The following is a 72,089-nucleotide window of genomic DNA, read 5'->3' as shown; positions in this document are numbered from 1 at the left end:
TGACACCACGTCAGGAACCAGTGGTGGAACTGAAGTAACAAAACTAAGGTGATCTCCATCTAGCTATTTCCAAATTTGCACATACTTCCATTTCACTCTTTATCTTCCTTTGTAAATCGGTTCCAGATGTCAATTCTACTTCAATTCTTAGAAAACGGCTTGCTAATTTTACTCTTCAGACAAAACAGTCTCGCGTATTTTACTTGTCCCACATGTTTTCCTTACAAGTAGGCATTTCATAAAACCACAATTTATCCTGCTAGAACATTGCAAATCACAATATCTATCTTGCATTCGCAAATTTCAATCTTCTCTAGATTGAATGTGATATAATCGAAAGAAACAATTAACACGTGATAAATTCTGGTTCGTGAAAAATACTCCTTAGCATTGATTTTATATAAATTGTTATCAGGAAATAATTATTCAAAAATCTTTTTATATGTGAAAATATTTCATTAAAAGCTTCAGGAAAGGAAATGCTCCGTACACAAGAAGGACAAGGTGTCCTTAGAAATAAACTTCAAATAAAATACATAAATTAACCAATTCCTCCGTATTTCCCCTGTAGAATAATTTGGGCAAGTAGTAGCCCCCTTAGCCCACAAAGAAGCTTATAAAGTCAATTTATCCAATAACAACCATGCCGGACAGGCTGGCAGCAATAAAGGTCGTACCCAGTGCACAAGGCTTCCGCTATGTACGACAGGGTATGGGGAAGGTCCAAATGTACATGGACTTCCCTTTATAAAATCGGTCATTCCTTCCCCGCCAAACACACTGCATTTTGCCAAAGCAACTTCTTCTCCCTCTCCCTAGCAAACCCCAAAAATCGAATCTCTAACCACTCTTTAATATTTGAAGAGCACACCCAAGTTGTACACTGCAGAAAAGTCTCTCCACGGATAGCTAGCTTGTTCATAGTGAAGGAAAACATATGAGCAAGACACACCATTTGCTCAACAAACCAAGCAAACACCCGGTAAGATAGCGTACTTCAGCATATGCTTTTGTAACACATCATTCGTCACTATCCTTCCCAAAGCTAGCATCCAACAAAAAGCTTTCACCATAAGAGGGACATTTGCTTTCCAAATGAAATTCACTAATGAAAATGCAGGATATTTAGAAGGATGATTCAAACAGATAAGGAAAGACCCGATGAATCTCCCAACCACAATCTAGAATAAGCCACGTCCATTAAATGAACAGGCAAGAGGACATACAAAGAAAAGAATTCCTATATCTCTAGGTCATGGGGCGGTCGCCTGAAATGTAAGTCCAATGCACTCCCATGGCACGGAGTGATAGAGCACTGTGAAGCGTAGGTGAGCAGAAAGGTCGTGGAAAGCGGGCACTAAAAGGCTGCTATACAATTATATACAATCCAAACATCTACCCAGCATCGAACTCGCCTACCATTCCCTTTCTTGATCCCCAAAAGAGTAACTAGAGAAGCCCCTTGTGAAATAAATTTCAAAGGGCAATTGTGAGTCTCCCAAATATTACTTTGAACAGCCAACCCGTTTTCACATAATCCGTACTTAGACTTGATGACCCTGTACCACAAAGCCTGTACTCAAGAGGAAACCCTCACCATCATATTCCTAAAGAAACATTTTTAATCCACCTTTCCAAATACCAATCCTCCCTCGGCCTTAGGACGACACACCAAATCCCAGCTAACAAGATTACTCCTCCTTTCCTCCGGACACACAAAAAAAAAATATATCAATCCACCTTTCCAAATGGCAATCTTCCCCAGCCTCAAACCACACAAAAAGTAAAAAAAATACCCACGTCATACTCTCGGGTTCTGAAGATTCTTACATCGCCAAAATACAGTTGTACACTAATATACGTTGCTAAGAAGCAATATATAGGCAGCCTTTTGATCTCTTATTTCAGGGAAGTTTGAGAAGTGGAGAAACAAAAGAAGAGCAGTGGAGGAGAGAGAGAAAGAGAGAGAGAGAGAGAGAGAAGATCTTCCAGTTAGAGAGGAAAGGCCAAGAGAGAGAGAGAGAAGATCTTCCAGTTAGAGAGGAAAGGCCATAAGCCCATAAGTAATCCTGCCCATGTTCGCAACAGAAGAACATAAGAAGAAAGCTACCGCAAGGGGGAGAAAAATGCTGAAAAGCATATTTGCAGCCGATTCTATGACAGACAAGAGACATAAACTTCAGAAGAGAAAGCAGTGGTAATAGTACACAACGATCAATAAAGCATACCGACTGCAGAAGGATCAGTCTGTAACATAGATTCCTAAAGATATACAGAACAATCAGTATGTCTGCAAAGGTGCTTTTGCATCAGTAAATCCGTCGCATGAATACAAGTGAATAAAGAATAGCCTCTACTCAAACATAGCCAACAGAATAATTGACAACATAAGAACCAAACAAAAATTTGTGAAGTATTTTTTTCTCATATTTGATTGATGAACCTGAAAAAGTCACCAATAACATTGACTTGTTGCAGTTTCTACCGTATGAAGACCATACACAAAACTAGCCTTGAATTGCACCGAGGGATGGGCCCTGAAGCGAAGGACGGGAACGTGTATCGATCCTAATGACACTTTACCTGCCATACTCCTAATAATAAAAAGAAAAAGCCCCATGATCTATTAGCATAAGGTACACAAGTGAATGCATATTTGTGCCCATAGATTAAAATATTGGTAATATTCTTCATTCACAACTGTAGAGGACCGCCCACATCAGCAAAACTAGAACATGGTCCTAAAATGAAGAAACCTATTCGCGTTTTAGTTCACGAGGATGCGAAAGTACTATATGCGACACTCAGAGACGTTTTCCCTAGGCTAACCACGAGAAGAAAAAAATATAATCAAATTGAACAACTGAACATTAAAAACATGAAGCTGTTCACTATCACAGATGATTACTGACTCCTCGTAGTTCAGACTTGCAGTTAAGGAACACTTTCCTATCTTGACAGGTTATCAAGATGGGCCATGCTCAGAAGACTCAAATGTTGAGGTTTCTGCTATATCCTTCTTGTAGGTTGGATGCCTAATATAAACTCAAAAGTAAAGCACCCTCACCACTTGGCTGGTGCTTATGGTTTTAAGCTACATATGGGCTAATATAGGACTCTATGAAATTGGTAGGACTTGTACAGGATGTAGTTACCCTGTTCAAGAAAAGGAAAACACTGATAAAGACAATTTCCACAATACAGTCTCAGGTAGGTGGTGAATCCTCTGTAAATACTACAGTCAATTATACAAATGATGAGAAGTTCATGCAAGAGCATTGCACAGAGGTTATAGCAGCAGCAGCAAGCAAGCCAGCAATGCTGCCAATAGGTAGTTCTCTGGAAGCTAAGATACATGCAGCCTTATGCTCTTATCCTAATTGAGGGAACACCTCCCTTTTGCGATACTGCAAGGTAGAGAAAACAAAAACAAAAAAACTAGTTGCAATATGAACTTTGTCTATATGACATGTCTAGAATTTTAAGTTTGGTATTTCACCAAGAAAAACAGAATTTGCAAGTTTCAGCCTTGCAATGTAAAACAACTGCATTCGGGAAAGACAGTTTTACTAAATAGATGCGAAAATCTAAACATTTAATTATACAGAACAATAATAATCTAGTATAACTTCCATAATTAACAGGGTTAAAAGAGGTCTGAAAAAATGCAACCTTATCCTTGGCAGACTAAACTAGTACACAAGCTATTCATAAAAGTCAAATAGAACTTTTTGCAGCAAAAGTAAATCTCAGGAACTCATATCAAGTTGTCAGCAGAATAAACTTAAAAACTTGAAATTCTAATAATTCCAAAACTCAAGTGTTAAGATGCATTCAACAAGAATAAGTAATAACGGAAGCCCACAGAAAAACAAACTATGGTACAACAATAGTAATGAAACCTGAATCCCAATGATGGGGTCAGCTAAATGAACCAAGATTTTTTATCTTCTTTTGATCGTCAACAACCTCTCCCTCCATATCTTTTATCAAGTGTTATATGCTCCTCTATACTCAACCTCTTTTTTCCATTCAACTCCTTCCATCCCAGTCATCTTCAGTCTCCCTAGGCTTCTTCTAAGATCCTTGATCAACCCTCTACTTCTTTTCTGGTGCATTTTCTAATCTCTGTGTCACAAGTCCACCAGCATATTCGGTTCTCCATTATTTTATCCTCAATAACTCTAACTTTCCTCCTAATATCGTCATTTTTAATTATACCCTTGAAGGAGTTCCCACACAACCATCTCAACAAATGCGTCTCTGCTACTCCCATCTTCTTAATATGATCTTTACTACTCTCATCTTCTCACACAGGTAATCTCAACCTTTGATACAACAGATGAAGAGATTCATTCATTCAAGAGAAGAAGTAAAAAGCAACTCAATGCATCCTCAACAAAAATAGCCCACAAATCAATAAGCTCATAAATACTTCTACCTTAATCTCCCACAAAACGTGATAAAGGAAGGAGAAACACAGGAATCAAAACAGCCAAATTAATCCCAAAACACGAAATAACCCAAAGTAGTAGCCGAGACTAATATACTAAAATACTACCTCCATTTCACAATACTTGCACCGTTTCTTTTTGCACAATAATCAATGAAGTGGGAAATGGTTGAAGTTGGACATTTTAGCCCATTTGATTAGAGGAAAGAGAAAATCAGAAAAAGAAAATCTGCCTTATAAAGTGAAAAAAGAAAGGGTAATTACGACAATTCACCCAAAATAAGTTACTAAAAAGGGAGATGATGCAAGTATTGTGAAACATCCCAAAAAGGAATAAGATGCAAGTATTGTGAAACGGAGGTAGTATAAAGAACAACACTTTTTTATGAAGTGATGAGAATATGGTTTACACAAGTGACAGTAGATTAGCATTTAGAAACTTACCTAATATTGCAATATCTGAAAAATAACACGTGCTGGAAAACAAGGGGTGTCCTAATTTTGCGGCACTGCAATCTCCAAGAAAATCCGACGTACATTGTTGTCAACGTAGCTGCAATGCACAGAAAACGAATCAGGGAAAGAAACAAAGTAAAAACAAATTTTGTTTTATTTCATCGAAAAGAACAAAGGAAGTAGGGAAGAGAGAAAGAACTAGCCTTCAAGAAGCACGTTTGGATACAGAGGATGATGAAAGTTTAGGAAGGAGAAATTATGTATAAAGAAAAGAAGAGAAGCTTGATGTACAGAGACGGAAGAGGTAACCCATTGCGAGAACTTAGTTGCCAGACCTAAGACTCATAGTTCACCATGCTTCACAGAGCTTGGCTAATCCTCATCCTCAACAGCTGCTACCCAGTAAAATTTTTATCAAAAAGATCTTGAAGCATGCTTTGCTTTTGCTGTTTCCTTCAGAATGGCACCCACAAATCCTGCCTGTTCGAGACATTCAGCACGGTGCAATGCATCTAAGAGAACAACACAAGTTTTAGAATGAATATCAAATCCTCTCTGCCGAGCTTCTTCAAAAAGCAAGTATGCATCTAAACCCCTATTTGCAATGCTTAGCCCCTCTATTGTAGCATTATAACAGGCTGAATCAAGTCTGCCTCCCTTTTCTTTAAACTTCTTGAAAAGCGCATAAGCTTCTGTTACATTGCCAGCCTTTGCAAGTCCACATATCATGGTAGTGTAGGTCACTGCATTTGGTTCAAGTCCTTGCTTTTTCATATCCTGAAGAAATACAAATGCCTTGTTGAATTTACGGACACGACAAAGACCATCAATAAGAATGCTATAAGTGAAAGCATTTGGAGTGCATTTCAAATCCTTCATCGACTGGAAACAGACAAGGGCTTCATTGATCTCCTCTGCCTTAGTCAGTGCATTAAGCAGAGAATTCCATGTGTATACATTAGGTGTCAAGCCATTTTGCATCATTTCTTCCATAATTAGATATGCTTCATCAATTCTACCAACTTTCCCAAAGCCGTCAATAAGGCTACTATAAACAGTAACATTCAAAGTGATCCCAATTGATTTAGCTTCTTCAAAGAGCATATATGCTTCATCAAGCCTGTCAATCTTTGCAAGCCCATCAATTACAGCACCATAAGTGACTACAGTGGGCACAACATGTTTTGCTCTCATTTCCTCCAGCAATTGGTAGGCCTTGTTCACCTTACCTGACTTGCAAAATCCGTCTATAATAATGTTGTATGCACGAGTATCCAATGTATAGCCTTGTTCCTTCATCGAGTAATATAGCTGATAGGTTTCACGTGCAAAACCTGCCTTAACAAGGCCATTTATCAATACTGAATAGCTCCGGATGTCTGGAACAAACCCTTTAGCCTTAATTTCCTCAAACAATGCTCTGCCTTTATCCACCTCACGGGCTTTAAAAACACAATCCATATAAGTATTAAAGAGTCTCAGGTCAGGAGAAACGCCATTACGAAGCATTTCCTTGTAAACCTTGTGACCATCTGCTGGCCTGCCAACATTGAAGAAATTCTTTATAAGGGACGTAAATACAACAGCGTTAGGAACATGGCCAGAATCCAACATCTTTTCATACAACCTGTATGCATCATCCACTCTACCACTGCGACCTAAACCATCTATTAAGGTACAAAATGTTACAGCATCCGGGGTGCAGAATTTATCACCCAGCCCTTCAAATATGGAACAAGCTTCATCAAGTTTATGGGCTTTACACAAACGATTGATCATAATGTTAACTGTTGTAACATGAGGAACAAAACCAGCTTCCCTCATGGAATCTTGTAGCTCAAAAGCAGCATCTGCGTTCCCTACACTGCATAGCATGTCGATGAGAAGATTATATGTTAAGAGGTTGGGCGCCGCATCTTTCTTCATGTCATTAAGTAACTTTAAAGCCTCTTCTACCTTCCCTTTCTTACCAAGGCAAGTAAGAATGCAGTTGTATGCAATTACACTTGGTATGGACCCCTTTTCCTTTTGCCTCTCCAGGAGCATATAAGCTTTATCAAACATTCCAGCTGAGCCGTAACCCATTATCATCGTGCTATATGCATATGCACATGGGACTTCACGACCATCTTCCATCTGATTAAAAAGCTCTTCTGCTTCATCGAGCCTATTAGCTTTACATAAAACCCCAATCATGCTGGTATATGTCACATCATCAGGCATAAAACCCTGTGCTTTCATTTCATGAAAGAATTTCCAGGCCATATCCACCTTTCCAAGCTTCCCAAAACAGTCAATGCATACATTATAAAGAACAATGTCTGCAACAAAAGCATTGTTTCTCATCTCATCTAGTAGAGAGAGAACAATATCTATTCTCCCTTCCCGAGCAAAAGCACGGATGACAGTAGTAAACAAATGTACATTAACCTCATAACCTAACTCTTGCATTTGTTGAAAGAGAGTAAGCACAAGGTCAGGTTTGCTAACCACGGAAAGAGAGCCTATAAGTGTTGTATAAGCTGAAAAGGCAGGTCGGAACTTGAACTTTCTCATAATTTGTATAAATTGGAAAGCCTCATCCAACAAATGCGATTTTACACAGCATAAAACAAATTCAATACATGTGTTATTTGATGGACCAAAAGCAGCATGACTCATCTCCTCCAATATCTCTTCAAGATTATGGAACTGTTTACTTCTAGCCATAATCATGAGGAGACTATTATATGCCTCGGGGCAATGCACTTGGTTAGTGCTCCTCTCAGTCCATCGAAAATAGTTTATGGCTGTATTCACATCCTTCAGCTTCTTTAAGACTGCAATAATCAGTCCTTGCTGAGGCTTTTCACTGACCCCATATAGAGCTGCTTCTATACCAGAGCCCCAAGCACCACTCTCCAAGATTTTGCACACACCTTCCACACCTTGGTTTGATTCCTGGACATATCCTGAGCTTCTGATGCTATCCAAACCAGGAGATGTAAAATCCCTGCACTCCTGCTCCGGATGTTTCCCATGCAAGGATGCAAATTTACTCTGAATGATATAGGATATACCACGCTTATAATCCGAATGAAGGATAATTCCTGTGAAGAATGAAGCAGATTAAAAGTTGGACAAGTGACAAAGAGAATTGCAGGAGCGGATTTCAAAGTCTACATAGATAATTCATTTAAAAAAAGTTAAGCTTTGAGTATAAAAAAACTTGCAGAACACCAAAAGAAGGAGAACAAGAGAAAATGTAGGATGGAAATCAAGAAATCCAAGCACAAGATTACAACTTTCTTCTGCAAGTCCTAGCAGCGCACAATGTGTGCAAGTTTATCCTACATAACTTTCCAGAGTATAGAATAAAGGTGCAGGATAAATAAAGAACAAGTTCTTTTATGCTTGAACTAATATTGTTGAGCTTTCAAGTTTTTTACCTGAAATACGGCATTGCATGGCTGCTTACTTATTCTTACAAGTATGAGTTGCTAGTTGCTACAGCGCCAAGTTTATTCCAACCTGAATCATTTGTATCTACAAATTAACACATATAAATTATTGATAGTAGCATCGATGCAGGGACCTGAGGCATGAAGTCTATGGGGTTAGGGGGAAGAGGAAATTTGAATTTGCGGGACAAAAGATGAAATACCACTAATGTGCAAACAATAAGCCTATGAACTACAAAAATTACATGAAATTTCAAATACAAATATAAATAGGATCAGAATAATGATAATATAAATGATTTCCACATTTAAAAAAGTAAAATTAATTGATAAAAATAGAAAGAACATTACTCCTCAATTATTAAAACAAACAAACCCGTAAAATTATTTAGCTGACTGTTTTCTCTATCTCCGGCCAATTGATTAATTAACAAAAGACTTTATAAGTAGCCTACGTTGTACATATCTCCACTGATAAATGTACTTGCTCCAAATTCCAAAAAGTCCCAATAGAGTTGTCAAACTTTCATTATGTATTTTCTGAAATTGTAAATTAGCTCTTCATGCTTGTTGGTGATTCTGCAATTGATAATAGTGGCAGCCCAAGTTTATGCCTCTTGCCAAACTTATAAATTATTACTGTGTTTTTTTGTTGTGCGAATTTGATAAATTTCAGTTTGCAGCAAGCCAAATTAACTAATGAAGGACATGTTTAAGAATTAAGAGGAACGAGCAAAGAACACATTGGCACAAGTCTGTGATTACACATTTACACTCCATTACTAGGATAATTATGAGATACATGTAAAAGGCAATTGCATAAATTAATTAATCAAAAAAGGAGCAAAAGATGCATCAACAAGACAACTGACAAATCTAAATTAAAAAAATTATACCCTAGTTATTCAAATAAAAAAGATAATACCCATCAAAATAGAGAATATAGACATACCTTGAGGTTGGAATAACCCCTAGGGTGCACGGAAACGCCAAAAAAATCACGATGTACCGTTTCCGAAACGTCCTGGAACGGGGAAACCGGGAAACGCGTTTCGGAACGCGCCAAAACCGTTCATCCCGGAAACGAATGGGAAACGAGATTTCAATCTAATATTCAAGTTTCCCAAGCAAACTTGCTAATTGTATGAAAGTTTTTCCGCCAGAAAACTGAAATTAGGTTGAAGAAGATATCAGTTGCTCTGTATTTCACACTTGCATAGCCCGCAATTTTTTTTGATGTACTCGGGTATAACCTGAGTTGGTTGTACCTAGACCTGGCAAAACCCCTTCCGAATGATCCGATCTATTATCCGATTTGACCCGAAATGACGATTCAAAATTAACCCGAAATCCAAATTTACCCGATCCGAAATTGATTTTAACCCGAAATGATCCGATGCCCGAATCGGCCCGAACCGAGTTCCATCCGAAGTAACCCGAACCAAAAATAACTGGAAATTTTGTCAAATCGAAATCGATCCGAACCGAAGATCCGAAACCGATCAGAACCGAAGAACAACTCAAATTTATCATTAGTTCAAACTAAATAACACAAGTTTTCTAACTTTTATTATTATTATTATTATTATTATTATGGGAAACCACCAAAACGTTACAAGCTTAACAAGCTACAAAGATCAAGTAAACTACAAGAAGTTGGTGGGGAGCCGAGATACAATCTGGGCCCCCACCCCTCTAGCTATGGCGAACCCGATCCTGCTGAAAATGTGGGCAGCTGCCCGTGCCCCTATGTCTTGAGCCCTGGAGTACGTCTGGACCCGCTTCAGCAACGAAACAGCCCCTTTCTCTAACTCCCCAAAAGAAGAGAAGGAAAAAGGAAAGAAACCGTAACCCAAAGCCCTACAACGTGCCGCATACTTAACCTGCTTCCGCTGCGCAGCAACCGCCACAACCCGACCCGGAACGAAGTCTGACAACCCAGATTGCGTCATAGGTGAAGACCCAGTCAAGTCAACACACACATCTACACCGCCATCCCAAGAATAAAGCAATATATCTGCAGGACGAAGAGCTCCATCACTCTCACTAGTCAGCCCAACATCAACCTCCTTTCGAGCAGAAATCCCCGACCGATAGCAAATATCCAAAAGGGTATCACGAACAACATTATGCCGATGTTTGATACCCACGATCCCAGCACAAGACACGGCATGATCCCCATAAATATCCCCATCGAAAACCCGAGAGCAAGCAGAACACGGCGTCGAATCAGAGAACAACGGAATACCCAACCGATAGCAAAGAACCGAACGATAAGTCTTACCGTTCATAGTCTGGCCTAAACCCGAGATGGGGACTGCCCGCAACCAAGCTGAGGAGTGATCCCCCTGCTGGGATTTCCAAAGGGCAACATGACGCGAAGATAAGGAGTAGGCGGATACCGCATCAGCAGTAACCTTCGTGAAATATATGTCTGCCAATTTCTTCATGAGAGTGGGGGCAGCGATTTCACTAGGGCTACTCATAAGGTCGCTCTCCACGGTCCTATTGAAAAGACCAAGAGCATCATCAAAGGCCGACCCCGGACCATCAACACCTGAAAGCCGAAGAAGCGAATCCTGCAAACCAGAAGACTGCAAACGGGATGCAAGAAAAGCATAATGCCGAACATCACCAGCTGAATAAACACCCAATCCTCCATACGAATAAGGCAAGGTAGCAAGACGCCATTGCCAGTCACCGAACCCAGGTCCCGAAGCAGTCACGATACGCTCTAAAGAAGCCCGAAGAGCCACATCAAAAGATACTTGGGCCGCTTCAAAAAGATGAGGTGGACAAGTGCGCATAGCAAAGTAGAGTTTAGAAACTCCAGTGCACGCACGAAGAAGCAACAACTCACACTGGGGATCATTAAGCTTAGCTACAGCATCCATCAACACAACAGTCTTCGACACCCGTCGCGAAACCAACTCCTTACAAAAAGAGGAATCCGTACTGACTGGACCACCAAGCAACTTAACACCAAGCGCGGGACGAGCAATATCCGTAGGAAAGACACCCTCTAGACGACTGCGCGGGTCCTCCGAAGGCCAGAAAACCTCTGTCTTCTCAACATTAACATGGAGACCTAAATGAGGACCCTCCTCCAAAATCAACTCCAAGACCTTTCCAACCACCAAAGTGTCACCAACGATAGTGCCATCATCCAAGTACCACGCCTGCAGAGATAGATCAAAAGAGTCCCTGATTCGACACACCAATGGATGTAGAACCAAAGAAAATAGCAAAGGGCCGAGAGGATCCCCTTGCTGCACACCTTGACAAGACCACAAGGTATGCTCCCCATAATACAACCGTGCTGGAGAAGAGTAGCAGAATTCAACCCAACGCGAAAGAGCAGGACAATGTAGCCGAACCTCACGCAACAAAGCCGAACGATCAACCAAATTGAATGCATTCTGAAAATCCACCAATAACATAGAGAGGCCAACATCGGCCCCACGAGCCTCAACCAAACGATTGACAGCATGGAGAATAGCCTCACCACCTGCTGGAACCCCAACTCCAAACTGAAGCCCCCCAAAGTAGTTCCCTAAACACGGACCAATCATAGCAGCCCCAACCTTAGAAACAAGACGCCTCCAAATAGTGCCCACAGCAATAGGCCGAATACCACCACCCGGCTTAACAAGTGGCGTAAGAGGAGCACTAGCAATATATCCACCAAGCTCAGCAGGACACTTTCCAGCAAGAAAGAGATTAACTACCTGAGTGATAGAGTCCACCAACTCATCAGAAACAGCTACAGCAGCACCACCCAAGCAATCCAAAAGGTGTTGAGCACGCAAGCCATCTCTACCGCACGAAGTACCACGCGGAAAGCCCCTAATCTGCTCCAACACAACAGCGGAGGAAGCAGTAAGGTGATGATCAACTGGGATATCCGGAAAGGTAGGTTCCGGAACTGAAGGGTGCTTTGCTTGCAAATCAGCAAGAGTAGCATCATTGTAAGGGGCAAGACCTGAGGACGAAAGAACTCTAACGGCAGCCGTGTAGTGACCGTCAGAAATTTTTCTCTTGCATTGCTTAATATTACGCTCCGCCAAATCATGGTCGTCGTCAACATCCAATAGAGGGGGAGACACGCTAGCCAATGTGTCCATAACAAGCTGCTCAGAACCACCAGGCACACCCCAAGAACGAATAGCAGCGGTGATACTCTCTTCCTGACGACGACGCCTAACACCGGATGAACACTCACGATTACTCCGCGGAGAAAAAGTCGTGAGGACACAAAGAGGTAACACGAGCAACTGAACCCAACAAGCGATGTCATCTGATCTGCAAATCACCTTATCAAGCGCCCCTTTCAGAACCCGCGAAAAACCCAAACGACATTTGGGAGGGATGGATTTCACAGAACGCAACCGCTTAGACAACAAAGAGTCTAGAAGAGCAACATCAAAAGAAAAATGATGTTCCCGAGGCGCATCAGAAGAAGGCAGCTCGGAAGTAGGAGCTAGGGGTTTTTGAATACCATAGAGAATAAAACGGGGAATACCATCCCCAGAATCAGGAGGGTCCACAAAAACAGTACTAGAACCACTGCCATGTCGACACCTAGTACGATGAGTATGAGTCTTGAAACAATCTCCACATAGCCAAATTCCCATACGACGAAAGGTCACCTCAGCCGAAGTAAAAACCTGCAAATTGGTAGTAAGGGAATGACGGGTAGCATCCCGCACACCAAAGCAACAATGACGATCCCGTAAGTGAGTAAGCAGAGAACTCCTCACCAAACCACGCCCACCTCCATCCTGGCACCCGCTAAGTCCCACAAAAGGGCAATGAAACTTCTCCACAGAAGCCGCCATATCAAAGCACTTCAACCGCACTGAATCTGAAACGCACCGAAACTGCCAAACTGCTGGAACGCAATGACCACCACACCAAACAACTACACCTACACGACCTCAAACACAGTCACCGAAATTCCAAACACTGCCAAACACTGCAAAACCAACTGAAACACTGCCAAACCAACTGACTGAAACTGTTGGGGACTGAAACTGCCGGAAAAAGGAACAACCAAACGCAGCAACGAACCAACCAAAATTCCACGCAATTCTAGAACAAACTCGCAGCCGAAATGAACCGTAGTGCCCTCCGTTGTTGTCACCGGAAACTGAACAATCCACCAAACTGAACTCACGAATTGAAACTGAACTCACAAATGGCCGGAAACTGAACTCACGAACCTGATCGAATCACCAAAGTGAACCCCCGAATTGAAACTGAATTGAAGAAACTAAACTCACGAAATGAAACTGACTTCACGAAACTGAATTCCCGAAACCGATGAACCTGAATGCCGAGAACTGAATCCACGACCTTGAATGCCGAGACCAAAATCCACGAACCTGAACGCCGGGAACTGAAACCACGAACCTGAAACCGATGTCGTCCTATACCACCACCTGAGACAGCCTGCAAACTCCCGTCGACACCTGAAAACCGCCAGCAAAAAACCGCCTGGAAACCGACTGATCGTCGCCGCCTGACACCTGACCGTCGCCGCCTGACACTGGAACACCGACGCCGACGCCGGAGCCCCCCCGAAAAATCGACGTGGAAGGGACCCTAAACACACATAATCGTGCCCTAATCGCCTAAATTATTATTATTATTATTATTATATTATTATTATTATTATTATTATTATTAAAGAAGCGATTACACAAAGTTGGATTGGAACCTAGCCACTAATTGGGCTCCGACACCCTTATTCAAAGCAAAACACAAACGATGAAAAAAAAAACGAATGTTAGCAGCAGCCGTGTTACTCTGAGCAACCCGTGAGACCCTAGACATGAACTCGAGGGCATCACTCCCTAGTTCTCCAAAGGTGGAGAAAGCAAAAACGATAAAACCATATCCGTTGCCTATGCATTTCGCTTCATACTTCTTCTTCTTCCTGGCAACAGCATTAGCGACAGCAACCCAGGAGCAAAAGCATCAACTCCTGGCCCGGTGAAGGGAGAGATACCTGTGACATCTAAGCATACATTCTTCCCTTTGTCCCAAGAGTAGACGAGAAGGTCTGCAGGACGGAGATCTCTCCCTTCCTCAGACAGAAATCCCAAAGGCACCTCCTTCTTCACAACAACCCCAGCCTGCGAACAAATATCCCCTAACACATCTCAAACCAAGTTATGGCGGAATTTCAGGCCAACATCATTACCACAATGCACTGCGTGATCCCCGAAACGATCTATGATTTTCGAAGAGCAGCAAGGACAAGAAAAGTCATGAGGGAACATAGGAATCGCAAGGCGATAACACAAAACACACCTGAATTGTCTTGGGTGCATCGTCTGCCCTAACCCCTCAATAGGGAGGGCTCTCAAGAAGTCTAGGGAGTGCGCCGCTCGGTTGCTAATGAGTATAGCCTTTTCTCTGGAACTCGGGTTGTGCTGTCCCATCATCTTCTTCTCTACCATATCAAAGTAAACTGTAGCCAACTTTTTCATAAACGGGGGGGCTGGTACCACACGGCAGAGATCGAGAGGATCAAACTGACACAAATCCCGAAAGCTATTTAAAGCTAAATCACAAGCAAGGCCCAAAACAGAGTCACCACCATGCCCAAGCAGTCTAGTCTGGAGACCATGAGATTGGAGACGCGAGTCAACAAAAGCATATGCGGAAGAATCCTGCGCGGTGTAAACCCCAAAACCACCTGTAGACACCTAATTTGTGTCTCCCCTTTGGGATGATGACGATACCATTATCCTTGTTAGGCGATTAGAGTAACTCCAGGCGGAAATCCCAATTTCTAAGAACACCTCCAAAATCCAAAGTCCAAAATCCAATCCCCGAGATCGTTCCCCTCCCGGAACTCGGTACAAAATACAACTTCCAAAATCCAATTTCAAAATCCAAGTTAAATCTCAATTAGTAGACCATCCCATTAGTCTTACTAGGCCTTTTCCACTCAGAATCATATAAGGCAAGTCAAATTCGGGCGCCGACCCACAAAACCGAGCATGCCGGGCCCCGTCCCGTAAAACCGGAATTCAAAAACCCGAGAAAGGCTTGTTTTTAGACGCAAATTCAAGCCTTAACCTCCAAGCAAACACTACATGCCAAACATCGTACTATTCGTACGAAGGTACACCCATACAAGACAAATCAAGGACGGCATCTTTCCGTCCTTTTTGGCGGCATTCATGCCACCTCAGCAGCGCCCAGCGCTGGCTTGGCGACAGGCGCTGGCGTGCAGGCGTTTTGCACCATTTCCCTCCTATAAATACCCCTCATTTCCATCGAAAAAGGGGAGCACAACACATACAACGTCGTAATTTCGACATTACTCCTCACAATACAAACTTCAAAACTCTTCAAAAACACATACAAAGTTCCAAAATTCAAAAAGCAATTGGGAGCTCGTGCCTAAGCCTAACTAGGTAAATCCGAATCCCATTTCAATCAATCATGCTATTTTGATTTCAAATGATTAGCAAGTTGGTGTTTTTTGCCATAAAAAACACCACTTGCAACAATCATACATGCTTTTTCAAAAATACAAACTTTTTCAAAATACAAAATACAAACTTTCAAGATTCAAGGATGTTCAAAGTTGTTTACATTCATCCCTTTGAACTAGAATCACCTTCAAGTGTGGAGTAATCAAAGATGACACCTTTTAGCATTTAAAGGTTTAGTCTTTTGAGATTCAAGACTCCATTTTTCAATATACAAGTTCAAGTTTTCAAATTTCAAAGATCCCACCATGTTTAGGGTTGTTCATAACTACCTCTCTAAACTAGGATCATTTCAAGTTCAAATTTCAATCATTTCAAGTTCAAGTTTCAATCTTTTCAAGTTCAAACCTTTCAATATTCAAGCTTTCAATTTCAAGTTCAATATGCAAAATCTAGGACATTTGGGTTGAGCAACCTCTCCCAAGTTGAGATTTTTGGCTTTGAATTCGTGTCGGGCGCACTTATTTTTAAGGAGCCGCTTGGCGTTCGAATCTCATGTGCCCAAGTCCAAATTTCAATTATGCACCTTTCAATATCGCAATTTCAATATCGCACTTTCAATATCGCACTTTCAATATCGCACTTTCAATACCGCAATTTCAATTTCGCACTTTCAATTCCGCACCTTTACTTGCCTAGTCCATTTCTAGGCAATGTGGACCTACCCCCTAGTCCTTTTCTAGGGGGTCTTGTATTTACTAATTCCGCACTTTATTTAGTATTGTGATGTTGCTTTATGTGCTTTATCGCTTTCATCACCAACATGCTAAATACAATAAAATACAAAGGTTACATCACGCTTAACGAAGATATTTTTGGACAAACCGGCCTTAGGTTCCTTAAATCAATCTTTAAAGCAAAGTGACCACCGTACGATTAGAAATTCTATTTTGCTCTAAATTTCAAACCCACATAGTCTAATCTTAGGGTTTATTTTCGAAACAATGTTGTGCCAACGTACTTGAATATTTCTAAAGCTCGCCGAATAAGCATTTTCGTTCCCGAGCCCGGATCTCACCCATCCGTTTCAAGGATTCAAGGCCTTATCCAAAAATAGAGTCATTTTGCGGTCTTCCCAAACGGGACCTAAAATAAAGTTTGGTGGCGACTCCTTCGAGGTGCAAAAACAATTCAACGGTTCTCTAAATGACCGACCTTAGGTTGAGAACTTTGCATGTCGCATTCATATTCATGATTAGTGTGACAACGTGCTACTTGTGCATTGTGTGGGAGTCTTTGCACGCGTGAATGGCTAACCTCGAGTTCTAGCTTGCCAAAACCAATTAGCCTCCAACTAGGAAACCAAACCCCTAGGAGCATCATTCAAGCCTCATGCATCTAAATCGCCGATTTTAGGGTCTTTAGGAGTGTCACTCCATTTGATTCAAAACCCTTAAACACGCCTCACGCACAAATGCCAAATTCAAGTTCAATCCAACGACGTCATTATGCCGGATTTTCGAGTCCAAATTCCAAGCTACAAATTCAAAATCAATCCAACGGCGTCATAATGCCGGATTTTCGAGTCCAAATTCCAAGCTACAAATTCAAAATCAATCCAACGGCGTCATAATGCCAGATTTTCAAGTCCAAATTCCAAGCTACAAAATCAAAATTCAATCCAACGGTGTCATAATGCCGGATTTTCGAGTCAAAATTCCAAGTTCCGAGTTCAAAATGCAATCCAACGGCGTCATAATGCCGGATTTTCTATTTTCAAAACCTCAAGTTTCCAAGTCAAGTCCAAATCCAACGGCGTCATAATGCCGGATTTTCTAGTCCAAATTCCGAGTTTCAAGTTCAATCCAAATTTTCTAGTCCAAAACCTCAATTTTCAAGTCCAAATCCAACGGAGCCATAATGCCGGATTTTCTAGTTCAAATTTCGAGTTTCGAGTCAAGACTCAATCCAACGGCGCCATAATGTCGGATTTTCTAGTCAAAACTTCCATTTCCATTTCCAAATCCAGCGGCGTCATAATGCCGGATTTCCTAGTCAAGTTTCAAGGTCAAAACTCAAAACCAACGGCGTCATGCCGGATTCCCTATTTCAAACATTCAAGTCTTCAAGCCTCAAACTCAAGTTGCTAACTCCAATCTCAAAACCTCAAGTTCAAATATCCAAACTCATTGCCGGCACAATGCCGAATTTTCAACTCAAACCTCAAGTTCTATGTTCAACCTTTCGAACCTCAAGTCCTATACTTCAAAATTCCAAGTCCACGGCGACATAAGGCCGGACTTTCAAATTTCCAAATTCAATCCCTCAACTCCACGGCGGCATAATGCCGGAGTTTTCAAAATACAAAGCCTCGTGTTCTACATACAAAGTGCGTCTCTCCCATTTCAAAATTCAAACTTCAAATTAAATTCAAACTTCAAGCTCATCTTCAAGTTACAAAAAAATCCTCGCCTTCCCAATACAAAAGTCAAAATACTTCCATCGGGTTGAAAATCCCCTGAAATAATACAAATTCCAATGGGTTGAAATTCCCTTCAAATACTCCAATTCCAATGGGTTGAAACTCCCCTAAAATATTGACGGGTTGAAATTCCCTTTAAATAATACAAAATCAATCCCTTTCAATTGGGTTGAAATTCCCTTCAAATATTCCAAGTCCAATGGGTTGAAACTCCCCTAAAATATTGACGGGTTGAAATTCCCTCTAAATAATACAAAATCAATCCCTTTCAATCGGGTTGAAATTCCCTTCAAATATTCCAAGTCCAATGGGTCGAAATTCCCTTGAAAATTCAATTTCCTAGTACAAGTCCAATTTCCAAATCCTAGAGCGGGTTGAAATCCCCTTCAAATAAGTCCAATTTCCAATAGATCGAAATACTCTTTTTCGACATTTCAAGTTCTAGTACAAGAGCCAACTTTCACAAAAGAATGAACGCTCCTCTCAAACATTTCCAACGGGTTGCAAATCCCGAATACAAGTACAAAATCAAAATCCCGAATCTTCGGAGTGACACATAGAGTCAAGTCTAGGTCTCATTCATTGCATGCATATCATATCATGTGTCGGGAAGTCCAAGTTCTAAAATTGTCTGGTGTGTCCTAACTAGGAGTCCGAAGATCCTGTGGGTTCGCCGAAGAGGGGAGAGGTTGAAAAGAACTCCAGCAGCCCTAGCCTCCCGCATAGCCGGTGTCGAGCAAGCAGCCAGATCATCTCCTACAAATCAGACTCCCAGCCCCATTCAAGGAACAAACCAAATGTCTGCCTCTGATCAACTCGCTCAGCTCCTAGCGGCTTTCGCCAGCCTCAGTGCCAATGTGGAGAGCATAAGCAACCGATTGGGTGTCGTGGAACAGGGTGAGCCCACTGATGACTTAACCAAGAAGATCGAGAGTCTTGTCAGTAAGGTTACCAATCAAGAGAACTACTTTGACACCTCAATGGAGGAAAACCTCAAGGGGAAGGCTAATCTGCCAGACAAATTCTCCGCCAATGACGTTCCAAAGTTCAAATCAACTGACAATCCCAAGTACTATCTTAAGAACTTCAGAGCTACAATGGCCATCAAGGGGGTCGAACTCGAGCTATACCCAGTGGTATTCCCTATGTCTCTGGAACCTGTCTGCCAGAAGTGATACTATTCACTCAAGGAACATCAAACGAATACCTGGGAAGCGGTTGCTCGAGCATTCATGGAGCAATATCAGCCGAACATTCAGCTGCAAACTACTCTAAGGGAACTAGAAGTTCTCAGGCAAGGGCCTCAGGAAGGCTTTACTAATTACCTCAACCGGTGGAGGGAAATGGCATCCCAAATGGTAACCCGACCCTCTGAGAGAGAGTTAGTCAAGATTTTCATCGCCGGTCTTCTTCCAAAGTACAATTCTCACATGAAGTACCTAGGTCTGGAAAGTTTCAAGAGAACCTACGACATCGGGGTCGACATAGAGGATGACCTAATGAAAGCACCCGCAGCCCCAGCTCCGCAAACTGAAAAATGGAAGGGGAAGAGACTTGAGACAACACACAAAGTTCATGAAGTTAACGCCCTAGAGGGTCCTCAAGGTCCCATAACGAACAACTTCAAAAGCAATGCTAACCAGCGCAACTATCAAGGCAGGCCCCAAAGAGTCTTCACAAACCTCGGGATGTCTTAAAGTGAGGCATTTGATCGGCTGGTCGAAAAACAAGTTATAGCACCCATCGGTCCAACACCCGATCCTCCAGTTGACAAAAGATCCAAGAGTTGGGATCCGAAAGCTCATTGCAAATACCATCAAGGGAAGGGTCATGACATCGAGGACTGCTACAAGCTCAAACACCTGATCCAGAACATGGTCGACAACAAGACTTTACCCTTACCACCCGGGGCTAAGCAAACCCCCTATGTACAAGCCATCTCCTATGACTGCGAAGATGAAGAAGAGGAGTTTCCATGCAATCTGATCTCCACAATATGCAAGCCAGGTTACGAGCTTATGGTTCCAAGCTTTTGCCATCTACTTCCAAGTGCTCAAAATTGGGTGATCCCCGAGCCTAGGGTAACCACCGACATTCAAGAGAACATATGTCCACTCGCCACCGTGAAGGCTTTAGGATTCTCCGAGTACGATCTCATGCTGAGTGCCCAACAAACTGTCAAACTCTAGGGTGTCACATACAAAGTCTTGGGAGTCCTTGAGCTGGTTTTCTCCTTTGACACCTATTACGACAATGCTGAGTTCCTGGTAATCGATGTGCCTACTAACTTCGACCTACTATTCGGAGAACCTTGGTTCGAGGAAATGCTAGATGGCCCTGCCTGCCTCACCCTCAAAGGTTCAAGCTTCCAAGACACTCTCATCAAGCAAAAGCCGGCTGTACCCCAGGAAAAGGATGAGTGCATTCAAGAATACTACCACCGATGGGCAATCTCCGCTCGTACAATTCAGCCTGAGCTACCAGAGGGCAAAATGGTGAGAATGTTTCTCTTAGGGCTCAACACTTCATGCAAGGGCAGCTTCGCCGCATTTCCTTACAGCACATGGAACCAAGTCTGGGATCGAGCCCTGAAAATCTGTGCATGCAATCCCATCTTTGAGGATTATGACGATTACAATGCAGATGTCTGGGAATACCCTAAGAACTATCCTTTCTATTAGTATCTTTGTCCAGGTCCAGAGTCTGTCTTTCAATTTTCGAGTCTAGCAATGAGTCTAAGTGTCTAGAACTAGAGTCTTGCATCAATCAAGTGCCTCTAAAGGCCGAGCTACAAGTCAAAAAAGTCGATGTAATGATTGCTGATTTCAATAACACTTCAATTTCTACTTACTCTTCGAGTCCTAATTCAAAATCAAATCCTAATCCACACAACTTTGCTTCACAAGAAACTGACTTTGAATTTCTAAAAGCTATCAAAAATCATGAAAACAGGACGCCCATAATTAAGGAAACAGAAAAAATCAACCTTTCTAACAACAGTGATTCAAAACTAGTTCAGATTGGTTTAACTCTTTCTCCATCAGAGCGGGACGATCTTATCAAGCTACTTTCAGAGTATGTAGACGTCTTCGCATGGTCCTATCATGATATGCCAGGGGTTGATCCAAGCCTCGGTCAACATACAATTCCCCTTATTCCAGGGTCAAAGCCCATCAAGCAGAAGCTCCGTCACATGAAACCGGATGTTTCCCTCAAAATTCAAGAAGAGGTCTCCAAGCAGTTTGAGGCCGGGTTTATTCGAGAAGAAAATTATCCAGAATGGATCTCAAATGTCGTCCTAGTTCCAAAGAAAGACGGCAAAGTACGAATGTGTGTCGACTACAGGGATCTTAACAGGGCCAGCCCTAAAGACGATTTTCCATTGCCTCACATCGACATCCTGGTCGACAACACCGCAAATCATGCCTTACTCTCTTTTATGGACGGGTACGCAGGCTACAATCAGATTCCCATGGCAGAGGAAGACATGGAGAAAACAACCTTCATCACTCAGTGGGGCACATATTGCTATACAGTTATGCCGTTCGGACTAAAGAACGCAGGAGCAACGTATCAAAGAACAGCAATAGCTATCATGAGCGATATGATTCACTGGGAAATTGAGGTATATGTCGACGACATGATTGTCAAATCCAAAGAACGGCACGAGCATGAAGGAAATAATGCCCTTGGTCCAAGTATGCATTCTATGTTAAGTCTAATAAATGCGGTTCAGTATTAATTAACAAGTTAATAATTCAGTGAGATCAAGTGAGCTGAATGCCTAGCTAGAGGCCGCTTCAGTTCAAGTGGAATTAATGATATTAATCCACAGCTTACTCTTGACTGAACCCGTAGGGTCACACAAATAGTACGTAAACGGATCAAGTATTTAATGGCATTAAATACTCCATCTATGAATATTCGGAACCGACGGATCTTGGTTTCAGTGGGAGCTAAGATCGTCACAGGCAAGAAATGAATACTCCGGAAACGATGATATTGCCGGAAACGGAAATATGGATCGTATCGGAAATATGAATATTATCCAAGTCGTAGATGTTGCCGGAAACGGAAACATGGTACGTATCGGAAAATATTGTTGGAAATGGAAATATTACCAGAATCGGAAATATTGCCGGAAACGGAAATATTGTCAGAATCGGAAATATTACCGGAATCGGAAAATAATTCCGGAAACGGAAATATTAAATATTTGTTCGAAACGGAAATTAATTCCGGAATCGGAAATATTAAATATTGTTCGTATCGGAAATAGATTCCGGAAATGGAAATTTAATCGGAAGCGTATCGTACGAATTAGCATCGGACGAGGCCTGCCGGACGAAGGCCCAGCACGAAGCCAGGCCATCGCCCAGCAAGCACGCACGCCACAGCCCAGCGCGCACAAGGCCGCGCATGCGTGGGCCGCGCTGCGTGGGCTGCTGCTCGCATGCGTGGGCAGCCCTTGTGGCTGCCGTGTGTGTGTGAGTTTGAGCTCATGCGAGATTCCTGAATCTGCAAGAGTCAGTGTATGATTAAATGTCTATTCCTATTGGATAAATTGATTAAGTAGAATTCATGTAGAATTCTAATTCCAATTAATTCGCATCCTACTAGGATTACGATTCCTTTTCCATAACTCTATAAATAAAGGCCTAGGGGTCATAATTTATATACAAGTTTCAAAGTATTCAAAAGTGAGTTTTTTGAGAGAAAATTAAAACCCATCTTGCCCCAAAAGTGCCGAATTTTCTGAGTACCTTAAGGGCGATTCTAGTTGGTCAATCTTAAGGCGGATCCGGACGTGCTGTGGACTTTCTACGGAGGGACGACACTTGGAGTCCTAAAAGACTTGTTCTTGTTCGGTTCGGGCGCAGCTAGGGAAGGCACGCAACAAAGAGTATGCATCTAAACTATGCTAAATGATTATGTGTAAATAATATGTTTTCTGGGTTAATGGTTGTTTCCGCATGATTTATGTAAGTGTCATATGTATCATAACCTAACAGAGCATACCTCAGTACTTCGAAAGTTTTTCAACAGGCTCAGACAATACAACATGAGGCTCAATCCTTAAAAGTGCGCATTCGGGGTAACGTCAGGCAAGTTACTCGGATATGTTATCAGCTCTCGAGGCATAAAGGCTGATCCTTCAAAAATCAAGGCAATTCTCGAGATGCAACCACCAACGAATGAAAAGGAAATTCGGGGTTTTGTCGGCAGGCTACAATATATCAGCAGGTTCATTTCAAGACTCACAATGATCTAAAACTCCGAAAAAGCGAGCCCATGGTGTAGGATGACGATTGTCAGCATGCATTCGAAACAATCAAAAGCTACCTTTCCAACCCACCAGTACTAAAACCCGCAATGCCAGGGATTCCCCTCAGGCTTTACCTCACAACAACAGATTCAGCAGTGGGGGCTATGCTTGCTCAAGAAATTGAAGGCAAGGAGAACGCCGTAAACTACATAAGCAAAAAGCTGATCGAGTACGAGACCAAATACACTCAGCTCGAGAAACTCAGCATTGCCTTGGTTTGGGCCACAAAGAAACTACGGCACTACATGCTCTCCCATACAATACATGTGATCAGCAAAGCCGATCCTCTCAAATATCTATTCGAGAAACCAGCACTCAACGGACGTTTGTCCAGATGGTTGGTCATGCTAGCAGAATCCGACCTCAAATACATTCCACAGATGCAATGAGCAAGGGCGTAGTGCACGAGCGCAAGGCAGCAGCCTTGCCTTGTGTCGTGTGCCACGAGCAATGAACGGATGGGCATGGGCGAGGGGCGAGCCAAGGCAGTCGCGTGTGGGCAGCAAGCGAGCTGCGCCACAGCGCGCGCTGCCTCGCACAACAGCGCGCAACCTCGTGCGCAGCGAGCGCAAGCTCGCGTGCCACGAGCGCTGCGCACAGCATCACTCGCGCGCACAGCGCGCGACGTCGCCCGCCCAGCGAGCGATGTCGCGCACCAGCGAGCGATGGCTCGCGCGCGCGCAGCGAGCGATCTCGCGCGCCAGCGAGCGATGGCTCGCGCGCACCAGCGAGCGATGCAGCGCCCCAGCGAGCGATGGCTCGCGCGCACCAGCGAGCGATCTCGCGCACCAGCGAGCGCGGTAACGCGCGCGCGCTGCGAGCGATAGCTCGCGTGCGGTGGGCGCTGTGCGGAGGCTTGCGTATGGGACAGCAGCAGCTATGCAACGAGCGCATGGGCTGCGCGCACATGGCCAGCAATGGCTGTGTGCGTACAGCCCATGGGCGTGCAACGCATAGGATGTTTGCGTTTCGATTAGATCGTTTTTGAATGTTTAATTTGAAAATTTCAGTTCACGTAATTTTAATTGATTTTAAAATTAATAATTTGAATTAATTTCTTGGATTTTAATTTTGAATATTATAATTATAATAAATGGCATTTATTCTAATTATTTTACTAAAATTAAAATCATAAATTAATTTAAATGTGACTGAAATTAAAATTAAATTTTTGGATTCAATTATAAATTTATATGAGCTTTAAATTTTAATTAAATTTGTATGTTTCCGGTTAGACTAGAAATACAATTTTATGTTTAAAATTAGTAAAGCATATGAATTTATTGGTTTGAGTGGGAGTGCTTTTAGTCATAAACTCTTGATTAGGTCTACAAATCCTTAAGGTTAAAACAACTCGATTAGAATTAATAAGGACTGAATAATTGGTAGATTATTGGTGACCTTGATTAATTGCTGCAAATGTTTACGTGATGCATAATGTGTTTTAACTAACCAGCTATGTGGGCCATTCATGATAATGAATGGGTGAATGGTATATATTGTATATGTACTGTTTTGCAGGTTATGAAGTGACTAGTATGGCCCAAATAGGATAGAAAATATGGTCTGCGTACCATTAATTTGAATGTAATTGGTCTAAAGCACCAAAGTTATTTTTCAATTCAAATATGGTCTGCGTACCATCAAATAGTTGTAATTAGTTATAACTTATCCTATTTGAAGAAAATGGTGCCTCCCACGGAGATTTTCAAGACGGACTTTGAAATCAAAGCTTCAAGATGAAGTCGGGCCATACTAGATCACAAATATCTTATGCATGTTTTAAGTTATTTATTGCTTTAAATATGTCTTAAAATGCATGAGATCAAAAGCTTGATTATGTTGCATGATTAAGGATTTTAGTTCACTTAAAATCTAACCAACATAGTAAGAGCCTTAAGTTCCAAACTTAAAAATTGAGTTAAAAGGTGCCATGCCAAAATATACACTTGCTTGGATATCCTTTACATCAATCTAGTAATAGTTTTCGCTCAGCGAGGTGTTACTTATTGGTCCTAAAGGGGCAAGGTACACAAATAATTGTGAGTACATGTTAGTTTTGGTGAAACTCAACGATATAAGTAAGGAGTCCTTTTATGTCGTGGCAAATTCGATAGGTTTACCTAATAAGTTCTTAGACGTACCTATCAACCAAGAATAGTTTCTAGACTATTAGCAAAAGGCTTTTGCTTACCTAAGATGTTCTAGGATTAAGTCGACAAACTGTGCTTAGTTCTTCAATGATTTTAGGATCTTGGAATCATTTTATTCACACCTGCCGGAACACATAACTTGAATAAAATGCTTAATAAACATTGAATTATGCATGAATGCTAGAATTTAAGTTTATTAAGAGAAACTGTGAATGGTTATTTATTTGTTTATTCTTTTCAATTGTAGTTTTTAATATGGCAAACAACAATTCATTCAACATTCGATCAATTCTCGAAAAGGAGAAGTTGAACGGGAAAAACTTCCTTGACTGGCAAAGGAACTTGCAAATAGTTCTTATGCAGGAAGAAAAGGAGTATGTCCTAGATGAGGCGATGCCCGAAGCTCCAGGCGACGGGATCACTCAGGCAGCCCTCAATCGTTGGATTGATGCCAACAAGGATGTGAAATGTCTAATGCTCGCCACCATGAGTGCGGATCTGCAGAAAACGTTCATCAACTCAGATGCTTTCACAATCATCAGTGAGTTGAAGAACATGTTCCAAGATCTGGCTCGAGTCGAAAGATTCGAGACTCATAGGCAAATTCTTGAGACCAAGCTTAAGAGAGGCGAGCCCGTAAGTCCACATGTTCTCAAAATGATTGGACTCATTGAGAATATGAGTCGGCTGGATCAGCAATTTTCTCAGGAAATGGCTATAGACACCATCCTCCATTCTCTTCATAGCGGGTATGATCAGTTCAAACTGAACTACAGTATGAATAGTCTGGACAAAACGCTCACTGAGCTTCACGGTATGCTGAAGACCGCTGAAAAGACGCTCAAAAGTGATAAGCAGGATGTGCTTATGGTGCGTGGGGGCAAGTTCAAGAAATCTGGAAAGAAGAGGAATGCTAAGAAAGGTGGCAACAAGGCCAGCCCAACTAAGCATACTGGCGCCAAATCTGCAAAGAGGAAGGTCAGTCAACCCACTTCTGAATCCGAATGCTTCTACTGCAAGAAGAAGGGGCATTGGAAGAGAGATTGCTTGAAGCTAAAGGAAGATCAGAAGAACGGAACAGTCGTTCCATCTTCAGGTATTTTCGTTATAGACTGTATACTTGCTAATTCAACTTCTTGGGTATTAGATACAGGTTGTGGCTCACACTTATGTTCCAATCCACAGGGACTAAGAAGAAGTAGAAAGTTAAGCAAGGGAGAAGTCGACCTACGAGTGGGAAATGGAGCACGGATTGCTGCATTAGCCGTAGGAACTTACTATTTATCGTTGCCCTCCGGGCTAGTTTTGGAACTGGAAGAATGTTTCCATGTTCCAAGTCTTACTAAAAACATCATTTCAGTTTCCTGCTTAGATGCTAAGGGATTTTCCTTTATAATAAAAGACAATAGTTGTTCGTTTTATTTTAAAGAGATGTTTTATGGATCTGCTAGATTAGTCAATGGACTTTATTTATTAGATCACGACAAACAAGTATATAACATAAATACCAAAAAGGCCAAAAAGGATGATTCAGATCTCACCTATCTGTGGCATTGTCGATTAGGCCATATAAACTTGAAACGCTTAGAAAGACTTCAAAGGGAAGGAATTCTAGAACCATTTGACTTAGAGGATTATGGTAAATGCGAATCATGTTTACTTGGCAAAATGACAAAGCAACCTTTCTCTAAAGTTGGAGAAAGAGCAAATGAACTATTGGGTTTAATCCATACAGATGTATGTGGACCAATGAGTACAAATGCTAGAGGTGGTTTCAGCTACTTTATCACTTTCACTGATGACTTCAGTAGGTATGGTTATGTCTACCTAATGAAGCATAAGTCTGAATCCTTTGACAAATTCAAGGAATTTCAGAGTGAAGTAGAGAATCAATTAGGCAAGAAGATCAAGGCACTGCGGTCTGATAGAGGCGGTGAATATCTGAGCTATGAATTTGATGACCATCTGAAAGAATGTGGAATTCTATCAGAATTGACTCCTCCTGGAACACCACAATGGAACGGTGTGTCAGAACGGAGGAACAGAACCTTGCTAGACATGGTCAGGTCAATGATGGGTCAGGCCGAACTTCCATTAGAATTTTGGGGACATGCACTAAATACAGCTGCACTCACTATAAATAGAGCTCCGTCTAAAGCTGTCGAAAAGACTCCATACGAATTATGGTTTGGAAAGCCTCCAAATGTGTCTTTTCTTAAGATTTGGGGATGTGAAGTATACGTCAAACGATTAATTTCAGACAAACTTCATCCAAAATCTGACAAATGTATCCTTGTGGGCTATCCAAAGGAAACAAAGGGGTATTACTTCTACAATACATCTGAGAACAAAGTGTTTGTTGCTCGAGATGGTGTCTTTTTGGAGAAGGATCACATTTCCAAAATGACAAGTGGGAGAAAAGTAGACCTCGAAGAAATTCGAGTCGAACAACAAACTCTAGAGAATGCTCAAGATGACATTCAGGATGAAACTCAGAGATCTTTAGAAGAATCTGGTGAGAATCATGGTCAATCTAGAAATGTTACCCCGCGTAGATCGCAAAGATATAGATCTCAACCGGAAAGGTACTTAGGTATTTTGACGAACGAGAGCTATGACGTTCTATTACTTGAAAGTGATGAACCTGCGACTTACAAGCAAGCTATGACGAGCCCTAGCTCCAAGCAGTGGCAAGAAGCCATGCAATCTGAATTAGACTCCATGTCTGAAAACCAAGTATGGGATTTGGTCGATTTGCCAGATGGCTACCAAGCCATTGGAAGCAAATGGGTTTTCAAACTGAAAAAGGACAAGGATGGGAAACTTGAAGTTTTCAAAGCTAGATTGGTTGCGAAAGGTTACAGGCAAGTCCACGGTGTGGATTACGATGAAACCTTTTCACCAGTTGCAATGCTAAAGTCTATTCGAATAATATTAGCAATCGCTGCATATTACGATTACGAAATATGGCAGATGGATGTCAAAACTGCTTTCTTAAACGGCGTTTTAACAGAAACTGTGTTTATGACACAGCCTGAAGGTTTTGAGGATCCAAAGAATGCTAAAAAGGTATGCAAGCTAAAGAAGTCAATCTACGGATTGAAGCAGGCATCCAGGAGCTGGAATATACGTTTTGATGAAGCAGTCAGTGACTTTGGTTTCATCAAGAACGCGGACGAATCTTGTGTATACAAGAAGGTCAGTGGGAGCAAAATTGCTTTCCTAGTATTATATGTCGACGACATATTGCTTATCGGAAATGACATTCCTATGTTGAACTCTGTCAAGATTTGGCTTGGGAAATGTTTTTCGATGAAGGATCTAGGAGAAGCACAGTACATATTGGGCATCAAGATTTACAGAGATAGATCTAAAAAGATGATTGGACTTAGTCAAAGCACTTATATCAATAAGGTGCTTGATAGGTTCAAGATGGCGGACTCCAAGCGAGGCTACCTACCCATGTCTCATGGAATGACTCTAAGCAAGACTCAGTGCCCAAAAACACTTGATGAGCGTAGACGAATGAATGGGATTCCATATGCATCATTGATTGGTTCAATAATGTATGCTATGATATGTACACGCCCGGATGTTGCGTACGCACTCAGTGCTACGAGCAGATACCAGTCAGACCCAGGAGAGGCGCATTGGACTGCTGCCAAGAATATTCTGAAGTACCTGAAAAGGCACAAAGATGACTTCCTGGTCTATGGTGGAGATGATGAATTAATTGTTAAAGGCTATACGGACGCAAGTTTCCAAACCGACAAAGATGATTTCAGATCACAGTCTGGGTTTGTCTTCTGCCTCAACGGAGGAGCAGTAAGCTGGAAAAGTGCTAAGCAAAGCACCATTGCGGATTCTACAACTGAAGCGGAGTACATTGCTGCACATGAAGCAGCAAAGGAAGCTATATGGCTAAGGAAGTTCATAGGAGAACTTGGTGTAGTCCCCTCCATTAAAGGACCAATAGCCCTGTATTGTGATAATAACGGAGCTATTGCACAGGCAAAAGAGCCTAGACACCACCAGAGAGTCAAGCATGTACTTCGTAGATTTCACCTTCTACGAGAGTTCGTTGAAAGAAAAGAAGTCGAGATAAGCAAAATTGGAACTGATGACAACATATCAGATCCATTAACTAAACCTCTGCCGCAAGCGAAGCACAACTCGCACACTGCAGCTATGGGAATCAAGCATATTGGAGAATGGCTTTGATGTCTCTGTTTAATGTTTTAAAGTTTTAGAGTTTAAATCTTTGTAAAACATTATTGGTTAATCATTCACAATAAATGAAAGGAATTCATTTTTCCATTTAATTTGTGGTTTATTAAATGATGAGTCCCTTCAACTTGACGATATATTCAAGATAGACTGTCAGGACCAGTCCTGTGACTAAGAAATGTCTATCAAGTGAACTTGAATGTCAAAGGTTGAAAATGGTCCCTAGTCGGAGTTTTCTATAAAATTGGACGCATAGAAAACGTTAGACGATTAGAATGCAAGATGACTAGTAGTTCTGTTTCTTGAACTATGTGGACATGGCAATGTCATAATCATTTGCATAGATACTTACTTTGGGAAGACTAGTATCGGACAAGACCTATGAAACTTTACTGTAAGAGATGAAAGTCTGTCATAAGTAAATTTCATTAAATTATTAGACACTAAATCCTCAATACCTGAGTGATTTGAGATTACTTGTTTGAGAACTGGTTGCTTTGACGTTGACCAACCGTCGCACCGTAAAAGGAGGCTATAAAGGCAACGCTCAGGTGATCACCTATCAAACGAAGTCTAATCTCAAGATCGCAAGATTGGGATTGTCCTCCCATAAATCGGGATGAGATGCTTAAAAGTTGTACAAGGCCACTCGGAGAGCTAGAAACTGTGAAATGCATGGCCGTGCTCGGATGAATCATAGGCTATGATTATCTGTTTATTTGATCAGTTGAACTCTGAAACCGAGGAACACCTCTGGACATAATAAGGATGACAACTCTTACCTTATGTTCAAGAGCAAGCATCGAGCGACAAAGGAATTAGGAAATGCACACTTGTCCCTAAGGACAAGTGGGAGACTGAAGGAAATAATGCCCTTGGTCCAAGTATGCATTCTATGTTAAGTCTAATAAATGCGGTTCAGTATTAATTAACAAGTTAATAATTCAGTGAGATCAAGTGAGCTGAATGCCTAGCTAGAGGCCGCTTCAGTTCAAGTGGAATTAATGATATTAATCCACAGCTTACTCTTGACTGAACCCGTAGGGTCACACAAATAGTACGTAAACGGATCAAGTATTTAATGGCATTAAATACTCCATCTATGAATATTCGGAACCGACGGATCTTGGTTTCAGTGGGAGCTAAGATCGTCACAGGCAAGAAATGAATACTCCGGAAACGATGATATTGCCGGAAACGGAAATATGGACCGTATCGGAAATATGAATATTATCCAAGTCGTAGATGTTGCCGGAAACGGAAACATGGTACGTATCGGAAAATATTGTTGGAAATGGAAATATTACCAGAATCGGAAATATTGCCGGAAACGGAAATATTGTCAGAATCGGAAATATTACCGGAATCGGAAAATAATTCCGGAAACGGAAATATTAAATATTTGTTCGAAACGGAAATTAATTCCGGAATCGGAAATATTAAATATTGTTCGTATCGGAAATAGATTCCGGAAATGGAAATTTAATCGGAAGCGTATCGTACGAATTAGCATCGGACGAGGCCTGCCGGACGAAGGCCCAGCACGAAGCCAGGCCATCGCCCAGCAAGCACGCACGCCACAGCCCAGCGCGCACAAGGCCGCGCATGCGTGGGCCGCGCTGCGTGGGCTGCTGCTCGCATGCGTGGGCAGCCCTTGTGGCTGCCGTGTGTGTGTGAGTTTGAGCTCATGCGAGATTCCTGAATCTGCAAGAGTCAGTGTATGATTAAATGTCTATTCCTATTGGATAAATTGATTAAGTAGAATTCATGTAGAATTCTAATTCCAATTAATTCGCATCCTACTAGGATTACGATTCCTTTTCCATAACTCTATAAATAAAGGCCTAGGGGTCATAATTTATATACAAGTTTCAAAGTATTCAAAAGTGAGTTTTTTGAGAGAAAATTAAAACCCATCTTGCCCCAAAAGTGCCGAATTTTCTGAGTACCTTAAGGGCGATTCTAGTTGGTCAATCTTAAGGCGGATCCGGACGTGCTGTGGACTTTCTACGGAGGGACGACACTTGGAGTCCTAAAAGACTTGTTCTTGTTCGGTTCGGGCGCAGCTAGGGAAGGCACGCAACAAAGAGTATGCATCTAAACTATGCTAAATGATTATGTGTAAATAATATGTTTTCTGGGTTAATGGTTGTTTCCGCATGATTTATGTAAGTGTCATATGTATCATAACCTAACAGAGCATACCTCAGTACTTCGAAAGTTTTTCAACAGGCTCAGACAATACAACATGAGGCTCAATCCTTAAAAGTGCGCATTCGGGGTAACGTCAGGCAAGTTACTCGGATATGTTATCAGCTCTCGAGGCATAAAGGCTGATCCTTCAAAAATCAAGGCAATTCTCGAGATGCAACCACCAACGAATGAAAAGGAAATTCGGGGTTTTGTCGGCAGGCTACAATATATCAGCAGGTTCATTTCAAGACTCACAATGATCTAAAACTCCGAAAAAGCGAGCCCATGGTGTAGGATGACGATTGTCAGCATGCATTCGAAACAATCAAAAGCTACCTTTCCAACCCACCAGTACTAAAACCCGCAATGCCAGGGATTCCCCTCAGGCTTTACCTCACAACAACAGATTCAGCAGTGGGGGCTATGCTTGCTCAAGAAATTGAAGGCAAGGAGAACGCCGTAAACTACATAAGCAAAAAGCTGATCGAGTACGAGACCAAATACACTCAGCTCGAGAAACTCAGCATTGCCTTGGTTTGGGCCACAAAGAAACTACGGCACTACATGCTCTCCCATACAATACATGTGATCAGCAAAGCCGATCCTCTCAAATATCTATTCGAGAAACCAGCACTCAACGGACGTTTGTCCAGATGGTTGGTCATGCTAGCAGAATCCGACCTCAAATACATTCCACAGAAATCTATCAAGGGTTCAGCAGTCTCAGATTTCCTAGCCGACTGTCCTGTCGAGGCAGAAGAGGAAGATTACGACTTACCCGACGAGCAAATCTTAATGACCAGTGATGACAGTTGGTCAATGCATTTTGACGGTGCCTCCAATCAGAACGGATATGGTGTTGGAGTAATTCTAGTAGCCCCAGACGGCACGCACATTCCTATATCAGCAAAACTGCAATTCAACGTCACAAACAATGCGGCAGAATATGAAGCATGCATCATGGGCCTGGAAGCCGCCTTAGCCCTAGGCGTCCAGAAACTTCGAGTGTACGGGGATTCCTCCCTAATCATCAATCAAATTTCTGGCAAATGGAAAGTAAGGAGCGAGAGCCTGGCTCCATACCAGTCTTACCTTGAGCAGTTGTCTGAACAAATGGAAGAGCTCCACTATACATACCTCCTGGCAAAGCTGGCCTCAATGATCAGCATTCCAAGCGGCATGGCTGAAATGCCACTTACAATTGAAACACGTCAAGAAGCAGCATATGTCCATGCTATTGGCAACGTCGAGCAAGACAAAGATGAACCTTGGTTTACAGACATCCAAAGGTACCTACAAATTTCGGAGTATCCCCCACACTTTTCAAGCAAGAATCGAAGGGCTCTACGACTACAATCAGCCAATTTCGTCATAGAAGGCGGCATTCTATACAAAAGGTCCCTTAACGGTCCTAACCTCCGATGTGTTGACAAGCACGAAGCTCAAAGAGTCATAGACAACATACATGCAGGAGTCTGTGGCACCCACATGAATGGGAAGATGCTAGCCCTCAAGATCGTCAGGGCACGATACTACTGGACTACCCTCGAACGGGATTGCTACTTCTTTGTCAAGAAATGTCCCACATGCCAAAAGTGTGCGAATCTGAAGCACAGTCCTCCATCACTACTATACTCTCAATCATCACCGTGGCCATTCTCAGCCTGGGGTATCGACGTCATCGGCAAAGTCACTCCAACAGGCACCGGGGGTCATGAGTTCATACTGGTCGCCATCGACTATTTCACCAAATGGGTCGAGGCCAGATCATTCAAAGTATTGGGTGCCAAGCAAGTGGCCAAGTTCATACAAGAAAACATTATATGCAGATATGGCATTCCCCACGAGTTCATCAGCGACCAGGGAACCCACTTTCAAGGAGAGTGTGAAGATCTATTCACCGAATACAAAATTCAACATCATCTCTCTTCACCTTATCGCCCACAAACCAATGGGGCAGTCGAAGCAGCCAACAAGAATGTCAAGACCATCATCATGAAAATGACTACCAATTACAAGGACTGGCCCCAAAAGCTGCATTTCTCATTGTGGGGATATCGAACTTCAATTCGCACTTCAACTGGTGCAACTCCGTTCTCATTGGTCTATGGAATGGAAGCAGTACAACCTATCGAACTGGAGATACCTTCTCTAAGGATAGTCCTAGAAAGAAAAATCCCAGAAGGTGCATGGGTACAAGCAAGATATGACGAGCTAGTCATGCTCGATGAGCGACGACTTCAAGCCGCTCACCATGTACAAGTCTATCAGCGCCGAGTGGCCAGACATTTCAACAAAAGGGTCTGAACCCGAAACAGTAAGGAAGGCGAGCTTGTCCTGAAAGCCCTTCGCAAAAGCATCATGGACCCAAGGGGAAAATTCAAACCCAACTGGGCAGGCCCATACATCGTCAAGAAGATCCTCTCCGGGGGAGCAGTTGAACTAACAGACATCGACGGAACAAAATTCAGATCTCTTACCAACCTCGATCAACTCAAGAAGTTCTATGTCTAAGTTCCATGTTCAAGTTCAAGAATCCAAATTAAGGTCTTGTAAGTTAGTCAGAACTACGTCCGGCCTGATTCCCTAACGGGACACGTAGGCAACCTCATTTCAGGCCTGGCCACTTTAATACAAAAAATTTCAAAATTTCCTCAATTAAGGGCATCCTAAAAATCAAATCAAATCAAATTTCAAAGCTCAAATGTTGTTGTCTTTATTCCAAATGTGCCAATTCAAAGCAAAGCATGTTCAAGCGGAATTTAACACAATAACTTATTTGGCCCTAACGCCTTCAAAGCTAATTCAAATACAAAGTCGGGATCAAGTGAAGTAAAGTTCAAAAGCCTTTTCACTTCCTAAACACACTTTCCAAACACATCTTTCTAAACACATCTTCCAAACACATTCTTAACACAATTCCTTCCAATACAATTTCAAATACATTTAGCCTACAAAGATCTAGGGTCGGGCGACTATGCTCTCGAGTCTTGGCACCTTGAGTACTATCCCCTGGCTCCTCCCACAAGCAATCATCAATCTTCCCCTTGCCTAAGCGGCGGGAGAAGGAACTTGCAAGCCTTCCAAGACGGGAGGACGACGAACCTCCTTTGGATTCCGAACGGTCAAGCACCGGATAGGCCACACTCCCGTCACCTTCCTCATAGTCAGTTGATGCAGGATGTCTAGCTCTAGAACCTCGGACTCTAGCTGGTCCTGAGAAAGAAATGTCCCTCTAGCGTAGGCCTCTCATCCATACAATATACCCCGCAGACAGAGTAACTGGCTCAGGTGGGAGCTGGATAATCAAGAATGGTTTGGAGACCCAATACCGCCTCCAAACGTCAAGTCGATTTGCATTCAACACAACAGGTCTCGGGTTCTCTTCCTTGCAGTCCGGGATCTCCTGTTTCAAGCCATATTGTCTCATCACTCGAGCAGGCGAGTAGAAGACCAGCATTGTGAGGCTTGGCACCCTTAAAGCAGTAGAACCAGGGGCATGCCTCATAGCAGCAATTCCCCACCAAGGAATTACCCACCTTATACAAGATTCAATCTCAGAGAGTGCGCACCTCCACTCATCCAATGAAAGCCGGCCATACACCATGGGCCGCATGGTGAATCCTCTTCTATTGTAGCTCGCCATGTTCTCCGGTGGTGCCACCAACATGAGCCTCTCCATAAGACAAACCTTGGGGAGTATACAAGAAACACAATTCAACATTCAAAATTCAAATACAAGTACAAGTTCAACAATACAAAGAAGGCTCCAGATCCTTACTTGGAGTAATACCGAACTTCCCGACAGCAATGAAGAGGGGTCCGACTTCAGCATGTCAAGGCCCATCAATGTTTCGCCAATCACAAGCGGCATTGGGTCCCGACCATTAGCAAACTGCTCTACAATCTCAATTAGGGAGGCATCGCCATTGCCAAACCCCTGCTTCGAAAAGAGAAAGCGAGCAAACATACAAAAACTCAAGGCTCTCAAGCGGAAAACTTTGGGAACATCAAGCCCAACAAAGTAGGTGACAAAGAGGGACAAATCCACCCCTCTGCCATATACAACAACACTCAAAAGTGGGGGCTTCAAGCCCAAATACCTTTCAAAACTCGAGAAAAAGTGTTCTTCAACACTAGGCATGCATGGCTCCAGCATCAAGGGCCACCCCAATATGGCACTAAATTCCTCAGGGAGGGGACATACCTCATTATTTCCAAAGCGGAAGACATGATGATTCGGGTCCCAAGCCTCCAGAGCAGCAAGAATGAAGTGCAAATCCAATTTTACAAACCGGAAAGAGACGAGCACCCCAAGATGCATGCCATCAAGCTCCCTTTTCTCCAACTTGCCTAGCGAACCAAGCCACGAGTTCAAGGCACTTTCAAAAGACACAGCCATATTTTCTCTTCGTGAGGAAGCAGTATGCAACGATAGCAGGGAAGGATTGATACAAGAAATGATCCGAAATGCTCCCTATTTATACAAGAATTGGCTTGCACGACAGCTCACAGGCGCCAGGCACCAAGCCCGCGCCAGACGCCGGGAGCCTGCATCAAAGGACGAGGCCACCGTCCTCTCTTATGACTCCGAGTACACACTCTTTAGTGTTTCGGACAACAGAGTACAACCTCCATTATTCAAGATTCTAAAGCCGCAAGCCCCGCAATTTCAAGCAGTCCGGATCAACGCTTCGGGCAGATTTCGGATCAATTTTTTCTTTCAAATTTCAAGCATTCTAATCTTAGACCGGCGTCCTAAGTCGAGTCTGCATGTGCATAAGCAAGAGTTGAATATTCTTTGACTTGCGCTTTTCCTAACCAAAAAACCTCAGTCAAAGTGGGGGCTTATAGTGGGTATATACACCCGAAAAAATGGGCAATTTTTTCGCAAAATTGTCATGCATGCATATAGCTACAAAATTTCAAGGCACACACAACGCATACAATTTCAAGCATTCAAACATACAAAAGCCAATCTTCAAATTTTACAAACCAATTCAAGTTCAAAACCATACAAACCATACAAAAAAATTCAAGTTTCAAGCCATACAAACACAATACAATCTAGCCTATACAAAATCAACCCAGGCAAGCTGGAACTCGCTACCATGCAGGGTCAGTCTGAGTCATCATCAGCGGTGATGTCAACCACAGGCCCCTTATCCCTGTTACGCCTCCTAAGGTGCTCCAGCTCCTGATCCAGCTCCGTCCCAGGGGTACTAGGATCCTGCTCCGAGATACGAAGTGTGCCAGTGGAGGGATGAACTCCCTGCTGAGAAAAGGAATACTGATAAGGCGGCGGCATCGGCATATACGGATACGATCCAAACATCTGAGCCTGGCGCATCCTCTCCATCTTCGCATAGCAAGCCCATGAACCAGGACCCCAAGTCTGGGGACCACTTCCTCCGAAGTAATAGCCGAAAGGAGGAACAAAGGGCCGTGAACCGCTAGCACCTCCAAATGAATGCCTGGTGGGATCAACATGTACAAAAGGGGAAGCTCCCCACTCAGCATCAGAATGCCTCTGATGAGCACCAGCACCGGACCCCTGTCCCAGCTCCAAGCTTGGTCCCTCCTGTCCCAAGGACGTCTCCGCCTGAGGCTCCCTGTCAACAGAGTCTCTACGGTCTCGACGGCGCTCCTATACAAGATACAATTTCAAGAATCAATTTCCCAGTTGGAATTTCCAGTATACAAGTTTCAAGATCATGTGAGGTACCTCTCTGTTCCGTCCAGAAAGCTTCCGGGTCAGCTTGGCGCACGGCCTCTTCCAAGAATCAAGCAAGAGCATCCAGCGACGCACTCTCACCCGAGGCGCCTGCATACAAAATTCAAGATCAATTTCCAAACACAAGTTACAAACAGCTTCAAAAATGCAACAGTACTTACAGGGGCGTAATGCTCGGGTACATCATCATATGATTTTCGGTGCGGAGGAGAAGCCCAAGGAATGGTCTCCACCACCTCTTCCCCGTCCGAGTTCTCATAGCGGAGGATCCTATCAGCATGAGGAATGTCCTCAAGATCAACCTCCTCCTACATACAATCATACAATCATACAATCATCCAATCAATACAAGAATCCAAGAATACAAGAATACAAGATTCAAAAGCTCACCGGCATTACAAAGCGTACTGGTGGAGCCAACCTCATCAAGAAGTCATCATAGCTCCCCTTCCTGTGTACAAAATCCCTCCAAGAGCGGCAGACAGCCTCGCCCCTAGCCTCCGCATAAAGCCGGGCCAACTCTTCATCCAACGCCAGCATGGACTCCGGCGGATCCTTGGGGACAAGCCTCTCCCCCGAATTGTGCTGAAGGGACACTCGCTCCTCCAGATACCACATATGGAGGTACAACCCTGGAAGCAAAACCCGCCGCCCAGACAGGAAATGGGCACGAGTAGCCAAGACAAGTACAACTGCATTGGCAAAAGGACGCCATACCACCTACAAAGCAGACAACTCAGGAAACAGTACAAATACAAATACAAGAAAGCAAAGCAGTACAAGAATATTACCCTATCAGCAGGCAAAACTCTCCAAGCTCTGCGAGAAGCCGCCAGGGACGCACCAACGCGCACCGCTCCTATCCAAGAGGCAGCATACGGGTAAGCCGCATCTCTAGTACGCTCCGGCCCCAAAGTCGAAAAGTGCTCATAGATCCAAATCTTTCAAGTAACAAACAAAACATCAGTCAAGTTCAAGCATACAAATACAAAGTACAAAGTACAAGGAGTCTCGAATACCTCCAGCACGCTCCACAGAGCAGCCATGCTCGGGTCACTCCCCAGTGCAGTCCGGGAGGCCCGCCCCATTTCATACAAGAGGTGGCTATATGCCAAACCACCCCAGTTATAACTCGAGACAACTCTCAAGTCCCTCAGAGCGGACAAGAAGCTAATATGCACCCGACTGTTCCTACTCGGGGCAATCACTCTGCTAACCAAGACAAGGAGGAAGAGCCTAACCATCTGCTCCGCGGACACACCCTCACCACATATAGCATCCACAAGCACCGTCACAGAAGCGTGGGAGTCGTCCTCTGACAAATCAACAACTGGGCCGAGCAAGTCCCTGGCAGCGACCGAGCGCCATGTCAGCTCAGAATCAAAGGTCACATTCCTCTCAGAAAAAGGAAGACCTGTAATCATAGCAAACTCAAGAGGGGTAACGGTGATCTCTCCTCATGCCATGTGGAAAGTGTTGGTGGTATCCCACCACAGCTCTAACAAAGCCCACAAACGGTTTTTAATCCCCGTTCTCCCCGGGGAACCTCCCATGGTGCGCCAAAAATCGGCCAGGCCCATCTGCGACCAAATCTCTATAGCCTCTGCATCAGCACGGAGAGCTTTAAAGGCCATTTGAACCTCCACCAAGGACCAGTAAGTACGGAATGACTTTCCGTCGGCCTACAGGTGAACGAGTTAGCTCAAGACCTATACAAGTACAAAGTACAAATTTAAAACACAGTACAAGACTCACCATGCCAGCGCGAGGCCGCTGAGACAAGTGCCAATCCGGCCGAAACACCAGGTCGGAAGGGGTCCAACCAGCACCAGGGAAAGCAGGCGCATCTCGGGGAACCATACCCCCACCTGGCGCATTCATTGCAGCCGCTTCATCATCCGAAGCGTCTTCCTCAGCAGCTCGAACCACAGATGATTCAGCGAGCTTTCTCCGAGTGTGACGAGGCATACTAAATCAAGTAGCATACAAAGAGTCAAAATTCTAAACTGGGGGCTATCCTATACTGGCCCACACAAGGTCAAACGATGCAAAACAAATTCCCCAGTGGACCTCTAAATTCAAGATATAAGTTCTACACCAACGCCTAGGATATCCACGCCGAAGCAGGTATACAATTCCTACACCAACGCCTAGGCTATCCACGCAGAAGCAGGTATTCAAATTGCTACATCAACGCCTAGGCTATCCATGCGGAAGCAGATACGAGTTCAATTTTTTTTCAAAAGTACAAGTTCCAACAGTTCAAGTTCAAGTGGCTATCAAACAGTTTTCTACAAGATTTAAAGCTTAAGCATACAAGCATCATTTCAAAGTACGAGAAAATCAAAACTACATGCAGTCCTAGAGTTATTTCATAAGCAAAAACATGAAAAACTTACATGGACAAGGCAAGAACAAGACCAAGGGAAGAGCGTAATCAACCTTTGAGAGAAAGAGCAAAAGAATTTCAAGTGAATGTGCCTCAAAATGGCACGGCAAGGGGAACTTATATAGTGCAGCCACGCGCCAGGCACCGCCCCAGCGCCGTGCGCTGACCTGCTGCATGCGCAAGACTGCAGCGCGCGCGGTCTCCCGTGCTGATTGCACGTCCTTTGCTGCTACGGTCTTCCGCACCAAGCATCAAACGTCGCATCGAACCATCCATCAAAAATACGGGTATACACCTGTATCTCCAAGTATAAACAGATGAATATTTCAAGAATACAAAGTCCAAAAAATACAACGACTCAGGCGCCCAACTCCTAACGGACCCAAGCTCCGGGAAAGTCAGTCGAAGTTCAAAATTTTAAGGGCCAGTAAAAAGCTCTTATCCCCAGCAAAGCACATCCCAACGGATTAACTCCGGGTGTCAAAGTTCAAAATTCAAGATTCAAAAATTCAAATTTTCGATGTCAAGCTCCGTCCTGAACTGAAGGCGGAAAAATACAAGTACAAATCAGAGTCATCACCAACCGCACCGAGGTAGACTCTATCCTTTTTCTAACGCCTGTTTTATGCAGGTACCGGCGTACAAAGAGTGGTCTCGATTGTAGAATATCTTGACCATTCTCCGTCCCTTTCGAAATACTTTGACTTGCGCTTTCCTAACCGAACGCTCAGTCAAAGCGGGGGCTTCTGTAGACACCTAATTTGTGTCTCCCCTTTGGGATGATGACGATACCATTATCCTTGTTAGGCGATTGGAGTAACTCCAGGCGGAAATCCCAATCGCTACGAACACCTCCAAAATCCAAAGTCCAAAATCCAATCCCCGAGACCGTTCCCCTCCCGGAACTCGGTACAAAATACAACTTCCAAAATCCAATTTCAAAATCCAAGTTCAATCTCAATTAGTAGACCATCCCATTGGTCTTACTAGGCCTTTTCCACTCAGAATCATATAAGGCAAGTCAAATTTGGGCGTCGACCCACAAAACCGAGCATGCCGGGCCCCGTCCCTTAAAACCGGAATTCAAAAACCCGAGAAAGGCTTGTTTTTAGACGCAAATTCAAGCCTTAACCTCCAGTAAAACACTACATGCCAAACATCGTACTATTCGTACGAAGGTACACCCATACAAGACAAATCAAGGACGACATCTTTCCGTCCTTTTTGGCGGCATTCGGGCCACCTCAGCAGCGCCCAGCGCTGGCCTGGCGCCAGGCGCTGGCGTGTGCTGGCGTTTTGCACCATTTCCCTCCTATAAATACCCCCATTTCCATCGAAAAAAGGGGAGCACAACACATACAACGTCGTAATTTCGACATTACTCCTCACAATACAAACTTCAAAACTCTTCAAAAACACATACAAAGTTCCAAAATTCAAAAAGCAATTGGGAGCTCGTGCCTAAGCCTAACTAGGTAAATCCGAATCCCATTTCAATCAATCATGCTATTTTGATTTCAAATGATTAGCAAGTTGGTGTTTTTTTCCGTAAAAAACACCACTTGCAACAATCATACATGCTTTTTCAAAAATACAAACTTTTTCAAAATACAAAATAGTAACTTTCAAGATTCAAGGATGTTCAAAGTTGTTTACATTCATCCCTTTGAACTAGAATCACCTTCAAGTGTGGAGTAATCAAAGATGACACCTTTTAGCATTTAAAGGTTTAGTCTTTTGAGATTCAAGACTCCATTTTTCAATATACAAGTTCAAGTTTTCAAATTTCAAAGATCCCACCATGTTTAGGGTTGTTCATAACTACCTCTCTAAAATAGGATCATTTCAAGTTCAAATTTCAATCATTTCAAGTTCAAGTTTCAATCTTTTCAAGTTCAAACCTTTCAATATTCAAGCTTTCAATTTCAAGTTCAATATGCAAAATCTAGGACATTTGGGTTGAGAAACCTCTCCCAAGTTGAGATTTTTGGCTTTGAATTCGTGTTGGGCGCACTTATTTTTAAGGAGCCGCTTGGCGTTCGAATCTCATGTGCCCAAGTACAAATTTCAATTATGCACCTTTCAATATCGTAATTTCAATATACACCTTTCAATATCGCACTTTCAATATCGCACTTTCAATACCGTAATTTCAATACCGCAATTTCAATTTCGCACTTTCAATTCCGCACCTTTACTTGCCTAGTCCATTTCTAGGCAATGTAGACCTACTCCCTAGTCCTTTTCTAGGGGGTCTTGTATTTACTAATTCCGCACTTTATTTAGTATTGTGATGTTGCTTTATGTGCTTTATCACCAACATGCTAAATACAATAAAATACAAAGGTTACATCACGCTTAACGAAGATATTTTTGGACAAACCGGCCTTAGGTTCCTTAAATCAATCTTTAAAGCAAAGTGACCACCGTACGATTAGAAATTCTATTTTGCTCTAAATTTCAAACCCACATAGTATAATCTTAGGGTTTATTTTCGAAACAATGTTGTGCCAACGTACTTGAATATTTCTAAAGCTCGCCGAATAAGTATTTTCGTTCCCGAGCCCGGATCTCACCCATCCGTTTCAAGGATTCAAGGCCTTATCCAAAAATAGAGTCATTTTGCGGTCTTCCCAAACGGGACCTATAATAAAGTTTGGTGGCGACTCCTTCGAGGTGCAAAAACAATTCTACGGTTCTCTAAATGAACCGCCGCGTGCCAACCCCCCTTGTAGGAACGGGAAAAATAACCCCCTACACCACCCAACCGAAAAGGTAGAGTGGCACACCGCCACTGCCAATCTCCAAAACCCGCACTACCATCCACAATAATATCCTGAAGAACCCTCCTTAAGGCGAGATCAATGGAAAAAGGAGCAGACCCGAGCATATGCGGCAGACAAGTCCGTAAAGAGAAGTACAAACGACTAACTCCCACACAACACCGCAGAAGAAGGAGCTCCGATTGAGGATCATTAAGCTCAGCCACGGCCTCCATCAAACCCACAGCCTTAGCGACCCTGTCCTCTATCAAGCGGCTGCAAAAGTCAGCCTTCAAGCTAACTGGCCCACCGAGAAGCTGGACTCCATCCCTGGGGTGGGCAATACTAGGAGGGAAAAGTGTGGAATCGTAGCTCCTCCGATCAGGAGTAGGCCAAAAGATTTCCGTTTTCTCAACATTTAAATGCAACCCCATTGCCGGACCCTCAGTAGTGATCACCTGCAAAGCCGAAGAAACCAAAGCAGTTTCCCCAATAATGGTACCGTCGTCGAGGTACCAAGCCATGAAATCAAGATTGCACTTCTCGTTGATCAGATGGATAAGCGGATGCAAGGTAAGCGCAAACAACAAAGGCCCCAAAGGATCACCCTGCTGAACCCCCTGGGAAGAAAGCAAGACAGAGCCCTCATAATACAACCTAGCCGGCCGGACAAAACAGAATTCAACCCAAGGACTGAGCGATGGACATCGACGCTGGACCTCTCTAAGCATAGTACTACGGTCTATCAAGTTAAAGGCATTGCTAAAATCAACCAGAAGCATAGACATACTGCTCACCTCTCCCTTGGCCTCAACCAACCTGTTGACAGCATGGAGAATAGCCTCACTCCCGTTAGGCACACCCACCCCAAACTGAAAATCCTCAAGATAACTACCAACCTCCTTCCCGATCACGACAACAGCGACCTTGGATACAAGTGTTAGGTTATGATACATATGAACAACATAAATCATGCGGAAAAACTTTAATGCCAGGATACATATTAATTGCACATAATCATATAATTAGTCTAGGATGCATACACTTTGTAGCGTGCTCTCCCTAGCTGCGCCCGAACCGAACAAGAACAAGTCTTTAGGACTCCAAGTGTCGTCCCTCCGTATAAAGTCCACAGCACGTCCAGATCCGCCTTAAGATTGACCAACTAGAATCTCCCTTAAGGTACTACTTATTTTCGGCTAAATAAGGCAAGTGTTATGGCTGATTTTTCTGCTTAAAAATCCTAGCTTTGAATACTTGAAAACTTCTATATAAATTTGTGACCCTAGGCACATATTTATAGAGTCATGGAAAAGGATTTAGAATCATATTAGAATACCAATTAGTTTAATTAGAATCCCTTTAGAACTCTATTAATTAAATTCTTTTCAACAGCTTTAGACGGAGCTCTATTTATAGTGAGTGCAGCTGTATTTAGTGCATGTCCCCAAAATTCTATTGGAAGTTCGGCCTGACCCATCATTGATCTAACCATGTCTAGCAAGGTTCTGTTCCTCCGTTCCGACACACCGTTCCATTGTGGTGTTTCAGGAGGAGTCAATTCTGATAGAATTCCACATTCTTTCAGATGGTCATCAAATTCATAGCTAAGATATTCACCGCCTCTATCAGACCGCAGTGCCTTAATCTTCTTGCCTAATTGATTCTCTATTTCACTCTGAAATTCCTTGAATTTGTCAAAGGATTCAGACTTATGCTTCATTAGGTAGACATAACCATATCTACTGAAGGCATCAGTGAAAGTGATAAAGTAGCTGAAACCACCTCTAGCATTTGTACTCATTGGTCCACATACATCTGTATGGATTAAACCCAATAGTTCTGTTGCTCTTTCTCCAACTTTAGAGAAAGGTTGCTTTGTCATTTTGCCAAGTAAACATGATTCGCACTTACCATAATCCTCTAAGTCAAATGGTTCTAGAATTCCTTCCTTTTGAAGTCTTTCCATGCGTTTCAAGTTAATATGGCCTAATCGACAATGCCACAGATAGGTGAGATCTGAATCATCCTTTTTGGCCTTTTTGGTATTTATGTTATAAACTTGTTTGTCGTGATCTAATAAATAAAGTCCATTGACCAATCTAGCAGATCCATAAAACATCTCTTTAAAATAAAACGAACAACTATTGTCTTTTATTAAAAAGGAAAATCCCTTAGCATCTAAGCAAGAAACAGAAATGATGTTTTTAGTAAGACTTGGAACATGGAAACAGTCTTCCAGTTCCAAAACTAGCCCAGAGGGCAACGACAAATAATAAGTTCCTACAGCTAATGCAGCAATCCTTGCTCCATTTTGCACTCGTAGGTCGACTTCACCCTTGCTTAACCTTCTACTTCTTATTAGTCCCTGTGAATTGGAACATAAGTGTGAGCCACAACCTGTATCTAATGCCCAAGAAGTTGAATTAGCAAGTATACAGTCTATAACGAAAATACCTGAAGATGGAACGACTATTCCGTTCTTCTGATCTTCCTTTAGCTTTGGACATTCTCTTTTGTAATGGCCTATTCCATCACAATAAAGACAGCTTGATGTGGACTTGTCCTGCTTTGATTTAGCATTGCCCTTGGACTTTCCACCTTTCTTGAAGGGTCTCCCTTTAGCCTTGAGTAAATCTTTGGCTTCACAGTCGAGTATTATCTTAGCCTTTCTGACAAGGTGAACAAATTCTGCAACTGTTTCTTCTCTTGGTTCACTTAGGTATAGTTGCTTGAAGCGACCAAACCCACTGTCCAGTGAATTGAGAAGGATAGAGACTGCCATCCTTTCTCTTATTGGGGTTCCTAGTAGACTTAGGCGATCAAAATATGAAAGCATAAGCTCCACATGGAACCTAAGTGGGATGCCTACCCTTTGTTTAGTGCGAAGGAGCTGAACATGTGTTTCTTGGACCTCCATCCTATAACACCTGTTGGGAGAACTAACCTTTAGACCAGACATTGATTCAATCAACTCATGGACGTTTAGGTCCCTGTCCTCCATGCTTCCACGACAGATATCCCTCAGATTCTTGATGAGCGTAAAAGGTTCGTAAGCTACAAACCTTCTAGCCCATTCATCAGGGATATTGTTGAGCATGAGACTCATAACCTTTTTGAGATCCGCATCCCAGGCAGCAAATCTTTCAGGGGTCATGTCTCTGGCATAGTAGCTTGGCATGGGATGCAACAGTACATACTCAAGTCCATTGAGTCTGACTATTTCAACAAGCTTAGCTTCCCATTCAAGAAAATTCGTTAGGTTCAGCTTGACCATAAGCTCACCATGTACAAGTCTATCAGCGCCGAGTGGCCAGACATTTCAACAAAAGGGTCTGAACCCGAAACAGTAAGGAAGGCGAGCTTGTCCTGAAAGCCCTTCGCAAAAGCATCATGGACCCAAGGGGAAAATTCAAACCCAACTGGGCAGGCCCATACATCGTCAAGAAGATCCTCTCCGGGGGAGCAGTTGAACTAACAGACATCGACGGAACAAAATTCAGATCTCTTACCAACCTCGATCAACTCAAGAAGTTCTATGTCTAAGTTCCATGTTCAAGTTCAAGAATCCAAATTAAGGTCTTGTAAGTTAGTCAGAACTACGTCCGGCCTGATTCCCTAACGGGACACGTAGGCAACCTCATTTCAGGCCCGGCCACTTTAATACAAAAAATTTCAAAATTTCCTCAATTAAGGGCATCCTAAAAATCAAATCAAATCAAATTTCAAAGCTCAAATGTTGTTGTCTTTATTCCAAATGTGCCAATTCAAAGCAAAGCATGTTCAAGCGGAATTTAACACAATAACTTATTTGGCCCTAACGCCTTCAAAGCTAATTCAAATACAAAGTCGGGATCAAGTGAAGTAAAGTTCAAAAGCCTTTTCACTTCCTAAACACATTTTCCAAACACATCTTTCTAAACACATCTTCCAAACACATTCTAAACACAATTCCTTCCAATACAATTTCAAACACATTTAGCCTACAAAGATCTAGGGTCGGGCGACTATGCTCTCGAGTCTTGGCACCTTGAGTATTATCCCCTGGCTCCTCCCGCAATCAATCATCAATCTTCCCCTTGCCCAAGCGGCGGGAGAAGGAACTTGCAAGCCTTCCAAGACGGGAGGACAACGAACCTCCTTTGGATTCCGAACGGTCAAGCACCGGATGGGCCACACTCCCGTCACCTTCCTCATAGTCAGTTGATGCAGGATGTCTAGCTCTAGAACCTCGGACTCTAGCTGGTCCTGAGAAAGAAATGTCCCTCTGGCGTAGGCCTCTCATCCATACAATATACCCCGCAAACAGAGTAACTGGCTCAAGTGGGAACTGGATAATCAAGAATGGTTTGGAGACCCTATACCGCCTCCAAACTTCAAGTCGATTTGCATTCAGCACAACAGGTCTCGGGTTCTCTTCCTTGCAGTCCGGGATCTCCGGTTTCAAGCCATATTGTCTCATCACTCGAGCAGGCGAGTAGAAGACCAGCATTGTGAGGCTTGGCACCCTTAAAGCAGTAGAACCAGGGGCATGCCTCATAGCAGCAATTCCCCACCAAGGAATTACCCACCTTATACAAGATTCAATCTCAGAGAGTGCGCACCTCCACTCATCCAATGAAAGCCGGCCATACACCATGGGCCGCATGGTGAATCCTCTTCTATTGTAGCTCGCCATGTTCTCCGGTGGTGCCACCAACACGAGCCTCTCCATAAGGCAAACCTTGGGGAGTATACAAGAAACACAATTCAACATTCAAAATTCAAATACAAGTACAAGTTCAACAATACAAAGAAGGCTCCAGATCCTTACTTGGAGTAATACCGGACTTCCCGACAGCAATGAAGAGGGGTCCGACTTCAGCATGTCAAGGCCCATCAATGTTTCGCCAATCACAAGCGGCATTGGGTCCCGACCATTAGCAAACTGCTCTACAATCTCAATTAGGGAGGCATCGCCATTGCCAAACCCCTGCTTCGAAAAGAGAAAGCGAGCAAACATACAAAAACTCAAGGCTCTCAAGCGGAAAACTTTGGGAACATCAAGCCCAACAAAGTAGGTGACAAAGAGGGACAAATCCACCCCTCTGCCATATACAACAACACTCAAAAGTGGGGGCTTCAAGCCCAAATACCTTTCAAAACTCGAGAAAAAGTGTTCTTCAACACTAGGCATGCATGGCTCCAGCATCAAGGGACACCCCAATATGGCACTAAATTCCTCAGGGAGGGGACATACCTCATTATTTCCAAAGCGGAAGACATGATGATTCGGGTCCCAAGCCTCCAGAGCAGCAAGAATGAAGTGCAAATCCAATTTTACAAACCGGAAAGAGACGAGCACCCCAAGATGCATGCCATCAAGCTCCCTTTTCTCCAACTTGCCTAGCGAACCAAGCCACGAGTTCAAGGCACTTTCAAAAGACACAGCCATATTTTCTCTTCGTGAGGAAGCAGTATGCAACGATAGCAGGGAAGGATTGATACAAGAAATGATCCGAAATGCTCCCTATTTATACAAGAATTGGCTTGCACGACAGCTCACAGGCGCCAGGCGCCAAGCCCGCGCCAGACGCCGGGAGCCTGCATCAAAGGACGAGGCCACCGTCCTCTCTTATGACTCCGAGTACACACTCTTTAGTGTTTCGGACAACAGAGTACAATCTCCATTATTCAAGATTCTAAAGCCGCAAGCCCCGCAATTTCAAGCAGTCCGGATCAACGCTTCGGGCAGATTTCGGATCAATTTTTTCTTTCAAATTTCAAGCATTCTAGTCCTAGACCGGCGTCCTAAGTCGAGTCTGCATGTGCATAAGCAAGAGTTGAATATTCTTTGACTTGCGCTTTTCCTAACCAAAAAACCTCAGTCAAAGTGGGGGCTTATAGTGGGTATATACACCCGAAAAAATGGGCAATTTTTTCGCAAAATTGTCATGCATGCATATAGCTACAAAATTTCAAGGCACACACAACGCATACAATTTCAAGCATTCAAACATACAAAAGCCAATCTTCAAATTTTACAAACCAATTCAAGTTCAAAACCATACAAACCATACAAAAAAATTCAAGTTTCAAGCCATACAAACACAATACAATCTAGCATATCCAAAATCAACCCAGGCAAGCTGGAACTCGCTACCATGCAGGGTCAGTCTGAGTCATCATTAGCGGTGATGTCAACCACAGGCCCCTTATCCCTGTTACGCCTCCTAAGGCGCTCCAGCTCCTGATCCAGCTCCGTCCCAGGGGTACTAGGATCCTGCTCCGAGATACGAAGTGTGCCAGTGGAGGGATGAACTCCCTGCTGAGAAAAGGAATACTGATAAGGCGGCGGCATCGGCATATACAGATACAATCCAAACATCTGAGCCTGGCGCATCCTCTCCATCTCCGCATAGCAAGCCCATGAACCCGGACCCCAAGTCTGGGGACCACTTCCTCCGAAGTAATAGCCGAAAGGAGGAACAAAGGGCCGTGAACCGCTAGCACCTCCAAATGAATGCCTGGTGGGATCAACATGTACAAAAGGGGAAGCTCCCCACTCAGCATCAGAATGCCTCTGATGAGCACCAGCACCGGACCCCTGTCCCAGCTCCAAGCTTGGTCCCTCCTGTCCCAAGGACGTCTCCGCCTGAGGCTCCCTGTCAACAGAGTCTCTACGGTCTCGACGGCGCTCCTATACAAGATACAATTTCAAGAATCAATTTCCCAGTTGGAATTTCCAGTATACAAGTTTCAAGATCAAGTGAGGTACCTCTCTGTTCCGTCCAGAAAGCTTCCGGGTCAGCTTGGCGCACTGCCTCTTCCAAGAATCAAGCAAGAGCATCCAGCGACGCACTCTCACCCGAGGCGCCTGCATACAAAATTCAAGATCAATTTCCAAACACAAGTTACAAACAGCTTCAAAAATGCAACAGTACTTACAGGGGCGTAATGCTCGGGTACATCATCATATGATTTTCGGTGCGGAGGAGAAGCCCAAGGAATGGTCTCCACCACCTCTTCCCCGTCCGAGTTCTCATAGCGGAGGATCCTATCAGCATGAGGAATGTCCTCAAGATCAACCTCCTCCTACATACAATCATACAATCATACAATCATCCAATCAATACAAGAATCCAAGAATACAAGAATACAAGATTCAAAAGCTCACCGGCATTACAAAGCGTACTGGTGGAGCCAACCTCCTCAAGAAGTCATCATAGCTCCCCTTCCTGTGTACAAAATCCCTCCAAGAGAGGCAGACAGCCTCGCCCCTAGCCTCCGCATAAAGCTGGGCCAACTCTTCATCCAACGCCAGCATGGACTCCGGCGGATCCTTGGGGACAAGCCTCTCCCCCGAATTGTGCTGAAGGGACACTCGCTCCTCCAGATACCACATATGGCGGTACAACCCTGGAAGCAAAACCCGCCGCCCAGACAGGAAATGGGCACGAGTAGCCAAGACAAGTACAACTGCATTGGCAAAAGGACGCCATACCACCTACAAAGCAGACAACTCAGGAAACAGTACAAATACAAATACAAGAAAGCAAAGCAGTACAAGAATATTACCCTATCAGCAGGCAAAACTCTCCAAGCTCTGCGAGAAGCCGCCAGGGACGCACCAACGCGCACCGCTCCTATCCAAGAGGCAGCATACGGGTAAGCCGCATCTCTAGTACGCTCCGGCCCCAAAGTCGAAAAGTGCTCATAGATCCAAATCTTTCAAGTAACAAACAAAACATCAGTCAAGTTCAAGCATACAAATACAAAGTACAAAGTACAAGGAGTCTCGAATACCTCCAGCACGCTCCACAGAGCAGCCATGCTCGGGTCACTCCCCAGTGCAGTCCGGGAGGCCCGCCCCATTTCATACAAGAGGTGGCTATATGCCAAACCACCCTAGTTATAACTCGAGACAACTCTCAAGTCCCTCAGAGCGGACAAGAAGCTAATATGCACCCGACTGTTCCTACTCGGGGCAATCACTCTGCTAACCAAGACAAGGAGGAAGAGCCTAACCATCTGCTCCGCGGACACACCCTCACCACATATAGCATCCACAAGCACCGTCACAGAAGCGTGGGAGTCGTCCTCTGACAAATCAACAACTGGGCCGAGCAAGTCCCTGGCAGCGACCGAGCGCCATGTCAGCTCAGAATCAAAGGTCACATTCCTCTCAGAAAAAGGAAGACCTGTAATCATAGCAAACTCAAGAGGGGTAACGGTGATCTCTCCTCATGCCATGTGGAAAGTGTTGGTGGTATCCCACCACAGCTCTAACAAAGCCCACAAACGGTTTTTAATCCCCGTTCTCCTCGGGGAACCTCCCATGGTGCGCCAAAAATCGGCCAGGCCCATCTGCGACCAAATCTCTATAGCCTCTGCATCAGCACGGAGAGCTTTAAAGGCCATTTGAACCTCCACCAAGGACCAGTAAGTACGGAATGGCTTTCCGTCGGCCTACAGGTGAACGAGTTAGCTCAAGACCTATACAAGTACAAAGTACAAATTCAAAACACAGTACAAGACTCACCATGCCAGCGCGAGGCCGCTGAGACAAGTGCCAATCCGGCCGAAACACCAGGTCGGAAGGGGTCCAACCAGCACCAGGGAAAGCAGGCGCATCTCGGGGAACCATACCCCCACCTGGCGCATTCATTGCAGCCGCTTCATCATCCGAAGCGTCTTCCTCAGCAGCTCGAACCACAGATGATTCAGCGAGCTTTCTCCGAGTGTGACGAGGCATACTAAATCAAGTAGCATACAAAGAGTCAAAATTCTAAACTGGGGGCTATCTTATACTGGCCCACACAAGGTCAAACGATGCAAAACAAATTCCCCAGTGGACCTCTAAATTCAAGATACAAGTTCTACACCAACGCCTAGGATATCCACGCCGAAGAAGGTATACAATTCCTACACCAACGCCTAGGCTATCCACGCAGAAGCAGGTATTCAAATTGCTACATCAACGCCTAGGCTATCCATGCCGAAGCAGATACGAGTTCAAATTTTTTTCAAAAGTACAAGTTCCAACAGTTCAAGTTCAAGTGGCTATCAAACAGTTTTCTACAAGATCCAAAGCTTAAGCATACAAGCATCATTTCAAAGTACGAGAAAATCAAAACTACATGCAATCCTAGAGTTTTTGAGAGAAAAATTCAGTCAGCATTAAGGATTACGATGAAACCTTTTCACCAGTTGCAATGCTAAAGTCTATTCGGATAATGTTAGCAATCGCTGCATATTACGATTACGAAATATGGCAGATGGATGTCAAAACTGCTTTCTTAAACGGAGTTTTAACAGACAGCCTGAAGGTTTTGAGGATCCAAAGAATGCTAAAAAGGTATGCAAGCTAAAGAAATCAATCTACGGATTGAAGCAGGCATCCAGGAGCTGGAATATACGTTTTGATGAAGCAGTCAGTGACTTTGGTTTCATCAAGAACGCAGACGAATCTTATGTATACAAGAAGGTCAGTGGGAGCAAAATTGCTTTCCTAGTATTATATGTCGACGACATATTACTTATCGGATATCACATTCCTATGTTGAACTCTGTCAAGATAAGTAATGTCATTTATAGGAATGTCAAGAGTTCAACATAGGAATGTCATTTCCGATAAGTAATATGTCGTCGACATATAATACTAGGAAAGCAATTTTGCTCCCACTGACCTTCTTGTATACACAAGATTCGTCTGCGTTCTTGATGAAACCAAAGTCACTTACTGCTTCATCAAAACGTATATTCCAGCTCCTGGATGCCTGCTTCAATCCGTAGATTGACTTCTTTAGCTTGCATACCTTTTTAGCATTCTTTGGATCCTCAAAACCTTCAGGCTGTCTGTTAAAACTCCGTTTAAGAAAGCAGTTTTGACATCCATCTGCCATATTTCGTAATCGTAATATGCAGCGATTGCTAACATTATCCGAATAGACTTTAGCATTGCAACTGGTGAAAAGGTTTCATCGTAATCCGCACCGTGGACTTGCTTGTAACCTTTTGCAACCAATCTAGCTTTGAAAACTTCAAGTTTCCCATCCTTGTCTTTTTTCAGTTTGAAAACCCATTTGCTTCCAATGGCTTGGTAGCCATCTGGCAAATCGACCAAATCCCATACTTGGTTTTCAGACATGGAGTCTAATTCAGATTGCATGGCTTCTTGCCATTGCTTGGAGCTAGGGCTCGTCATAGCTTGTTTGTAAGTCGCAGGTTCATCACTTTCAAGTAATAGAACGTCATAGCTCTCGTTCGTCAAAATACCTAAGTACCTTTCCGGTTGAGATCTATATCTTTGCGACCTACGCGGGGTAACATTTCTAGATTGACCATGATTCTCACCAGATTCTTCTAAAGATCTCTGAGTTTCATCCTGAATGTCATCTTGAGCATTTTCTAGAGTTTGTTGTTCGACTCGAATTTCTTCGAGGTCTACTTTTCTCCCACTTGTCATTTTGGAAATGTGATCTTTCTCCAAAAAGACACCATCTCGAGCAACAAACACCTTGTTCTCAGATGTATTGTAGAAGTAATACCCCTTTGTTTCCGCAATGGTGCACGAGCACAAGGCAGCAGCCTTGCCTTGTGTCGTGGGCTGTGTGCGATGGGCGAATGGGCGAGGGCGAGAGCAAGGCACGAGCAGTCGCCTGTGGGCAGCAAGCGAGCTGCGCCACAGCGCGCACTGCCTCGCGCAAGCTCGCGTGCCACGAGTGCTACGCCCAGTATCGATCGTTCGCGCGCAGCGAGCGCTATTGTGCGTGCGACGAGCGCTGCGCCCAGCGATGGCGTGCAGCGTGCTTGTTGCGACGTGCGACGAGCGCTGCGCCCAGCGATGGCGAGCAACTTGCTTGTTGCGACGTGCGACGAGCGCTGCGCCCAGCGATGGGCTGCGGCAGCATGCTTGTTGCGTCGAGCGCTGGCGCGCGCAGCGAGCACCAGCTCGCGTGATGCCTTGCGATGGTGAGCAGCAGCGATGCAACGCAGCGCATGGGCTGCGCGCACATGGCCAGCGATGGCTGTGTGCGTGTGGCCCATGGGCGTGCGATGCGTGGGATTGTTGCGTTGCGATTAGATCGTTTTGAAATTTTTAATTTGAAATTTTCAGTTTACGTAATTTTAATTAATTTTTAAATTGATAATTTAAATTATTTTCTTGGATTTTAATTTTGAATATTGTAATTATAATAAATTTTATATATTCTAATTATTTTACTAAAATTAAAATCATGAATTAATTTAAATACGACTGAAATTAAATTAAACTTTTGGATTCAATTAAAAATTTATATGAGCTTTAAATTTTAATTAAATTTGTATGTTTCCGGTTAGACTAGAAGTACATTTTTATGTTTAAAATTAGTAAAGCATATGAATTTATTGGTTTAAGTGGGAGCCCCTTTTAGTCATAAACTCTTGATTAGGTCTACAAATCCTTAAGGTTAAAACAACTTGATTAGAATTAATAAGGACTGAATAATTTGTAGATTATTGGTGCCCTTGATTAATTGCTGCAAATGTTTATGTGATGCATAATGTGTTTTACTAATCAGCTATGTGGGCCATTCATGATAATGAATGGGTGAATGGTATATATTGTATATGTAATGTTATGCAGGTTATGAAGTGACTAGTATGGCCCAAATAGGATAGAAAATATGGTCTGCGTACCATTAATTTGAATGTAATTGGTCTAAAGTACCAAAGTTGTTTTTCAATTCAAATATGGTCTGCGTACCATCAAATAGTTGTAATTAGTTTTAATTATAGCTTATTCTATTTGAAGAAAATGGTGCCTCCCACGGAGATTTTCAAGACGGATTTTGAAGTTAAAGCTTCAAGATGAAGTCGGGCCATACTAGATCACATTTATCTTATGCATGTTTTAAGTTATTTATTGCTTTTAAATATGTCTTAAAAGGCATGAGATCAAAGCTTGATTATGTTGCATGATTAAGGATTTTAGTTCACTTAAAATCTAACCAACATAGTAAGAGCCTTAAGTTCCAAACTTAAAAATTGAGTTAAAAGGTGCCATGCCAAAATATACACTTGCTTGGATATCCTTTACATCAATCTAGTAATAGTTTTCGCTCAGCGAGGTGTTACTTATTGGTCCTAAAGGGGCAAGGTACACAAATAATTGTGAGTACATGTTAGTTTTGGTGAAACTCAACGATATAAGTAAGGAGTCATTTTATATCGTGGCAAAATCGATAGGTTTACCTAATAAGTTCTTAGACGTACCTATCAACCAAGAATAGTTTCTAGACTATTAGCAAAAGGCTTTTGCTTACCTAAGATGTTTTAGGATTAAGTCGACAAACTGTGCTTAGTTCTTCAATGATTTTAGGATCTTGGAATCATTTTATTCACACCTGCCGGAACAATAAATTCGAATAAAATGCTAATAACTTGTTGAAATTGCATGATTGCTTTAATTTTCAAGTTATTACTCATGATAAATGTTTAGACTTTGCATGCTTCAATGTATGTTTTAATTATTGTTTATAATTAAATATCTTGCACTGCAATAAATCCTTTTAGAAAGGTAACAGTAAATTTCCTCAATTGGTAGTGAATCCAAGAACGATTCACGGAAATGAGAGAAAGTGAGCAATTTAAAATGTACGTTTCTTATAGCGACTTTTATGGTTGTTTTCGAACATCAAAGTCGAATGGCAAACCAATTGGTGCTTGTGTATTCAAAATACACTGTAGTTTTGAGATCATAAAGCATTGAGTTTAATACGCTTAGCTTTACCAATGGTTAACAACCTAAAATCTTTTTTCCATTTAATTCTCGAATGAGTCTAGTCCCTAGACAATGAATAGATCGATGCTTAGAGAACTTTAGAAGCTTCTAGTAAGATCATCTAGTTGAAACAAAATATTCAACATAAATTAAAATGGTAAAGAACCTTGTTGGTGACATTGGACATGTCTAACAAAGTATAAAAGTCAACACTAAAGAATTCAATTCTTAAGACTATAAGAAATGGTACAAAAAAAAATAGGAAAACGAGGAACAAATGAAAGGAATTTACAATTCCGTTTCTACCTATAAGTTTATGTTTAAAAGAGCAGTGACCTAGCAATCAAACTTCCTTGGTATCATATACCGCTTGAGGTTCTTACTTCGGTAATAACTCAGACAATGGAAGCTAGGATATACTAATGACCTACAAGTGGGAAATGAAGCATGACAATGCTACATTAGTTGTAGGGTCATCTAGTTTGTTTTAAGTCCTTTCAAAGGCTGGAACTTAATGGTTATTTTGTTCCATAATCAGCATACCTAAATTTCTGTTTCAAACACAGAAAGACTCACATTCAAGAAAACAAAAATAATGTTTGTTTGTTTATTTGAATGAAATGGTCAATTACGGGTTGAGTCAATATGCTTGATTAAAACAAACAACTCTTTAACTATAAAACTTTACTAGGTTCAAATCAACCTCTTGATTTGAGTTCCACTAATCTTTGGCATTGTTGCTTAGACCATATTAACAAGTTAACATTCAAAAGCTCTATTTTGATGGACTTTTGAAAGTTGATTGATTTCTAGATAAATTTAAGACAACTAGTCTTACTTGTTGAAAGTAACAAAAGATATGAACTATTGTTAGAACGCCTAGACGATAGAGTTCAAAGCTAAAGAAAGATTTTATGACTTTATTATTTCACATGGATTTGAGTGAATATAGGTTTATTTACTCAAATGTGATATAAGTTGAATCTGTTTGGCTAGTTTAAAGATTCAGAAGTATAAAATCCACTTAGCAAGAAATCATAAAGATCTAGGTTAGATCATGTTGATGATTACTTGAGACCAAATATGATCATCAATGATTGTGTGTTGTAATTTCACAATCTAGCTCCATAAGATATGGCATATCTACGTTGGAATGATCGAAGTCAATTAGTACTTGATTCGATCAATGATGAATCATAAAGACTTTTCCTATAATTTCTAAAACAAAATGCTCAACTACCACCAAACTAAACCAAATTCGTCAAAGCTATTGAAAAGTAATTTCAGAATATCTTTTCATAATATATCTAAAGAGTTCCTAGACTCAGTGGGAGCTTAGTGTTTGTTATTCAACAAACTAAGGCCCAAGTATAGATATATGTTTCATTGTGATTTATTCAAATGAGACACAAGGGTATTGTTTCTACCACGAATTTTTGAGAACATAATGTTTGTTTGCTCGAAATAATGTCCTTTTGGAGATTCGTTTCCAAAATGACAAGTGGGAGAAAATAGACCTCGAAAGTCTTCGAGGCGAACAACAAACATAAACGGACATTCAGGAGGCTTTTCGAAGTTCTTTAGAAAACCCGAACATGTATTCTTTAAGGACTTTAGAAGTGGCTTTAAAGAATAAGACATCTCTTAGAAGACTTTACAAGTGCTTCAAGGAGAACAGAATATTCAAAGAACTTTCAAGTGGCTATTGATATTCTATTGTTTGATGTTCTATACCCAAGTAGGCATAGAGTTCAAGTCACTGAAACTATGAGATTCTTTTATTAGATAGTGAAGAAACCTACAACTTGCAGTCAAACTATTATCATATAGATTAATGAGTTTGTGACCTGTAAGAAAGCTATGATGAAACCCAAATTCCCTAAAATGGTTAGAGGCCATATATAGACTCAAATGTTTTAATGGTTAGAGGCCATAAAACATACTCAATGTTTTGATGACAAAATTGAAATTTTGTTGATTTGCAAGAATAGTTTCACACCTATTGGTTACAAGTTTGTTTTAAGGATAAAAACCATCAAACATGAAATTGTGATCACACACAAAGCTAGATTAGTTGCTAAAGGTTACAAGCAAATTCATGACATGGATTGTGTTGAAACCTCATGCATAATCGTAATGCTCAAGTCTATAAATCAAGCAATGATTGCATATTGGTACATATGGCAATTGGATGACAAAACATATTCCTCAATCAAATGTTGGAAGAAAACTATGTACATGGCATGTCATAGGATTTGTGGATCTAAATAATACTTGAAATGAATGCCAGCTTATGAAATCTAAGTACAGATTTAAGCAAGCAATTGGGAATTGGAATTGTATTTTAGTGAAGCTAATAAGTATTTTAGTTTCATAAAATGTACATGATTCTTATAGACATATAAGAAGTTTAGTGGGAGTACGTAAAACTTAATTGGTCCTATGTGTATCACACACATATCTCTCTATTGTGAAATAACATTCAAATGCTAATGACTTAGATTTGAAATTATTCATCAATGATGGACCATGGCGAAACTTAGTACATATTGGGTTTTAAGATCTATTTACAAAGATCTTATAATATTGTTTTGGATTAAGTAATGGCATTTACTATATCAAACACGAAAGACTCCATTGGAGATATTCGACCCATATGAATAAATCTAAGTAAAGAATGTTTGAACTATGTATAAGCATTTACTAAGTTAAACATCAAAGGATCTAAGTGAGATTCTTAACTTATATTATATAGAATTTAGCTGGATTCAGTATCTACTGAAATTGAATGAGCTAAAGTTACATGAATAGAATTCAATTGGGAATTATTCTGCAAAAGAATTTATCATGTATGATATAATATGAGGATCGCCAAAAACGTATCGTATGACTTTAGGCATGACGAACATATACCAATCTCTATTGATCTAAGTGAAGATCAACTAGATTGAGATCAAGAATACTTATGGTACTTGAAAAGGTACATAGGAATAGTTCTTGATTCAAGAAAATAAAGATATGCTAAATAATGATGCTACACGCATAAACGCTGGCAAAGGATCAAACAAGACCCTTTGGAGTTAACCATTGATAAAGACGAGCTATAGAGCATCGTGTTTTGAAATGGCAACATGGATCGGAGACCATGAGTTGTTGCGTGGGAAATTAAATATTAATTTCTATGGTCTAAGATACAGCTGGAAAGTCTTCCACATATCCATGAACTGCTTGGATAAGTAAATCCAAACCAAAGCATCACTAGCAACCTATACAGTTGAAGTAGAAGTACTTATTGCCTAAGAAGCAATAAAACTGAGTTGTTTACATTAAAAAGGTTCTTCACTGAACTTGGCTGGATCACATGTATGTTGACTTAATAGTTCTTCATTGCAAAATGCGTAGAACCACTATTGTAGCAAGAAAGACTAGATCACAAAATAAACATACTCAAAAGATCTTATCATCTATCTCGAAGAACATTCGATGAAAAGGATATTAAGATTGGCAAAGCATGATAACTAAACTTATGCAACAAGTGAGAAACAACACTCACATTGTGGCATTGGAAATCAAGCATAGCTTTGAATTCCATGAAATGTTTTAAAGATGGGTTAGAGGCCCATGGTTGTAAAACGTTGGGGTTGAACATTTATCATATATGAAATGTATTTTTCATATTCCATTTAATCTTGGTTTAGTATTAAATGATGAGTCCCTTCAATTTGACGATATATTCAAGATAGACTGTCAGGACCAGTCCTGTGACTAAGAAATGTCTATCAAGTGAACTTGAATGTCAAAGGTTGAAAATGGTCCCTAGTCGGAGTTTTCTATAAAATTGGACGCATAGAAAACGTTAGACGACTAGAATGCAAGATGACTAGTAGTTCTGTTTCTTGAACTATGTGGACATGGCAATGTCATAATCATTTGCATAGATACTTACTTTGGGAAGACTAGTATCGGACAGACCTATGAAACTTTACTGTAAGAGATGAAAATCTGTCATAAGTAAATTTCATTAAAATTATTAGACACTAAATCCTCAATACCTGAGTGATTTGAGATTACGTGTTTGAGAACTGGTTGCTTTGACGTTGACCAACCGTCACACCGTAAAAGGAGGCTATAAAGGCAACGCTCAGGTAATCACCTATCAAACGAAGTCTAATCTCAAGATCGCAAGATTGGGATTGTCCTCCCATAAATCGGGAAGAGATGCTTAAAAGTTGTACAAGGCCACTCGGAGAGCTAGAAACTGTGAAATGCATGGCCGTGCTCGGATGAATCATAGGCTATGATTATCTGTTTATTTGATCAGTTGAACTCTGAAACCGAGGAACACCTCTGGACATAATAAGGATGACAACTCTTGTTAGGTTATGATACATATGATATTACATAAATCATGCGGAAACAACCATTAACCCAGGAATACATATTATTTACACATAATCATATAGCATAATTTAGATGCATACTCTTTGTTGCGTGCCCTCCCTAGCTGCGCCCGAACCGAGCAAGAACAATTCTTTAGGACTCCAAGTGTCGTCCCTCCGTAGATAGTCCACAGCACGTCTGGATCCGCCTTAAGATTGACCAACTAGAATCGCCCTTAAGGTACTAGAATTTTCGGCACTTTTGAGCAAGATGTGTGACTGAATTTTTCTCTCAAAAACTCACTTTGAATACTTGAAAACTCGTTATAAATTGTGAACCCAGGCCACATATTTATAGGGGTATGGAAAGAGAATTGGAATCCTATTAGGATACGAATTAATTAAACTTAGAATCCTACAAGAACTCTAATTAATTAATTTATCAAATAGAATTAGGAATTTAATCATTAACCGAACTCTGCACGTTTTAGGAATCGTGCATGAGCACAAACTCACACACACACACACGGCAGCCACGATGGGCCGCCCATGCGCGTGCGTGCGAGCAGCAGCCCACGCAGCGAGGCCCACGCAGCCGCGGCCTTGGCGCGCGCTGGGCCTGCCTTGCGGTAGGCCTGGGCTCTGCCTTGGCTGGGCTTGTGGCGCGCGTTTGGCTTGCTGGGCGATGGCCTGGCTTCGAGCTGGGCCCTCGTCCGGCAGGCCTCGTCCGATGCTTATTCGTACGATACGCTTCCGATTAAATTTCCGATTCCGGAATTCATTTCCGATACGAACAATATTTAACATTTCCGATTCCGGAATTAATTTCCGTTTCGAACAAATATTTAATATTTCCGTTTCCGGAATTATTTTCCGATTCCGATAATATTTCCGATTCTGACAATATTTCCGTTTCCGGCAATATTTCCGATTCTGGCAATATTTCCATTTCCGATAATATTTTCCGATACGTACCATGTTTCCGTTTCCGGCAACATCTACGACTTGGATAATATTTATATTTCCGATACGATCCATATTTCCGTTTCCGGCAATATCATCGTTTCCGGAGTATTCATTTCTTGCCTGTGACGATCTCAGCTCCCACTGAAACCAAGAACAAGTATACACTTTGTAGCGTGCCCTCCCTAGCTGCGCCCGAACCGAACAAGAACAAGTATTTAGGACTCCAAGTGTCGTCCCTCCGTAGAAAGTCCACAGCACGTCCGGATCCGCCTTAAGATTGACCAACTAGAATCGCCCTTAAGGTACTACTTATTTTCGGCTAAATAGGGCAAGTGTTATGGCTGATTTTTCTGCTTAAAAATCCTAGCTTTGAATACTTGAAAACTTCTATATAAATTTGTGATCCTAGGCACGTATTGATAGAGTCATGGAAAAGGATTTAGAATCCTATTAGAATACCAATTAGTTTAATTAGAATCCCTTTAGAACTCTATTAAATAAATTCTATCTACTAGGATTAAGATTTAATCATAGAATGAATTCCAATAGCTTTAGGATTCGTATCGCACACAACCGCACACGAACACGAGCACCGCACAACCCGCGCAAGCCTCGCGGCCCACACGAGCTGCACAGCTCGCAGCCCATTTGCTCGCAGCCCACATAGCTCGCGCGCGCGCCATGCCTTGCTGGGCCTGGCCTTGCACTGGGCCTGGCGAGGCTTTGGCAGCGTGTGTTGATGCGCATGGCTTGCTGGGCGCGGGCCTGGCTTCGTGCTGGGCCTTTGTCTAGCAAGTCTCGTCCGATGCTAATTCGTACGATGCGCTTCCGATTAAATTCCCGATTCCGGAATTCATTTCCGATACGAACAATATTTAACATTTCCGATTTCGGAATTATTTTCCGTTTCGAACAAATATTTAATATTTCCGTTTCCGGAATTATTTTCCGATTCCGATAATATTTCCGTTTCCGTCAATATTTCTGATTCCGGCAATATTTCCATTTCCGATAATATTTTCCGATACGTACCATGTTTCCGTTTCCGGCAACATCTACGACTTGGATAATATTTATATTTCCGATACGATCCATATTTCCGTTTCCGGCAATATCATCGTTTACGGAGTATTCATTTACTTGCCTTTGACGATCTTAGCTCCCACTGAAACCAAGATCCGTCGATTCCGAATGTCCATAGATAGAGTTTTTAATGCCATTAAATACTTGATCCGTTTACGTACTATTTGTGTGACCCTACGGGTTCAGTCAAGAGTAAGCTGTGGATTAATATCATTAATTCCACTTGAATTGAAGCGGCCTCTAGCTAGGCATCCAGCTCACTTGATCTCACTGAATTATTAACTTGTTAATTAATACTGAACCGCATTTATTAGACTTATCATTAAATGCATACTTGGACGAAGGGCATTATTTCCTTCAACAAGTCTCCTCCAAACCGTCCTAACGGCAATAGGGCGGATACCCCCTCCAAGCTTAAGCAAAGGCGTTAGAGGGGCACTAGCAATAAACTAACCCAAAGAAGCAGGACACTTACCAGCAAGTAACAGATTAACCACCGCAGTAATAGAAGTGGCTAAGTCATCATCCACTACAACAGCAGCCTTACCAAGCGCATCCACAACTAGCTGGGCCCATAAACCATCACGTCCACAAGAGGTTCCCTTGGGGAAACTACGAATCCTGCTTAACACAACATCTTTAGTGGCCGAGACCGCCTCGACATCAGCACAAAAGGGAGGCAAGACTGGACACGGCGCATCTGGGTGCTTCTTCTCTAACTCCAGCAGAGTCTCCTCAGTACCAGGAGCAACCCCCGACGAAGTCAAAACCCTAACAACAGCAGTGAAATGACCATCACTGACTTTCCTCATACACTGCCTCCTGGTCAATGCAGCAGAACTCACCTTCTATGAAACTAGTTTAGGGCCCGTGCAACGCACGGCTACTACTAAAACAATTTATTATTTTAATAGTAACTAAAAGACTTGTGATATAGGAAAATATGAAAGTAAAAAGGATATATGAAAAAGTATAAATTCAAAGTTGTGTAAAAAAAAAATTCAAATGAACTAAATTTGCATATTACTATACAAACTTAAAAAGTATAGTCGTTTACTTGTATGTAGAACGACCTAACAACGTTAACCAAACCCGAATGACTCAAGACTAATTTTCGAAAAGACCCGAGCATAACCGAGTTAGTCAAATACAACATATTTTGAATTGAGTAAAATCTTGATAAATAAACTTATATGTTAGTTTACTTACCATGTATTATGATTTTAATTAACAGTCTTACTTACCAGTTACCATGTATTATATTATTAATAGTTATTTTGTGGGAAAGATCATGCTGATATTATTAGATTAAGTCTAACTCCGCAAAAGTTTGAAGGCTTTGGGGGAAGGAGTTCATACATATACGTTCCGTACAAACATCGGTTTCCCATTTAGCTATATAATGGGCCACCTTATTTCCTGATCTCCTAACATGAACACATCTAAAGAGATATTATTAATAGTAGACTAATATTAGAAGTTCATTTATCAATATTTTTAATATTTCTTATCAGATTAAAAAGTTATGATAACACATAAATAAAATTATATCATAAAGGAAAAAATAATTAATATTGATTTAGCTTTCCTCCTATATTATGCAGTACACATCTATGGCAGTTAATTTTTTTTTTATCTTAGTTTCCTAAAAAAACGTAATGTAATTTATTTATTTTAAAGTAAAAGAATAAAAAAATATTTTGGCGGGAAAAAATCGCACCAGGAAATGTTACGTGTCATTCCTGGTCTCTTTTAGTATATAGTAATAGATAATCTGAGAGGTTGGTCTCAAAATACTAGTCACTTTAATAAATCATGATAGTGTTTTATTAATTACCAATATATATTGTAATATTTGTCCATATTTCATGTTTCGTCTTCTCGACCATACATAAGTAGAAATAAGACTAGCGCCGCCTAAATTATCACTTGTAACAATGTGAAAAGGTAAGTGTAACCCTTATCGTTTACTAAAATTCCCATATAGTAAACTAGTAATCTCGAACTGTATACGCTTATCCCTTAATTATTTTGTAAGAAATATTGTTATATATAATATTAAAAATAATTGAATATTTTATGAATAATGACAAAATCTAAAGCAAAATTGCCAAATCAAAACTTGAAATTAAACAAAAAAAGTCTGAACTAACCCGAAAATATCCGAACTAATCCGAAAAATCCGATCTGAAATGAACTGGACCGATAATGACCCGGAATATTGACCCAAATCCGACCCAATATGGCCATCAAAAAATCGAATTAAACCCGAAACCCGAATGGACCCGACCCACACCCGAACCCGATCCGAAGTGAAAGTGACCCAAAATGACTCGATCCGAATGGACCCGATTCGAAACCTATCCAGACGACCCATTTGCCAGGTCTAGCTGTACCCCATCCAAAACGAACATTTACTATTTCGGAAATGAACATTTATTTATTTATTTGGAAATGACCTTTTATTTATTTATTTGGAAATGAACATTTATCTACTCATTCGAATATGAACATTTATCTAATTATTTGGAAATCCTCATTTATTCAACCAATTTAGAAATGAACATTTATCTACTGATTGTGAAATGAGTAGTTACTAATTTTAAAATGAACTTAGTTATTGCATTAATATGTTGTTACTTTGAACATATATTTACATATATTGAGCAATTAAAACATGTCAAATAACATCTTGTACCAAAAATTGAATATTTTAGGTATTGCCCGTGTAAGTTTGTACTTGAATTACAAGATATTGGTAGAACTATCCACTTGTTTTTCTATATCTTCAATCTTGAATATTGCTTTTGATGTAGTCTCGAGTTCTTATAATTTTGAATGTGTGTATGAAGTGTGATTTGAACACAATATTTGATTTTCACAGCTTCAATTTCCTCATTATTGTAGGCTGGAAATGAAAATAGTAAGTAATTTGATATGATGATCACAACTAATTTAAAAATGAACATTTACTGATTTGAAAATGATAAGCATGCAAAGAAAACAAATAGGTTAAAAAGATACAAGGGTTTATAAGATGCTCAGTAATAGAACAACAAAGAACAAAGAATACAAAAGGTATAAACCAATAAAACAAAAAGTATGAACAAATTCATTATGAACATTAACCAGATGATTATTATGAACATACAAAGAAACAAGAAAGAAAACAAACAATACAACAAAGAAAACAAACAAAATAAAAATGAACATAAAATTCCAGAATAAAGAACAAACAATACAACAATTATGAACAATTTTATGATGAATTTAAAAAAAACAACATGAAAGAACAAACAGTACAACAAGAAAGAACAAACAATACAAAAAGAAAGAATAAACAATACAAGCGCTTGTAAAAACATAAAAGATCAATGAAGAGTTTAATTTCATTACTAACATTAACCAAATGATTATTATGAACAAACAAATAAACAAGAAAGAACAAATAATTCAAAGAACAAACAATTCAACAAAAAAGAACAAACAATATAAAAAAGAAAATAAAATTCCAGAAGAAAGAACAAACAATACAACAATTGTGAACAATTTTATGATGAATTTAAAAAACAACATGAAAGAAGAAACAGTACAATAAGAAACAACAAACAATACAGGCACGTCGTTTTTTGGCGGGGGTACAACCAGAGTTGGATTTACCCGGGTACAACATTTAGGGGCATAGCCTATATTCGAAATCGTGCTACAAATTTGGGCCTGGCCCAAGTAGACAAATGGAAATTAAATCACTAAGGGTGTGTTTGGTTCAGCATATTTTGGAATCAGGTATGGGTTTGAAATCATCCAACCCCATACTTGATGTTTGGTTAACTATTTTTGTAAAATTTAAAAACCTGGGACCCACCTCCAAAACCCCTCTGGTATAGATTTCTCATACCCGAGGGGAGGTGGGTATATTGAATAATCTTAACTGAAAATATAATCGACTTGCAGACTCATTCAAACCAACACCATGACAGCCTAGCTAATGTTACTCCACCACCATAGCTGCCCAAGCTACCCAAAAAATCAATACCATGAAAATGACACTACAAAGTTACTACCCGTCGTCTCGCCATCAAATTGCCAATGCTACCTAACGCCATCATCAGCATCCCTGTAAGAACCCGAAAGGACGAAATTAGAATACTGAAAAATAATTTAACTAAAAATATATTTGAATAAAATACCTAGATATTTTGTTAATCGTCGAAATTTTGGACATTGAAGTCTAGATTTGTAGCTTCAATTGTAAAAAAAACAATCACCAAAAATCAAATTTCGTCTAGTGACAGAAGGATGTGATGGTTAGGGCTGAAGCAAAGCGAGCAATTGTGGTGGTGGAGATGGTGTCATAGATCAAAATATAATGTTTGTCTTTTATATTTGATTGAATTTTAGTTTTTTTTTCTTCTAACAACTTTAAGCAGAAAGAGAAGGGAAAGGTGTAGAAACAAAGAAGAAGAGAATGAGGAGTGGAAGATTATATTATCGGTATAAACAAATTCTAAATTTATTTTACCAAACATGTGAAATAAGGTATGAGTTTCTATGTGTCGTTGATTCTAAACCTATGGGTTTGATACTCAAACCTATACCTTATACATGTGGTCGAACCAAACGGGGTTTAACTGACTAGTCAACAAAATATGGATATGACTGTATGCACTAAAAATATCATAAATACCACTAATTAGATGATTATACACGAAGCTTTGACTTTAAATTTGTCTTTACAATGACAATGAATTTTTATTATTTCATCTCTTCTCCTTACTATACTTCGTATTAACATTTTGAAAAATATTTGTACTTTTTAAATTTTAAAAATTATTCATTAACAATTAATCATATGTTAATCAATTTTTTTTTATTATCTAATTAAATATATATTTTTTAATCAATCAATAACTTCAATAACTATATACTAAAATACACACCATGATTGACACGTGTCATCTCGTGATGTGTCTTTTTAGTTTTATTTTATATTATAATGTCTACTCCATTAAATAAACTTTTAAAAATGATAAATTTTCTAATTTGTTTTCTTCCATATTATAGAACAATACAGAGTATATTACAAGAAATATTATGAGTTCATTTATTATTGCAAGAATCGAAAATAATACACTGCACTAATACTATTGATTTTCTAATATTAATATGAAAAATATTAATCACTTAACATGAAAAAAATTGCAAATGATACACTCCACTATTACTATTTATTTTCTAATATTGCATTATATATTACTAATAACTAGAATAAAAATATATAATTTTACAATCTTAACAAATGAATTTCAACTGCAATATAAAAATTTAGAGAAATCATTTAACTCTTATGTTTCTTAAACTTGACTTATTTTTAAATATAATTTCTACTCAATTTTCTCCAAAAAGTGAAAATAAATTAAAAATAACAAGGTTTAATTTGTAGTTTACGTACGTAGTATAATTCATGCTTAATTGACCACTTTGAACTAATTGTGTTTTATACAAAATTCAAAATTTACTGCGTCGTAATAAAAATATTAGTTCATTAAAAATATTTCTTATTTATAATATTATTTACGAGTAATTATAATAATCCATAAACAAATTTAATTTCATCTGTGCTTTACACGAGTGCTAAGCTAGCTATTTATATATATAAGTCGGTTCCCCGTATTTTATTATTTTGAAATTTGACGTTTTCCCGTATCTCCGTTTCCCCGCATCCGTTTCCGTTTCCCGTTTCCGTGAAATCTAGAATAACCCCAATTAAGATTCTGGAAATCGTCAAATCGGTGAAACGATGATTTCTTCAAGTGAATCTGGAAATCTTCGATCCTTTTTTTTATTGGGCAATGGGAAGCAAAATTTTAGCAATTAAAATAATTAAAATGTTGCAAAAATACAAACTCTGAAAGTAATAAATGATAGCGGGTATGAAGATGAGTTTGTCTACAACGATACAGTATAGGAAAATTTGGTAATATTAATCCAACCTTTGGCCGATTTTCTTTTATTAAGCCCACCTACGACATATTTTTTAATAATCCCACCTTTACCACCCAACGATTTTTATTGGGCCCAACACGTCATAAACCTATTGTAGGCGGTAATATGTCCCTACGTGGAAATACTCTCTCTCGATATATTCCGTCATCATAATCAATTCATCACCATCTCGATGATTTTTCACAAGGTTATCGGTCACTTAAGCCCAATAAAAGTCGTTGGGTAGTAAAGGTGGGATTATTAAAAAATATGTCGTAGGTGGGATTAATAAAAGAAAACCGGCCAAAGGTTGGATTAATATTACCAAATTTTCCTACAGTATATTAGTTAGACCATGTGCGGAAAAATAATTTATCTCTCACCCTTTTCTTTCTTCCACCTCATCTTCCACTAACTTGACATACCACTTACTTAAATCCATCCTTTATCTTCTACAATCTTGGCTCAAGGTCATTGATTTTTCTTATTTACTTTTTTTTACTTTTATATATACACCACTTTAAATTCCCCTTCAAACACAATTATTAATTTTAACAAACAAATAAATATGAAATTAAATTAACATACTTGGTATTGTAAAAAACTTATCCTGAAAATAGTACACACGTGGCATTGTAAAAAACTTATCATGAAATTTTCTAAAAAAATAGAAAAGTTTGTCAAAATATACAACCTAATAAAGTAGTCTATTTGCCAATTGCAACCTTAAATTTCTAATTTTGCCAATTACAACCTTAAACTTATACATCCATTTTAAATTACAACCCGAAGTTATTTTTTTTTGTAAAAATCACGGGAAGATGATGTCATAATGTTATTAAAAAGTAATTACGTAATTTCTATAAAAAAAATTAAATCGATAAATAAGAATTTAAAAAAAATAATCAATTTTTTTTATATAGATATTATGTAATTCGTATTTGTTTTAACAACATTTTGACATCATCTTCCGGTAATTTTAGTCAGAAAATGATTTCGGGTTGTAATTTAAAATAGATGTACAAGTTTAAGGTTGCAATTGGCAAAACTAGAAATTTAAGGTTGTAATTGGCAAATAGAAAACTTTATTAGGTTGTATTTGGCAAATTTGCCAAAAAAATAAGATGCATTGCATGCGTGGCAGCACATAAGCCCAAAAAAATAAATATGCATTGCATGCATGCATACAGTAAGATATGATTTTAGCCAATGTTAGCCTAAAATAATACTATGTTTGCAAACAGGTAACAACTATTGCCTAGGCTCCATGCAAGTTGTGCTTTATTTGGCCCCACGTCCACTTTTATTTAAGTTGACCTTGGGTCACATACACGACCCGGGTCAAGTTAATAAAATTTTGACCCTTGCACATTGTCAACATTGTAATCATTTTGTCCTGTCAATTATCACTTGATCCAAGCAACATGTCAAGGTTGTGTGTGCTCTTACGGTAGAATGTATAGAGGTAAGTTAGTACTTGCACACTTGTTGATTAGGATATGCACTATAAAACTTGCTGACTATGATGTGATGACAGAGCAGTAGTATGATGGGATGCTTTCCTAAAATGAGGTACGTATTCAAATACATTGGAATACTTATACCATTTTATCATCTTCCCATAGTCCTCTGTATGTCTCATGCAATCCATTCCTAACACCCTAGTCGTCTCTTCTCTATCCTCCAACCGCTCCAACGCCGTCGTATGGCTCAACACTCACGTCGTCCCTTTCTATCCGCGCGCTAACATCTCTGTCGGATCCTCGCTGTTATTTTTCTATTCAACTGCCATTACCGGCAACGATCTCTGCGAATGTCTTCACAATCGCAGTGCTAATTTCTGAAGAGGGGAGAGAGAAAAACTTGATGAGATTGGGCATTCTTACAAAGCTTGAAGGTAATTTTACACTCCACTTGAAATTTTAGAGAAATTTTAGGGTTAATGTAATCAATTAGGGTTCAACGTTATAGAAATTCATGTTATTTTAGAGAAATTCTTGTGTTTTTCTGCATTTAGGTGGTTAAATATGATTTTGTAGGCATAATTTTGCACGTGGAAGGTTTGATTGGAATTTAACAGTCATTGTGTCCCTCCCCAGTTTCAAAATTGCCAATATGTCATGTATTTTTTTGGTATTTTTGTTGAACTGCAATTTCTGTTGCTTTTGCCACTAATTAATATGTTGAATTTCATGTTTTAGTGATGATTTTAAGCTGTATTTACTGTCATGGAAAGTTGGTTAGTACTAGAGCCCATGATTTATTTTGATGTTTTAGCAAATACTAGGGTTGCTCTGGCAATCTGGTAAGGTCTGGCTGGTGTGATTGGCTCTAGGCATAGTCATTGTAGGCATAGTCATTGTACGACCTCATATAGGTGTATAAATTCAAGTGTAATGGAATTGTGATTGGATTATAGGTGGTGATAATATGTGTAGACACCTAATTCGTGTCTCCCCTAATGGAATAATGACGAAACCATTATCCTTGCTAGGTGGTTGGTACAACTCCGTGCGGAAGTCCCAATTACGAAGATGTATTCCAAAATCCGAAGTCCAATTCCCGAACCCGTTCCCATTTCGGAACTCGGTACAAAATTCAATTTCCAAAATACAAATTCAAAATCTAAACACAATCTCACCAATGGACATCTCTATTGGTTTTAAAAGGCCATTTCCAGTCGAAATGCCATTAAGCAATCCAAAATCGGGCTCCGACCCATAAAATCGAGCATGGGGGCCCCATCCTGTAAAACCGAGTCCAAAATACAAAACCCGGATACAAAATGTTATGTTTTTAGTTGCAAAAATGTCTTAACCACCAAGCAAAGCTATGCTCCAAAATTCGTACAGATCTACGGTACAAATAAAAGGACGGTGTCATCGTCCTTGTTTGGCGGTACCTGGGACACGTCAGCAGCGCTTGGCGTAAGCCTTGCGTCTGGCGCTGACGTGGCTTGGCATTTAGCCGGCTAATATCCTATTTAACCCCACATTTCCACCCAAATGAGGAGGGGAATCATACAATACAACGTCGTAATACGCATTTTTCCTCACAAAACTCAAACACACAATTCAATCTTCAAACTTTCAATTTTCCTACAATTTTTCTAAAATATCAAAGCAATTGGGAGTACAAATTGGAAAACTAGCCTAAACCTAACAAGGTAAAACGAATTCCTAGTACAAATTACCATGATCTAATACAAGTTTCTACCTTTATTATTTTCAAGGTTATTAATCCTATGATGTTCTTGTGATGTTCATACTCACTTGAACTAGAAGAAATAAAAAATGAGTAATCTTTGAGTTGATTTCAGACTTGAAACCCCCCTCAAATGATCTTCCAAACTCCATTTTACAAATTTCAAGTTTCAATATTTTTGCTTTGATTTCAAAAATGATTAGTAAGTTGATGCTTTTATTCTTGAAAGTATTCCTTACAACAATAATCATACAATTTTACAAAATCCAAACCTTTTCAAAAGTTCAAGGATGTTTATGAAAAGTGCAATCCCTTTTCTAAACTAGAACATGTGAACATTCAAGTTCCTAATACAAAATTCAATATTCAAGTTCAATGATGTAAATAAGAGCAAACTCTCTTTAAACTAGAACATTTCAAATCATAGAGTATGTTAAAGATGAGATTTTTCTAACATGAAACCTCTTAATCTTTGATGTTGAACCTCCCTTTTCAAGTTAAAGTTAAAGTTCAAGTTCAAGTTCTATTTCAATATTCAAAATCAACGACACTTTAAGATGAGCAACTCATTTAAAATTGAGATTTTTAGAGAGTTGGATCCGTATCGGGCACACTTATTATTAAGAGGTTGCTTGACGTTCGGATTTCAAATACAATAATACAA

General features: G+C 41.0%; 2 protein-coding genes across 4 annotated transcripts in view; both read right to left on the bottom strand.

Moving 5' to 3' along the window:
* The window catches only part of LOC110795817 (pentatricopeptide repeat-containing protein At3g06920), a 10,948-nt gene extending 1,341 nt beyond the window's left edge, over window positions 1-9,607 (bottom strand). Inside the window, exons 1-5 of one of the 3 annotated variants that reach the window (XM_056828039.1) lie at window positions 9,302-9,607; window positions 8,338-8,419; window positions 5,113-7,998; window positions 4,898-5,006; window positions 3,133-3,407 (exon numbers count right to left, since the gene is read on the bottom strand). In XM_056828039.1, the coding sequence (XP_056684017.1) occupies window positions 5,324-7,998; window positions 8,338-8,356 (2,694 nt within the window). In that variant the 5' untranslated portion in view covers window positions 8,357-8,419; window positions 9,302-9,607 and the 3' untranslated portion in view covers window positions 3,133-3,407; window positions 4,898-5,006; window positions 5,113-5,323. Of the gene's footprint in view, window positions 1-3,132; window positions 3,408-4,897; window positions 5,007-5,112; window positions 7,999-8,337; window positions 8,435-9,301 lie in introns of those variants that run through there. The other 2 variants (XM_022000844.2, XM_022000845.2) reach the window with 2 other exon arrangements.
* A 4,648-nt stretch (window positions 9,608-14,255) lies between these two features.
* LOC130461803 (uncharacterized) lies at window positions 14,256-44,019 on the bottom strand. Its single transcript, XM_056830022.1, has 2 exons — window positions 43,012-44,019; window positions 14,256-14,486 (listed from the first exon to the last, which is right to left on the bottom strand). The coding sequence occupies exons 1-2, from the start codon at window positions 44,017-44,019 to the stop codon at window positions 14,256-14,258; spliced, it is 1,239 nt and encodes a 412-aa protein (XP_056686000.1).
* Between the last annotated feature and the right edge of the window lie 28,070 nt (window positions 44,020-72,089).

Source organism: Spinacia oleracea, chromosome 5 (assembly GCF_020520425.1).
Source record: "Spinacia oleracea cultivar Varoflay chromosome 5, BTI_SOV_V1, whole genome shotgun sequence".
Classification (NCBI taxonomy): Eukaryota; Viridiplantae; Streptophyta; class Magnoliopsida; order Caryophyllales; family Amaranthaceae; genus Spinacia; species Spinacia oleracea.
Note: the sequence above shows the minus strand (reverse complement) of the source record. Positions and strands in the feature narration are given on the sequence as shown.

Coding starts and splice junctions, on each gene's coding strand:
- LOC130461803 (XM_056830022.1), bottom strand. CDS start 44,019: ATGTATCATAACCTAACACTTGTATCCAAGGTCGCTGTTGTCGTGATC. Junction 14,487..43,011: donor AGGGGGGTTGGCACGCGGCG/GTTCATTTAGAG, acceptor ATTTGTTCGCAG/GCTGGGGTTGTTGTGAAGAA.